Source organism: Amblyraja radiata, unplaced genomic scaffold (assembly GCF_010909765.2).
Source record: "Amblyraja radiata isolate CabotCenter1 unplaced genomic scaffold, sAmbRad1.1.pri S94, whole genome shotgun sequence".
Lineage (NCBI taxonomy): Eukaryota > Metazoa > Chordata > Chondrichthyes > Rajiformes > Rajidae > Amblyraja > Amblyraja radiata.
The window spans coordinates 119,458-191,546 of record NW_022630176.1 but is presented as its reverse complement, the minus strand read 5'-3'; the positions used below and the strand labels follow the sequence as shown (position 1 = coordinate 191,546).

At 47.1% G+C, this 72,089-nt stretch overlaps 1 long non-coding RNA gene across 1 annotated transcript; it reads left to right on the top strand.

The window, feature by feature from the left end:
• Positions 1-39,686: 39,686 nt before the first annotated feature.
• On the top strand, positions 39,687-71,138 carry LOC116969654. Its single transcript, XR_004410881.1, has 3 exons — positions 39,687-39,923; positions 54,198-54,294; positions 71,066-71,138. It is a non-coding gene; the product is annotated as an uncharacterized LOC116969654 (long non-coding RNA).
• The last annotated feature ends 951 nt before the right edge of the window (positions 71,139-72,089 follow it).

Here is a 72,089-nt window from a genome sequence, read left to right as displayed (position 1 = left end):
CCATCTCTCACTGTCTCTCTCAATTTCAATTCAATTTCAATTTAAAAACTTTATTGGCATGATAAAAACATTGCTATATTGCCAAAGTATAAAACATGACATACATATTTAAAATGCATAAGTATAAATACAAGTATACAGAGCATGGATAGATATGTCCCTGTACATAAATTCGCAATAGGCCTATAGCCCTTTATTGATTGCTACACGTTCTTACAGCTGTAAGCAGTACAACACAATGGCAAGTTTAGCAATTCAATATTAATTTCTTAGTGTCAGTTAATGTCAATTAGTGTGTGCGTACATATGTGCATGTTGGTCATTCACCGTCTCGCAGGTTATGGCATGCTGTTACGTATTGTGCACCAAGATGTGCCGTATTTCCTTCGCCAAAGATTATTCTTAGTTTTGATGTATTCTCTAGTTCTTTAAAATCAGGGGTTGCCACACTGAGTTTGTCAAAGTATGCTTTCCGTGTTTTGTCAAATTTTTTACATTTTAGGAGGAAGTGCACCTCTGTTTCAACCTCATCTGTCAAACAGTGGCCGCATATTCTGTTTTCTCTTGGTTGCCAGAATCTCTTCTGTCTTCCTTTTTCAACTGCCAAATAGTGGTCACTTAACCTGTATTTGGTGCCGGTCTGTCTCTGCTTTATGTCTCTAACAGTTGAGAGATAGTCTGCCAATTTCTCCCTGTCCCTGTCTCTCCCTGTCTGTCTATCTCTCTCTCTCTCTGTCTTTCTCTGTCAGTCTATCTCTCTGTATCTGTATCTTTCTTGCTGTCTCTCTCCCTCTGTATCTGTCTCTCTTTCTCTTTCTCCCTCCCTCCTTCTCTCTGTTTCCCTCTCTCTGCCTCTCCCGCCTCTGTCTCTGTATCTCTCTCTCTCTCTCTCGGAGTATATCTGTCTGTCTCTCTGTCTCTCGGTCTCTCTCTCTCTCAGTCCCTCTGTCACTCTTTTTTCTTTCTCTCTCCCTCTGTGTGTGTGTGTCTCTCTCTCTCTCCCTATCCCTGTCTCTATCTCTCTCTCTGACACTCTTTCTCTGCCTCTCCCCCTCTCTCTCTCTCTCCCTGTCTCTATCTCTCTGAGTATCTGTCTCTGTCTGTATCTCTCTCCCTCGCTCTCTCTCTATCTCTGCCTCTCACACTATCTCTCTCTTACTCACTGTCTCTCTCACTCTCTGTCTGTCTCCCTTTGTGTGGCTATCTTTCTCTTTCTCTCTGTTTCTCTCAGTGTCGCTCTCTCACTCTCTCTCTCCCTCTGTGTCTGTCACTCTTTCTTTCTCTCCCCCTCTCTGTGTCTGTCTCTCTCTCTCTGTCTGTCTTTCTCTTGCTGTCTCTCTGTCACTCTCTCTGTCTCTCTCTTTCTCTGTCTGTGAGTGTCTCCCTCTCTGTATGCCTGCTTCTCTCTTTCTCTCCCTCTCTGTCTATCACTCTCTCTTTCTCACTCTCTCACTCTCCGTCTCTCTCTGTCTCTCGCTCTCTCACCCTCTGTATATCTCTCTCTGTCTGTCTGTCTCCGTCTCCCCCTCTCTCTCTCCCTCTGTACCTCTCTCTCCGTCTATCTATCTCTGTCTCTCTCTGTCCCTGTGTCCCTCTCTCTGTCTGTGCCTGTCTCTGTCTGTCCCCCTCTCTCTCTCTGTGTCTCTCTTTTTCTCTCTGTGTCTATATATCTGTCTCTCTCTCCTTCTGTATTTGTCACGTTTTCTTTCTCTTCCCCTCTCGCTGTCTCTCTCCCTTCTCTCGCTCACTCTCTGTATATGTACCTCTGTCTCTCTCTCTGTCACACTGTCTCTCTCTCTCTCTCTCTCACTGTCTCTCTCTCTCTCTCTCTCTCACTGTCCCTCTCTCTCTCCCTGTGTGTCTCTGTTTCTCTCTCCCCCTCTGTGTCTGTCACTTTCTTTCCCCCTCTCACTGTCTCTCTCTCTCTCTCTCTCTCTCTGTAGCAATGTCACTCACTCTCTCTCGCTGTCTGTTTGTTTCTCTCTCTCTCTTTCAATTACACCCTCTTTCTCTGTCTGTTTCTGTCTCTCTCTCTCTCACTGTCCCTCTCTCTGTATGTCTGCTTCTGTTCCTCCCTCTCTCTTTCTCACTCTCCCTGTCTATCACTCACTTTCTCACTCTGTCTCTGTATGTCTCTCTATCTGTTACTCTCTGTCTCTCTCTATATCTCTCTCCGTCTTTCTCTCTTAGTATCTGCCTGTCTCTCTCTCTCTCTCCCCCTCTCTTTCTCACTGTCTCTCTCTCTCTGTGTCTCTTTCTCTCTCTGTTTCACTCTCTCGCTGTCCATCTCTCTCTCTGTCACTCTAACTCTCTCTGTTTCTCTCTCACTCTCTGTATCTGTATATCTAAGTATCTGTACCTCTCTCTCCCTCTGTGTCACTCATTTTCTTTATCTTCCCCTCTGTCTTTCTCTCTCTCTGTTTCTCTCTCCCTCTTTCTTTCTTTCTAACTTCTACAGGTGCACAGTAGAGAGCATGCTGACCAGTTGCATTGTGGCTTGGTTTGGCAACTTAAGCACCCTGGAGAGGTAAAGACTACAAAAAGTAGTAAACACTGCCCAGTCCATCATCGGCTCTGACCTTCCTTCCATCGAGGGGATTTATCGCAGTCGCTGCCTCAAAAAGGCTGGCAGTATCATCAAAGACCCACACCATCCTGGCCACACACTCATCTCTCCACTACCTTCAGGTAGAAGGTACAGGAGCCTGAAGACTGAAACAACCAGGTTCAGGAATAGCTACTTCTCCACAGCCATCAGGCTATTAAACTGGCTCGGGCAAAACTCTGATTATTAATAACCCATTATCTGTTATTTGCACTTAAGCAGTTTATTTATTCATGTGTGTATATATTTATATTAAGGTATATGGACACACTGATCTGTTTTGTAGTCAATGCCTACTATGTTCTGTGTGCTGAAGCAAAGCAAGAATTCCATTGCCCTATCAGGGAAACATGACAATAAACTCACTTGAACTTGTCTCAATTTCTCTGTGTCTCTGTCACTCTCTCTCTCTCTCTCTCTCTCTCTCTCTCTCTATCTCTTTTTCACTCTGTCTCCCTCCCTGTCTCTCTCTGTTTCTGTATGTCTCTCTCTGTTACGTTCTCTGTCTGTCTCTCACTCTCTCTCCCCCTCTGTGTGTATCGCTCTCTCTCTCCCCTCTCTCTCTCACTCACTGTCTCTCTCTCACTCACTGACTGTCTCTCTCCCTATCTCTGACTCTCCCCCCTCTCTCTGTCTGTCTTTCTGTCTCTGTACATCTCTCTCTCTCTGTCCTCACCTCTCTGTCTCTCTCTGCCTCTCTCCCTGTGTCTGTCTCTCTCCCTCTCCCTGTATCTGTATATCCCTCGTTGTCTGTCTCTGTCTCTCTCCCTGTGTCTCTCTCCCTCCCTCCCTCTCTCTCTCTCTGTGTCCCTCTCTGTCTTTTTCTCTCTCTCTCGGTCACACTCTGTATCTCTCTCTCCCCCTCTCTGTACCCGTCTCTCTCTTTCCGTATCCCTCCCTCCCTCGTTGTCTGTCTGTCACTCTCTCTGTTTCTCTCTCTCTGTCTGCCTGTCTCTGACTGTCTCTCTGTATCTGTATCTCTCTGTGTGTCTGTCTCTTTCTCTCTCCCCTGTCTCTCTCTCTGTCTCACTGTCACTCTTTCTGTCTGTCTCTCTCTCTGTATCTCTCTGTCTCTCTCTCTCTCCCTGTGTGTGTCTCACTTTCTCTATCCCCCTCTCTCTTTCTCTCACTGTCTCTCCCTCTGTATGTCTCTCTCTTACTCGTTCTCTCTCCCTCTCTCTGCTATCTCCGTCTCTCCTTCTCTCTCTCCCTCTATCACTTCCGCGCTCTCTCTCTATATCTGCATCTCTCTCCCTCTCTGTCTTCCTCTCCCCCCCCCCTTTCTGTCTCTCTCTCCGTCTCTGTACCTCTCTTTTTGTGTATGTGTGTCTCTCTCCCACTCTCTCTCTGTCTCTCTCCCTCCCTGTGTCTGTCTCTTTCTGTCCCCCTCTCTCTATCTCTCTGTCTCCCGCTCTCTCTCTCTGTCTCTGTATCTCTCTCCCTCTTTCTCGATCTCTCACTGTCTCTCTTAGCCTTTCTGAGTATCTCTGTCTGTCTCTCTCCCACACTGTCTCTCTCCCCCTCTCTGTCTCCCTCTCTTTCGGTCTCAATCTCTCTCTCTCAGGGTCTCACTCTCTCTCTATGTCTCTCTCTCACTCTCTGTCTGCTCTGTCTCTGTCTGTCTCTCTGTCACTCTGTCTCTCTCTGTCTCTCTCGCTTTTCTCTTTCTCTTTCCCTCTCTGACTCTGTCTATCTCTCGCCCTTTCTCACTGTCTCTGTCACTGTCTGTCTCTCTCTGTCTCTTGCTCTCTCTCCCTCTGTGTCTCTCTCTGTATCTGTCTCTCTCTGTTTCTCACTCTCTCCCTGTGCATCTCTCTCTTAGTCTCTCTCTCTGAGAATATCTGTCTGTACCTCTGTCTGTCTGTATCTCTCTCCCACTTTGTCTCTCCCTCTGTCTCTCGCTATCTGTATCTATCTCTCGGTCTCACTCTGTATCTGTCTCTCTCTCTCTCTCTCTCTCTCTCTCTGTGTCTGTCTCTCTTTCTCTCTCCATGTCTGTCTCTCTTTCTCTCCTGTCTCTCTCTCTGTCTCTGCCTCTCTCTCTCTCTGTATGTCTGTCTCTCTCTCTCTCTCTGCCTGTCTCTCCCTGTCCCTGTCTCCCCCTCTCTCTCTGTCACTCTCTCTCTCTCTAGTCCGTGCCGAACACTTATTCTCCCCTAGTCCCATCTACCTGCACTCAGACCATAACCCTCCATTCCTTTCCTGTCCATATACCTATCCAATTAATTTTTAAATGATAAAAACGAACCTGCCTTCACCACTTCCTCTGGAAGCTCATTCCACACAGCTACCACTCTCTGAGTAAAGAAGTTCCCCCTCATGTTGCCCCTAAACTTTTGTCCCTTAATTCTCAAATCATGTCCTGTTTGAATCTTCCCTACTCTCAATGGAAAAAGAATATCTACGTCAACTCTGTCTATCCCTCTCATCATTTTAAAGACCTCTATTAAGTCCCCCCTTAACCTTCTGCGCTCCAAAGAATAAAGACCTAACTTGTTCAACCTTTCTCTGTAACTTAGTTGCTGAAACCCAGGCAACATTCTAGTAAATCTCCTCTGTACTCTCTCTATTTTGTTGACATCCTTCCTATAATTTGGCTACCAAAATTGTACACCATACTCCAGAATTGGCCTCAACAATGCCTTGTACAATTTTAACATTGCATCCAAAAGTCTATACTCAATGCTCTGATTTATAAAGGCCAGCACACCAAAAGCTTTCTTTACCACCCTATCTACATGAGATTCCACCTTCAGGGAACTATACACAGTTATTCCTAGATCCCTCTGTTCAACTGCATTCCTCAATTCGCTACAATTTACCATGTACGTCCTATTTTGATTTGTCCTGCCAAGATGTAGCACCTCACACTTGTCAGCATTAAACTCCATCTGCCATCTTTCAGCCCACTCTTCCAAATGGCCTAAATCTCTCTGTAGATTTTGAAAATCTACTTCATTATCCACAACACAACCTACCTTAGTATCATCTGCATACTTACTAATCCAATTTACCATTTATCATCCAGATCATTGATGTATATGACAAACAACAGTGAATCCAACACAGATCCCTGAGGCACCCCACTAGTCACCGGCCTCCAACCTGACAAACAGTTATCCACCATTACTCTCTGGTATCTCCCATTCAGCCACTGTTGAATCCATCTTGCTACTCCACTATTAAAACCCAACAATTAAATCTTCTTAAACAACCTTCCATGTGGAACCTTGTCAAACGCCTTACTGAAGTCAATATAGACAACATCCACTGCTTTACCCTCATCAATTTCCCTAGTATCCTCTTCACAAAATTCAAGAAGATTAGTCAAACATGACCTTCCAGGCACAAATCCACATTGACTGTTCCCAATCAAACCCTGTTTATCCAGATGATTATATATATTATCTCTAAGTATCCTTTCCATTAATTTGCCCACCACTGAAGTCAAACTAACAGGTCTATAATTGCTAGGTTTACTCTTAGACCCCTTTTTAAACAATGGAACAACATGCGCAGTACGCCAATCCTCCGGCACCATTCCCGTTTCTAATGACATTTGAAATATTTCTGACATAGCCCCTGCTATTTACACACTAACTCCCCTCAATGTCCTAGGGCATATCCTGTCAGGACCTGGATACTTATCCACTTTTATATTTTTCAAAAGTGTCAGTACCTCCTCTTCTTTGATCCTCATAGTTTCCATAGCTACTCTACTTGTTTCCCTTACATAATTCAATATCCTTCTCCTTGGTGAATACCGAAGAAAATAAATTGTTCAATATCTCCATCTCTTTTGGCTCTGCAGATAGCTGTCCACTCTGACTCTCTAATGGACCAATTTTATCCCTCGTTATCCAATTGCTATTAATATAGCTGTAGAAACCCTTTGGATTTACTTTCACCTTACTTGCCAAAGCAAGCTCATATCTTCTTTTAGCTTTTCTAATTTCTTTCTTAAGATTCTTTTTACATTCTTTATACTCCTCAAGCTTATATTCCTGTCTCTATATCTCCCTCTCCCCCTCTCTCCCTCTCTCTCACTCTGTCTCTCTCCCTCTCTCTGTACCTCTCTCCTCACCACTCTCTGCTTATCTCTCTCTCTCTCTCTCTCTGTCTGTCTCTCTCCCTCTCTCTCTCTCTATTTGTATCTCTCGCTGTCTCGCTCATTCTCTCTGTCAATGTCTGTGTCTCCCTCTCTCTGTCTGTCTGTTTCTCACTTTCCCCTGTGTGTCTCACTCTGTTTCCCTCCCCTCTCTCTGTCTCTCACTCTCTGTATGTCTGTCTGTCTGACTCTCTCTCTCTTTGTCTCTCTCCCTATCTGTCTCCCCCTCTCTCTGTATAACTCTCCCCCTCTCTCTCTCTCTGTACCACTCCTCCATCTCTCCCTCTGTGTGCCCATCTCCCTCTACCTCTCTCACTCTTTGTCTCTCTCTCAGTGTCTCTCTCTGTCTGTGTCTGTCTCTCCCTCTTTCTCTCTGTCCCTCTGTCGGTATCTCTCTCCCTATCTGTCTCTCTCTCCCTCCCCCTCTCTGTCTCTCTCTGTATCTCTCTCGGTCTCACTCTTTCTCCCTCTCTCTCTGTCTCTGACACTCTGTCTCTTTGTATCTTTCTCGGTCTCTCTCTCCCCACTCGCTGTCTCTCTCTCCCCCCTCACTGTCTCTCTCTCTCGGTCTCACTCTGTATCTCTCTCGGTCTCACTCTGTATCTCTGTGTCTCTCTCTCTCCCTGTGTCTCTGTCTCTCTCTCTCTTTATGTCTCTCTCACTCTCGCTATCTCTCTCTCCCCGTCTGTCTCTCTCACTGTCTGTGTGTGTGTCTCCTTCTCTCAGTCCGCACCGCGCCCACTCATCCCCGACTCAGATATGGGGGGGGGGTGTGGGGGAGAGACTCACCGGCACCCTCAATGTCCGTTCACGTCCCCGTCTTTCCGTCCACAGCAACGGCTCCTAAACCCTGCAGGAGGGAACACAGAGGGTCAACAAGTTGACAAACAGGACATTACTAACGCGGCAACATTACTGGGGCCTGAAGGGGGGGGGGGGGGAGGAGGGGCGTGGGGATCAATGAGGGGTGGGGGAGCGAGGGGTGTCAGTGGATCAGTGCGGGGGTGAGTGGGGGAGGGAGGGGGTGAGGGGTGTCAGTGCAGGGGTGAGTGGGGGTGTCAGTGGGTCAGTGCAGGGGTGAGTGAGGGAGGGTGAGGGGTGTTTGCGGGTCAGTGCGGGGGGTGAGTGGGGGAGTGAGGGGGAGTCAGTAGCAATGTTACAACATTTAGAGATTTAATAAATCAAGTCTGCAATTTAACACAAAAGTTGTGATTAAGGACAGTGAAATGGCCATAACTTTATTAAAAATTAAGAGAACTGAAAGAAATTATGGGCTTTTGACTGTCCTCGATCACAGCTTTTGTGTTAAGTCAATGGAAAATCAATAGGGAACAAGATGCTAATTTCCGAGTATGAAAATGGCCACAACTTCTTTAATACAGAAGATATGAAAGTGAATTAGGTGTCAAATTAAACTTCTTTTTATGCTTTATCTGATGGGATAAATTGCAGACGATTTTTAAAATCTCAATATGCTGTAATATTGCTAGCAGAGGCCGCCGGGATGGTGGACGTGGTGTCCGTTTCCCCTTAAACCCCCCCCTCACCCCCACTGACCCACAAACACCCCTCACCCCCCACTGACCCCCCACTGACTTCAACATCCCCGACACTCGGCTCCAAGCGCCAACCCCAGCGCCGGGCGGCCGGGCGGGCGGGTGCGGACAGTGAGTGAGGGCCCCGGTGCGAGGCCGGAGACTGGAGGTGAGTAGAGGGAGGGAGACGGTGACTGTGAAGTGGTGTCTGAGGAAGGACATTATTGCCCAAATCTGAGGAAGGACATTATTGCCATAGAGGGAGTGCAGAGAAGGTTCACCAGACTGATTCCTGGGATGTCAGGACTGTCTTATGAAGAAAGACTGGATAGACTTGGTTTATACTCTCTAGAATTTAGGAGATTGAGAGGGGATCTTATTGAAACTTACAAAATTCTTAAGGGGTTGGACAGGCTAGATGCAGGAAGATTGCTCCCGATGTTGGGGAAGTCCAGGACAAGGGGTCACAGCTTAAGGATAAGGGGGAAATCCTTTAAAACCGAGATGAGAAGAACTTTTTTCACACAGAGAGTGGTGAATCTCTGGAACTCTCTGCCACAGAGGGTAGTCGAGGCCAGTTCATTGGCTATATTTAAGAGGGAGTTAGATGTGGCCCTTGTGGCTAAAGGGATCAGGGGGTATGGAGAGAAGGCAGGTACAGAATACTGAGTTGGATGATCAGCCATGATCATATTGAATGGCGGTACAGGCTCGAAGGGCCGAATGGCCTACTCCTGCACCTATTTTCTATGTTTCTATGTTTCTATGCAGCCGCCGCGCGGACCTGGACCATCGGGCAACCGCCCGCCCGTCCGTCAACTGTCTGCATCTTTGGTGACGTCCTCTGCCCCGCCCTGCGCAGTGACGTCCACCCTGTTCCGCCCACTCTGTGACGTCAAGTTCACCGCCCCGCTCGCCCTGCGCCGTGACGTCCAACCGCCCCGCCGCCCTGCGCCGTGACGTCCGCCTCTCCCGCCCGCCCTGCGCAGTGACGTCACCGCCAGTGCGAGGCCGTTGATTCAGCAGGAAGCTGCAAGATGGCGGTTTGTTTTTAAATGTGAAGGCGCGGGACACAAAATGGCGGAGAGCGACTGTGGAGACAAGAGAAGCCGATGCAACAACAACAACAACAACAACGGGGCGGCGGCGGCGGGGGCGGGTTCACATCCACTACTTCATCATGATGTTCATGCTGCCCCACACAGCAGGTAAAATGCTGCAGTCACTTGGTCATAGAGTGTAGAGTGTGGAGACAGAGAGACAGAGAGGGAGAGTGTAGCATCAATAAAGGGAGTTTATGTACAGGGACATATCTATCCATGCACTGTAGACTTGTATTTATACTGATGCATTTTAAATATGTATGTCATGTTTTATACTTTGGCAATATAACAATGTTTTTTTATCATGCCAATAAAGTGTTTGAATTGAATTGAAATTGAGTGAGAGACAGACAGACAGAGAGAGAGGGGGAGCGACAAAACGAGAGTCAGAGAAAGAGAGTGAGGCAGACAGAGAGAGACAGAGTAATGAGGGAGACAGTGAGAGAACGGAAAAAAAAGAGTCAGAGAGAGAGACGGAGAAAGAGTGGGACAGAGAGAGAGACGGAGTGAGAGAAAGAGACAGAGCGAGAGAGAGATGGAGAGAAAGAGATAGATAGAGAGATAGAGAAAGCAATCAATAAAGGGTATAGGCCTATTGCAAGTTTATGTACAGGGACATGTCTAACCATGCACTGTATACTTGTATTTATACCTATGCATTTTAAATATATAGCAATGTTACAAAATTTTGAGATTTAAAAAATCAAGTCTGCAATTTATCACATCAGATAAAGCATAAAAAGAAGTTTAATTTGACACCTAATTCACTTTCATATCTTCAGTATTAAAAAAGTTATGGCCATTTTCACACTCGGAAATTAGCATCTTGTTCCCTATTGCTTTTCCATTGACTTAACACAAAAGCTGTGATCGAGGACAGTGAAATTGCCATAACTTTCTTAAAAATTAACAGAATTGAAAGAAATTTTCAGTTATTATCGATTGAAGCATTCTGAAACAAATATTAAACAATCTTACTTGGATGACCTGAAATTAAAGCATATAATTAGTTAGTTACACAATTGCAATTACAGCACGGCCTGTTTCCGTGCTGTAATTGTTATATGTTATATGGCTATTGTAGCTAATTCCAAAATTCAATTACTAGATCTAAACATTATCCATTTCTTAAGAAAAGATTTACATTTTTAAATAGCCTAAGTGTCCAAAGAACATTCACAAAAGAATTCACAATAAAACATGATTTTTAAATCTCGTTGTCATTAATTTATAGGCCAAATGGAAGGAATTCAGTTTTTAATTGCTGTAAATTAATGGCCATTTAAATCAGCTTGCGAGTGGGATTTTGCAGAACGCGCTGGTTTGGAACGTTGCGATTGCAGTGGATTTGAAGCCCATGTCGGCATGAAAAATACTGCTGGTTCAGATGGGCCCCCAAGTCACCTTCTCGCAACTTAAAATGTTGAATAAAGGGATCTTAAGAAGCACTTTTTAATGTAAAAATAAACAGCCTACCTTGCCTTGTCCCCTACGTGAGATCCGTCCCGTTGTCGGCGTTCGCGGCTTTAGAGGATGATTTTTAATCTACTATAGCAATTAAATAATCCAATTTAGTTTAAAAATATCTGCAACGAACGAATGTCGCAGCGATTTTTCATCAGCAACTAAACAGGCTGAACAACCTCGATTTCAATAACCTAGAAAAAACGGCGTTTTAAACCCGCCCCCCTTTCAAAGGCGCCAAAGTCGCGCACACGGGCAGAGACAGAACTGCAACTTGGTCGTAGAGTGATCATAGAGTGTGGACAGCTGGGCTGCCAACATTGGGTGAGAGTTGTGAGTGAGAATTTGCGAGAGACCAAACCCGAGCGAGGGTAGCGACAGGGGGGGGGTGTTGGAGGGGGATGTCCCCCCCTCACATTGGTGCGGAGCTGTTGCACTCTTCAGCTTGGTGCATACTGTGGCGAGTCTTATAACTTACACATGAATGCAATATTTATGCTTTAAAATGGATTAACTATGAATAAGATTAGGCTAAATTACATTCCGCATTAGAGTCAGGCTCTGATCAACAGGTGCAGCACATGTGTTTAAGAAGGAACTGCAGATGCTGGATAATCGAAGGTACACAAAAATGCTGGAGAAACTCAGCGGGTGCAGCAGCATCTATGGAGCGAAGGAAATAGGCAACGTTTCGGGCCGAAACCCTTCTTCAGACTGATCACATGAATGATCTTAATATATTCATGTATGGAAATCAGATTATGTACTCTGTTACCATTTCCTTCATTTTCCTAACAAACTGTCCTGAAATCATTTTCACCCCCAATATTTTCAGTATTTTGCTGTCTTCCTCTCTGTTGGGGCTTTTCCGAAATGCAATGTCCAATAACTATACATTTAACATATAACATATAACAATTACAGCACGGAAACAGGCCATCTCGGCGCATCTAGTCCGTGCCGAAGACATATTCTCCCCTGGTCCCATCAACCTGCGCTCAGACCATAACCCTTCATTCATTTCCCGTCCATATACCTATCCAATTTATTTTTAAATGATAAAATCGAACCTGCCTCCACCACTTCCACTGGAAGCTCATTACACACAGCTAACACTCTCTGAGTAAACAAGTTCCTCCTCATGTTACCCCTAAATTTCTGTCCCTTAATTCTCATGTCGTGTCCTCTTGTTTGAATCTTCCCTACTCACAATGGGAAAAGCTTATCCACGTCAAGTCTGTCTATCCCAGTCATCATTTTAAAGACCTCTATCAAGTCCCCCCTTAATCTTCTGCGCTCCAAAGAATGAAGACCTAACGTACACTTGAATGCAATATTTATGCTTTAAATTGGATTAGCTATGAATAAGGTTCGGCTAATTACCTTCCTAATTGCATTCCGCATTAGAATCAGGCTCTGGTCAACAGGTGCAGCACATGAATTATCTTAGTTTATTCATGTATGGAAATCAGATTATAATCAAATACTTAGCCCATGTTGACCAACCTGGGTCTCATTGCACACCTGGTACTACTCCTGGCCCTTACTCCAGTTGCATACCTTCTCTCATTCCTGACCCTGAATCCCACCTTACACCAGGCCCCCTTTACTAACCACATCATAGCTGCTTACCTGCTTAGGTTCCTAGTGCTGAACACTCCCCTGGTCCCAGCTTTGACTGCACATCTAGTACCATTCCAGACCTTGACTCTGGATGCAAACATTGTCTTGCTCCTAGCCCCTCTGCACTGACAATATATCTGGCCCACACATAAACATAGAAAATAGGCGCAGGAGTAGGCCATTCAGCCCTTCGAGCCTGCACCGCCATTTAATATCATGGCTGATCATCCAACTCAGTATCCTGTACCTGCCTTCTCTCCATACCCCCTGATCCCTTTAGCCACAAGGGCCACATCTAACTACCTCTTAAATACAGCCAATTAACTGGCCTCAACTACAATCTGTAGCAGAGAATTCCAGAGATTCACCACTCTCTATGTAAAAAATGTTTTTCCCATCTCAGTCCTAAAAGATTTCCCCTTTATCCTTAAACTGTGTCCACTAGTTCTGGACTTCCCCAACATCGGGAACAATCTTCCTGCATCTAGCCTGTCCAACCCCTTAAGAATTTTGTAAGTTTCGATAAGATCCCCCGTCAATCTTCTAAATTCTAGTGAGTACAAGCCGAGTCTATCCAGTCTTTCTTCATATGAAAGTCCTGACATCCCAGGAATCAATCTGGTGAACCTTCTCTGGTGAACAATCTGGTGAACCTCTGGCAAGAATGTCCTTTCTCCGATTAGGAGACCAAGACTGCACACAATACTCCAGGTGTGGTCTCACCAAGACCCTGTACGACTGCAGTAGAACCTCCCTGCTCCTATACTCAAATCCTTTTGCTATGAATGCTAACATACCATTCGCTTTCTTCACTGCCTGCTGCACCTGCATGCCTACTTTCAATGACTGGTTTACCATGACACCCAGGTCTCGTTGCATCTCCCCTTTTCCTAATCGGCCACCATAAAGCCCCATATCTGACCACCTGGCTTTAACCTATTATGTTCAAGTCCACATGTGCTTATCTAATGCGGTGATCTTTTATGGGGCACTTCACGGACCAAATTTAGAGTAACAAAATGTTTTACACCCATTGTCTTCCTTGTTATCTAACATGCTAGTTACTTTGTCAAAGCAGTCATCAATTGGTTGAACACAATTTCACTTCCATAAAATTATACTCACTCAGTTGTATAAGTATTATGTTACCATTTCCTTCATTTTCCTAACAAACTGTCCTGAAATCCTTTCCACCCCCAATATTTTCAGTATTTTGCTGTCTTCCTCTCTGCTGGGACGTTTCCGAAATGCAAAGTCCAATGACTATACATTGAACATATGAAAGGTAAATCATGTCTGACGAATCTTGTAGATTTTTTGAGGATGTAACTAGTAGAGTGGATAAGGGAGAACCAGTGGATGTGTTATATCTGGACTTTCAGAAGGCTTTCGACAAGGTCCCTCATAAGAGATAAGTATACAAACTTAAAGCACACGGTATTGGGCTGGCAGACAGGAAGCAAAGAGTAGGAGTAAACGGGTCCTTTTCAGAATGGCAGTCAGTGACAAGTGGGGTACCGCAAGGCTCAGTGCTGGGACCCCAGCTATTTACAATATATATATTAATGATCTGGATGAGGGAATTGAATGCAACATCTCCAAGTTTGTGGATGACACGATGCTGGGGGGCAGTGTTAGCTGTGAGGAGGATGCTAGGAGGCAGCAAGGTGACTTGGATAGGTTGGGTGAATGGGCAAATGCATGGCAGATGCAGTATAATGTGGATAAATGTGAGGTTATCCACCTTGGTGGCAAAAACAGGAGGAATGGAGGCGTTGTTCGTGGGTTTTTCAGCAGTCTTTAGGGTTTTTCGGGGGTATTGAGGGCTTGTGAGTGTTGTTGATGGGTTTTTTTGAGTTGTTGAGGGTTGTTCAGCAGTTTGATGTCGTTTTGAGAAGTTTTGAGGGTTTTGAGCAGTTATCAGGGTTATTGGGGGGTTTTGCGGGTTGTGGGATTGAGAATGTTTAGCTCTTTTGAGGGTTGTTGAGGGTTTTTTGAGCAGCTTTGTGTTTTTTTAGCGTTTTTTGAGCAGTTTTAATGGTTTTTGAGCAGTTTTGAGGGTTTTGCGGTTTGGTTTAAGCAGGGTTTTTGAGGGTTGTTGTCAGGGGGTTTGAGGGTTGATGAGTGTTTTTGTGCGGTTTTGAGAGTTTTTCAGTAGTTTTGATGGTTTTGATGTAATTTTAAGGGATCAGAGGTTTTTGAGTTCAGTTGTTTCAGCAGTTTTCGAGGTTTTGACGATTTATGATCTGTTTTGAGGGTTTATTTGTGCATTTGAGGGTTTTTGAGCCGTTTTGAGTTTTTTTTTTAGCCAAGGGTTTGAGCAGTTGTAAGGGTTTTGAACAGTTTTAATGGTTTTTTGAGGCTTTAATGTTATTTTGAGCTTTTTCAATGGTCTTAGAGCAGTTTTGAGTTTTCTTTTGCAGTTTTTACTTTTTTTAAACCAGTTTTAAAAGTTTTTTTTAGCAGATTTAGGTGGTTTTGAGGCGTTTTTGAGCAGTTTTAACGCTTTTTTTGAGCAATTTCGAGATCTGCCCGGACAACAGCCGCCATTGTGTTTAAGAAGGAACTGCAGATGCTGGAAAATCTAAGGTACAGAAAGATGCTGGAGAAACTCAGCGGGTGCAGCAGCATCTAAGGAGCGAATGAGATAGGCAACGTGTCGGGCCGAAACCCTTCTTCAGACTGACAGGGGGGGGGGGGGAGGCGGGGAGAAGATGAAACTATCTCCCAGGATGCATCTGCTGCCAGGATCTGGCGTTCCACACCAGGGCATCGGAGATGTCCTCATTCTTCAAGGAACGGGGGTTCTCCTCCCCTACTATAGATGAGGCTCTCACCAGGGTCTCTGCGATATCCCGTAACACTGCTCTCTCTCCCCACCACCCCCTATCAGTCTGAAGAAGGGTGTCGGCCCGACACGTTGCCTATCTCATTCGCTCCTTAGATGCTGCTGCACCCGCTGAGTTTCTCCAGCATTTTTCTGTACCTTCGATTTTCTAGCATCTGCAGTTCCTTCTTAAACACAATGGCGGCTGTTGTCCGGGCAGATCTCGAAATTGCTCAAAAGACCGCAAATTCAGTAAAGACCGCTCCCTCCGGAACTCCTTGGTCAATTCTTCTCTTCCCTCCCGAACCACATCTTCTCCGGGCACTTTCCCTTGCAACCGCAAGAAATGCTACACGTGTCGCTTTACCTCCCCCCTCGACTCCATCCAAGGACCCAAGCAGTCGTTCCAGGTGGTGCAGAGGTTCACCTGCACCTCCTCCAACCTCATCTATTGCATCCGCTGCTCTAAATGTCAGCTGATCTACATCGTTGAGACCAAGCGTGGCTTGGCGATCGCTTCGCCCAACACTTCCGCTCGGTCCGCATTAATCAACCTGATCTTCCAGTGGCTAAGCACTTCAACTCCCCCTCCCATTCCGAATCCGACCTTTCTGTCCTGGGCCTCCTCCATGGCCAGAGTGAGGACCACCGTATATTGGAGGAGCAGCACCTCATATTTCGCTTCGGTAGTTTGCACCCCAGCGGTATGAACATTGACTTCTCTAATTTCAGGTAGTCCCAACTTTCTCCTCCCCGTCTCAGCTCTCCCTCAGCTCATTGGCTTCTCCTCTTCCTTTCTGCTTCCCGCCTCCCCCCACCTCACTTCAGTCTGAAGAAGGGATTCGACCCGAAACGTTGCCTATTTCCTTCGATCCATAGATGCTGCCTCTCCCGCTGAGTTTCTCCAGCATTTTTGTCTACCTGCCATGTTATACCTTTCAGTTTCACCGTGTAGAAATTACAGCTGTGTTTATTGCAGTCCCCCACCCCCATTTCAGGACACCATAATATTTGGGACACAGGAATGTCATGTCAATGAAAGTACTCAATAGACAAAGGTCAATAGGTGCAGGAGTAGAAAGTAAGCATGTAGTAAGCAAGAAAGTATGAAAGTAAGCATGCAGGTACAGCAGGCAGTGAAGAAAGCAAATGGCATGTTGGTCTTTATAACAAGAGAAGTCACCTGGAGTATTGAGTGCAGTTTTGGTTCACTAATTTGAGGAAGGACATTCTTGCTATTGAGGGAGTGCAGTGTAGGTTTACAATGTTAATTCCTGGGTTTTCGGGACTGACATATGCTGAGAGAATGGAGCGCCTGGGCTTGTATACTCTGGAGTTTAGAAGCATGAGAGGGAATCTTATTGAAACATAAGATTGTTAATGGTTTGGACACGCTAGAGGCAGGAAACTTGTTCGCGATGAGTCCCGAACCAGGTGTCACAGTTTAAGAATAAGGAGTAAGCCTTTTAGAACGGAGACGAGGAAACACCTTTTCTCAGAGAGATGTGAGTCTGTGGAATTCTCTGCCTCAGGCAGGTGGAGGCAAGTTCTCTGGATGCTTTCAAGAGAGAGCTAGATATGGCTCTTAAAATAACGGAGTCAGGGGATATGGGGAGAAGGCAGGAACGGGGAACTGATTGGGGATGATCAGCCATGATCACATTGAATGGCGGTGCTGGCTGGATGGGCCGAATGGCCTACTCTTGCACCTATTGTCTATTGTCTAATGAAGTCTGAAAGATAAAGATAAATTGGGGGAGAAATGAAGAATTGAGTGAAAAATGAATTGCGTGAAAAATGAGGATTTGAGTGAAAGAGAGGGGGAAGGTGGAAGAGGGAGGGGAGAAAGCGAGAGAGAGAGTAAGGGGAGGGAGAGAGGAGAGGAGGGGTGAGGATAGGGGAGAATGCGTGAGAGAGAGAGAGGGAGAGAGAGACATGAGCGATGGAGAGGGAAAGGTAGAGGAGAGGTAAAGGAGAGAAAGACAGAGAGAGGGAGAGAGACAAAGGAGAGAGGGAGAGGGAAATATAGAGGAGAGGGAGAGAAAGACAGAGAGAGGGGAGAGAGAAAGGAGAGAGGGAGAGGGTAAATAGAGGAGAGTAGAGGGAGAGGGAGAAAGGCGAGAGGGAGAAGGAAAATAGAGGAGAGGGAGAGAGAGAGAGAGGGAAATGAGAGAGGCAAAGAGAAAGGTAGAGGGGAGAGAGGGAGATGGATAGATAGAGGGCAGGAGAGGAGAGGGGAGAGAGATGGAGGCGATGAGAGAGAGACAGAAAGAAAGAGAGGAGGGAGAGAGGGAGAGGGAAAGAGAGAGAGGGAGAGTGATGGAGGGAGAGAGATGTAGGAGTGTGGGCTGTGGCAGGGAGGAGGGGAGGTGGGACAGGGCGCGAAGGAGAGAGAGAGGTAGAAATGAAGAATTGAGTGAAGGAGAGGGGGAAGGTGGGAGGGAGGGAAGGAGAGATGGAGGGAGAGAGAGAGGGAAAAATAGAGGAGAGGTGAGGCGGAGAGAGAGAGGTGGAGGGGAGGAAGGGGAGAGAGAGAGGAAAGGGAGAGGGAAAGATAGAGAGGTGAGGGGAGGGATAGGGATGAATTTTAAAGGAATTGCTGTTTTCACTTTCGGAGCAGATTTGCAAGTTTGACCCCAGCGTCTGAATAAGGGTCTCGGCTCGAAACGTTGCTTATTTCCTTCGCTCCACAGATGCTGCCTCACCCGCTGAGTTTCTCCAGCATTTGTGTCTACCACATTCAATCATTAGTTAAGTTCAGAGTGGTGGCGTTCCTGCGTGCGCGCGTGGAAGGCGTGTGTGTGTGTGGGCACACAATACTCCAGATGTGGTCTCACCAGGGCCCTGTACAACTGCAGAAGGACCTCTTTGCTCCAAGACTCAACTCTTTCTGTGTTTTCTTTAGTGTCCTTTCCAAATAAAATGAAAACATCTTTTACACTTTGTAGACAACTGAATGTTTGAAATATGTATTTCAGCCAGTTTAGTTTGGAGATACAGCACAGAAACAGGCCCTTCGGCCCACCGAGTCCGTGCCGACCAGCGATCCCCGCACACTAACATTATCCTACACACACAGGGGGACAATTTACAATATTTACCAGAAGCCAATTAACCAACAAACCCGCACATCTTTGGAGTGTGGTATGAATCCGGAGCACCCGGAGAAAACCCACGCAGGTCACGGGGAGAGAACATGCAAACTCCGCACAGACAGCACCCGTGGTCGGGATGGAACCCGGGTCTCTGGCGCCGTGAGGCGGTAACTCTACCACTGGTCCACCGGATGCCAGAGAGGGAGGAAGAGGTGAATACTTCTCCTTCCCTCATCCCTCTCTCTCCCCCCCCCTCTCTCCCTGTCTCCCTCTCTCTTTCCTCTCTCTCACTCTCTCTCTCTCTCTCCCTCTCTCTCTCCCTCTCTCTCGCTCCCTCTCTCTCCCTCTCTCTCTCTCCCTCCTCTCTCTCTGTGCTTCTCTCTCAATCTCTCCAAAACTTTCTAAAAACTTTCTCAAAAGTTTCTGAAAACTTTTCAAAACTCTACTAAACTTCTCAAAAGTTTCTGAAAACTTTTCAAAACTCTCCTAAACTGTCTCTCACACTCATTCCCTCCTCTCTCTCTCCCTCCCTCCTTTTTCCTCTCCATCCCACCGTCAATGCACCAAATAACAACAAAATACCACCCCGGAACCAACATTCGGCGTTTCGCCCTCCACCCGGACACATTAGACCCGCCGTCCCGCTTTGCCAGCGCCGGTGCGCCGCCCTAAAGCGTCCCCCCTCCCGCCGGAAGCGCCTTTGTGGACGAGAGGTTCGTCACTCAACGGTGCGGGAATGCAGCTGTGAAGTTCAGGTGAGGATAAAAGCGCCGGAATCAGCGGGAGAGGCAGCAATGCAGCCGGTGATGCATGCATTCCCTTTAATGCAGCAGGGGGAGCATGCACAGGCACTGGCAGGCGGTCCCCTCTCCATCTCTCTCCATCTCTCTCCTTCTCTCTCATCCATCTCCCTCTCTCTCTCACCCTCTCCCTCTCTTTCTCTCTCCCTCTCCCTCCATCATGGCAAGAGGAGTTGAGTCCAGGAGCAAACAGGTCCTTCTGCAGTTGTACAGGGCCCTGGTGAAACCACACCTGGAGTATTGTGTACAGTTTTGGTTCCCTAATTTGAGGAAGGACATTCTTGCTATTGAGGGAGCCCAGCGTAGGTTCACCAGGTTAATTCCCGGGATGTGGGGACTGTCATATGCTGAGAGAATGGAGCGGCTGGGCTTGTACACTCTGGAGTTTAGAAGGATGAGAGGAAATCTTATTGAAACATATAAGATTGTTAAGGTTTGGACACGCTAGAGGCAGGAAACATGTTTCCGATGTTGGGGGAGTCCAGAACCAGGGGCCACACACACACACACACACACAGTTTAAGAATAAGGCGTTGGCCATTTAGAACGGAGACGAGGAGAACATTTTCCACCCAGAGAGTTGTGAATCTGTGGCCATTTAGGACTGAGATGAGGAGAAACTTTTCCACCCTGAGAGTTGTGAATCTGTGGGATTTTCTGCCTCAGTAGGCAGTGGAGGCCGGTTTTCTGGATTTTTTTTCTTTCAAGAGTATACTGGACTGAATGTCCCTATCCAGCTATCTAGCAAGTTAAACAATTAATCCAATAAAGACCCGTAGACACGAGATGTCGTTGATTCTTTACTGTATTCAACTGTGAAACTGTAACATCAAAGGTTCAAAGGTTCAAAGGTTATTTATTGGTCACATACACCTAGGTGTAGTGAAATGCTTCTTGCCAATGCAGCACATAAATAAAGAATACAGACATAACATTAATAAGAGATTTAAACATAAAGAACATCCCCCCACAATGGCTCCCACCATGAGGGAAGGCACAAAGTCCAGTCCCCAACCCCAGTTCACCCATAGTCGAACATACAAGCAGAAAGGGAAACTGCATATTTAGTAACGTTATACACTTGGTATACAAACATAAACTATGATGCCACCACTAAATACAGTGCTGTTATGTAAGAAAACAGCCAGGGCACATGAAACTTTCTTAACTGTGTTAATAAAAGCAATCCTGCACAATAACGTATAAAGATGCTGTTACACAAACATAATTACTCACAGACAATGCGTCTAACAAACTGGTGCGATGGACTGGCAGTAAATTACAGTCTGGAATTACAGTCTACACCATGCGGTGCTCTCCCTGGGCTGGGCTTCCTGGTTTATGACAACTTCCTGCCTAACAGGAAAGGTAACTCAAAGCTGTAGGAACCTGAACATCCAGCAGGTGGCATTAATACCTGTAAACAGAATGTGGTCCAGCACAATAGGAGATTAATGAGCAAATTTAGGGTACAAGGTATTGGGGGTAGAATGCTGACATGGATAGAAAATTGGTTGGCAGACAGGATACAAAACGCAGGTATTAACGGGTCCCTTTCAGAATGGCATGTAGTGACTAGGCTCAGTGCTGGGATCGCAGCTATTTACAATATACATCAATGATTTAGATGATGGGATTCAAAGTGACATTATTAAATTTGCAGATGACACAAAGCTGGGTGGCATTGTGAACTGTGAGGAGGATGCTATGGGAATGCAGGGTGATTTGGACAGGTTGGGCGAGTGGGCAGATGCATGGCAGATGCAGTTTAATGTGGATAAATGTGAGATTATCCACTTTGGTAGCGGAAACAGGAAGGCAGATTATTAGCTAAAGGGTGTCAAGTTGGGAAAAGGGGAAGTACTACGGGATCTGGGGGGTCCTTGTTCATCAGTCAATTAAAGTAAGCATGCAGGTACAGCAGGCAGTGAAGCAAGTGAATGGCGATGGCCTTCATAACGAGGATTTGAGTATTGGAGCAAAGAGTTCCATCTGCAGTTGTACAGGGCCCTAGTGAGATCACTCCTGGAGTATTGTGTGCAGTTTTGGTCCCCTAATCTGAGGAAGGACATTCTTGCTATTGAGGGAGTGCAGCGTAGGTTAATTCCCGGGATGGCGGGACTGTCATGTGCTGAGAGAATGGAGCGGCTTGTATACTCTTGAGTTTAGAAGGATGAGAGGGTATCTTATTGAAACATATAAGATTATTAAGGGTTTGGACATGCTAGAGGCAGCAAACTTGTTCCCAACTTGTTGGGGGGAGTCCAGAAACAGGTGCCACATTTTAAGAATAAGGGATAAGCCATTTTGAACGGAGATGAAAAAACAAATGTTTTCACTCGGAAAGTTGTGAGTCTGCGGAATTTTCAGCCTTAGGTGGAGGTCGGTTCTCTGGTTACCTTCAAGAGAGAGAGCTCTATAGGGCTCTTAAAGATAGCGGAGTCAGGGGATATGTGGATAAAGCAGGAACGGGGTACTGATTGGGGATGATCAGCCATGATCACAGTGAATGGCGGTGCTGGCTCGAATGGCCTACTCCTGCACTGATTGTCTCTTGTCTAATGTCTAATGTATCTGGACTAGGCGTGCATTGCAGCCTACACGTGCGCTCGGTCCTCCAAGACAAGATCTTTATGTCCTGGGCCTCCTCCATTGCCAGAGTGAGGTGACACGCAAACTGGAGGAACAGCACCTAATAGCTTACAGCCCAATGACATGAACATTGAATTCTCCAAATTAAGTAGACTGCCCCCTCCCAACCTGTTCCAACCCCATCTCTTTTTTCCAGCTTTCCCCCCGACTCCATCAGTCCAAAGAAGGGTCCAGACCCGACACGTCACCTGTCCATTCCCCTCCAAAGTGCCGGTAGAACTCAGCAGGTCAGCCATCCGTGGTGGGAAACGGATGGAGAAGTGTTCCTATTACAAGCTCTCCTTGGCCCTGTCAAGAATGCAGTGTCCATTCTTGGGATGGGATGCAAGGTGCGAGCTGACCAGTCATCGACAGCCCCCCCTTCCCTTCCCTCGTGGGCCATCTCTTTGTCATTCCTCTGTCTTCTTGCTGGATGACAAGCAGAACCATCTTGGCTTAACAGTAGATGTATCTTCTTCCTTTTGGCCTCTCGTTTCTGCAGGTATTTACAGCGGAATCAAAACTACTTCCCTTAGGTCTTGATCTTCCTTTTGTTTTAGTAAAGGTAGAACCTTTGACAGTTGCGATTGGTTTAGGATCTTGAATAATCCCATAGCGTAAATTTGACATGAACCGTACTTCCTTTTCTATGAAGTTCCCCAGATCAGGAAGCATAGCCTCTCCATTCTCATTTTCCTCTAACAGACTAGCTTTATCCCTCCACATTTCTCTAAAGGGCCTGTCCCACTGTACGAGGTAATTCAAGAGTTTTCCTGAGTTTCTCCTGATTCGAACTCGGAGAATTACGGCAATAGCCGCTCGTAGGTAGTCGGGGCTCTCGTGGACATTTTTCAACGTTGAAAAATCTTCACGAGCTTACCGTGTTTCCCGAGTACCTGCCGTTAGTGTTACGAGCCGCTAAGAGACGTCCCGAAATCCGACGTACCTGCTACGTACATTCTACTGTACTTACCATGAGTTTGATTTTTTTTTAAACTCGGGAGTGCTCTTGAATTACCTCGTACAGTGGGACAGGCCCTTAAGTCAGTTTTAGAGTAATAATTTTCAGATTGCTAACAACATTGATATCTTGGAAGCCGTCTAAGAAGGTAGCCATTTCTATCATACTTCTAAGAAATATCGCAAACTCCCGCAATGCTTTCGAGTCTTCTGGCTGGATAGCTGTCCAAACATAAGCCTTCTGCATGAGGATGTCTTTGGATCATGGAAGTTTAAAGGGACTTTTATGTAGTGTGTCGGCAGTGAACGACGACTGTGGAGGGTTCACCAGCCCCGACCACGTGTGTACAAACAGGGAAGATGATTGAACTTTATTACCTTCCATCGCAGTGAGGAATGTAGATTCCGCTGTGGTGGATGTTTATGTTAAATGTTCTTTTAGGTGGCTGTGCCTTGCTGCTTTTTACTCAGTATGGCTGTATGGTAACTCAAATATCATTGTACGGTAGCGGCACCTGCTACCTCGGCCATGTGACTGTGGGAAGAGGTTTGTGTTCGCGCATTTTCTGGACGATGCCCTCCCAGTCTAGTTTCCACCACCGCTGTAGTCAGACCTATTCAGTTGGTCATTGTTGAACTCCCGTTGATTTCACCGTTTACGTTAATAAACCTGTTTGAAACCAACTCTCGTCTCAACTCGCTACAGTACCTTAATTGATACATGTGACAATAAATTCCAACGAACTTGATAAGCTTTCCCCTATAATTATCAAACTCTAATCTTGGATATGTATTTGTTTTCGTGTGTCATGTTTGTGTGTTATCACATCTATTCGAAAAAACGATGTGCCATCGGTAAAATAATTACGTATTCCGGCAGAGATTTTCTTCGTGGGACCAAAACAGCCTTATCTGAATAATTCGTGCTTTAGTTCTCGAGTTATTGATGAAAATGTTCACAAATCCGATAAAACGTTGAAAATAAACGAGATGGTCTTGCTGATGACGTTACAATGGATCTGCTGCGTGCGATCTGCGCTGTGTTCCACCCACTGTGTGTGACTGCGGTTGGAAGATGTTTCGTCTGAGTTTCCCCTCAGTTCTTGTCCGGGGAGGTAGGTGGCGGCACTGGCCTGTCGGGGCTAGGATGCGCGGGAGGAAGGATGAGGTTCGATTGAGGCTCGGAAGGCTGAGCTCACCTCTTCTGCCCAGACCCGCATTCGGTTCACCACGGAGAGGGAAGCGAGCAAACTACACACGGGCAGCGTCGGTGGTCGCTGTGCCCGGAGAAGGGCCCTTCAGCCCCTCTCGTCCGTGCTACCCCGGGCATTTTGCAACACAATCTTGCACTTTTTTGCACTGGATATTGCATTGATTGCGTTTGTCATCACCGTATGTACACTGTTTGCTCTGGCGGCTGCGTGTGAACGGGCGATGTCATCACCTCCCGATCGATCTGCAGAGTAACAAACTTACTCCCCCAAGCTGCCTACCTCCTATCCTTTTACTCTCCCAAGTTGGCGACCACTGTTTCCCCTTACTCCCCCAAGCTGCCTACCTCCCATTCCCCTTACTCCCCCAAGCTGGCGACCTCTGATTCTCCAAATGCCGCACTTAAGAAACCTGAACGGAAACCTCTGGTGACCTTGCCCACGACCCACAGTTTCCATGAGGTCGCCGGAGGTTTTGGTCACTCGCCTGGAACGCCTCGAGCTGGATCGACCAAACATAGAAACATAGAAATTAGGTGCAGGAGTAGGCCATTCGGCCCTTCGAGCATGCACCGCCATTCAATATGATCATGGCTGATCATCCAACTCAGTATCCCGTACCTGCCTTCTCTCCATACCCTCTGATCTCCTTAGCCACAAGGGCCACATCTAACTCCCTCTTAAATATAGCCAATGAACTGGCCTCGACTACCCTCTGTGGCAGAGAGTTCCAGAGATTCACCACTCTCTGTGTGAAAAAAGTACTTCTCATCTCGGTTTTAAAGGATTTCACCCTTATCCTTAAGCTGTGACCCCTTGTCCTGGACTTCCCCAACATTGGGAGCAATCTTCCTGCATCTAGCCTGTCCAACCTCTTAAGAATTTTGTAAGTTTCTATAAGATCCCCTCTCAATCTCCTAAATTCTAGAGAGTATAAACCAAGTCTATCCAGTCTTTCTTCATAAGACAGTCCTGACATCCCAGGAATCAGTCTGGTGAACCTTCTCTGCACTCCCTCTATGGCAATAATGTCCTTCCTCAGATTTGGAGACCAAAACTGTACGCAATACTCCAGGTGTGGTCTCACCAAGGCCCTGTACAACTGCAGTAGAACCTCCCTGCTCCTATACTCAAATCCTTTTGCTATGAAAGCTAACATCCCATTCGCATTCTTCACTGCCTGCTGCACCTGCATGCCCACTTTCAAAGACTGGTGTACCATGACACCCAGGTCTCGCTGAATCTCCCCTTTTCCTAGTTGGCCACCATTTAGATAATAGTCTGCTTTCCTGTTTTTGCCACCAAAATGGATAACCTCACATTTATCCACATTATACTGCATCTGCCAAACATTTTCCCACTCACCCAGCCTATCCAAGTCACCTTGCAGTCTCCTAGCATCCTCCTCACAGCTAACACTGCCCCCCAGCTTAGTGTCATCCGCAAACTTGGAGATATTGCCTTCAATTCCCTCATCCAGATCATTAATATATATTGTAAATAGCTGGGGTCCCAGCACTGAGCCTTGCGGTACCCCACTAGTCACTGCCTGCCATTGTGAAAAGGACCCGTTTACTCCTACTCTTTGCTTCCTGTTTGTCAGCCAGTTCTCTATCCACATCAATACTGAACCCCCAATGCCGTGTGCTTTAAGTTTGTATACTAATTTCTTATGTGGGACCTTGTCGAAAGCCTTCTGGAAGTCCAGATACACCACATCCACTGGTTCTCCCCTATCCACGCTACTATTTACATCCTCGAAAAATTCTATAAGATTCGTCAGGCATGATTTACCTTTTGTAAATCCATGCTGACTTTGTCCAATGATTTCACCACTTTCCAAATGTGCTGCTATCCCATCTTTAATAACTGACTCTAGCAGTTTCCCCACTACCGATGTTACACTAACTGGTCTGTAATTCCCCGTTTTCTCTCTCCCTCCCTTCTTAAAAAGTGGGGTTACGTTTGCTACCCGCCAATCCTCAGGAACTACTCCAGAATCTAAAGAGTTTTGAAAGATTATTACTAATGCATCCACTATTTCTGGAGCTACTTCCTTAAGTACTCTGGGATGCAGCCTATTGGCCCTGGGGATTTATCGGCCTTTAATCCATTCAATTTACGCAACACCACTTCCCGGCTAACCTGGATTTCACTCAATTCCTCCAACTCCTTTGACCCGTGGTCCCCTGCTATTTCCGGCAGATTATTTATGTCTTCCTTAGTGAAGACGGAACCAAAGTAGTTATTCAATTGGTCCGCCATATCCTTGTTCCCCATGATCAACTCACCTGTTTCTGACTGCAAGGGACCTACATTTGTTTGAACTAATCTCTTTCTTTTCAAATATCTATAAAACCTTTTGCAGTCAGTTTTTATGTTCCCTGCCAGTTTTCTTTCATAATCTATTTTTCCTTACCTAATTAAGCACTTTGTCCTCCTCTGCTGGTCTCTCAATTTCTCCCAGTCCTCCGGTATGCTGCTTTTTCTGGCTATTTTGTACGCATCATCCTTCGCTTTGATACTATCCCTGATTTCCCTTGTTATCCACGGATGCACTACCTTCCCTGATTTATTCTTTTGCCAAACTGGGATGAACAATTTTTGTAGTTCATCCATGCAGTCTTTAAATGTCTTCCATTGCATATCCACCGTCAACCCTTTTAGAATTAATTGCCAGTCAATCTTGGCCAATTCACGTCTCATACCCTCAAAGTTACCTTTCTTTAAGTTCAGAACCATTGTTTCTGAATTAACAATGTCACTCTCCATCCTAATTAAGAACTCAACCATATTATGGTCACTCTTGCCCAAGGGGGCACGTACAACAAGACTGCTAACTAACCCTTCCTCATTACTAGTTACAGAGAAAGGTTGAACAAGTTAGGGCTTTATTCTTTGGAGCGCAGAAGGTTAAGGGGGGACTTGATAGAGGTTTTTAAAATGATGAGAGGGATAGACAGAGTTGACGTGGAAAAGCTTTTCCCACTGAGAGTAGGGAAGATTCAAACAAGGGGACATGACTTGAGAATTAAGGGACTGAAGTTTAGGGGTAACATCAGGGGGAACTTCTTTACTCAGAGAGTGGTAGCTGTGTGGAATGAGCTTCCAGTGAAGGTGGTGGAGGCAGGTTCGTTTTTATCATTTAAAAATAAATTGGATAGTTATATGGATGGGAAAGGAATGGAGGGTTATGGTCTGAGCGCAGGTATATGGGACTAGGGGAGATTATGTGTTCGGCACGGACTAGAGGCGTCGAGATGGCCTGTTTCCGTGCTGTAATTGTTATATGGTTATATGGTTATTACTCAATACCCAGTCTAAAATAGCCTGCTCTCTCGTTGGTTCCTCTACATGTTGATTTAGATAACTATCCCGCATACATTCCAAAAAATCCTCTTCCTCAGCACCCCTGCCAATTTGATTCACCCAAAGCGTGAGCTGCATCTACAGATCACACACACAAACACATCACGAAGGTGGGGGCCATGGAGAGCGGAGGAGCGATGACTGTGCGGTGAAGAGGAAGGTAAACGACTACCACAGAGCACCCTAAGTCCTTTAGAGAGGGCGGTTTCCATTCAGGTTTCCTAAGTGGGACAGGGGCATTACTCCCCCAAGCAGGCGACCTCCCATTTCTAATTTCCCCCAGACTGGCCACCTCCATACCCTATCCCCCAAGCTGGCTACATCCCATCCGGTACACCTATAGGCGAGTACCTCCCATTCGGTAATCCCCGAAGCTGGCTACCTCCTTTCCCCTTACTCCCCCAAGCTGGCGACCTCCCTTCCCCTTACCCCCCAAGCTGACTACCTCCCATTCCCCTTAGTCCCCCAAGCTGGCTCCCACCGCACTGTCACGGGCTGTGGGTCGGCAGCGCACACACACACACGGGGCCGGGAGGAGCGGGGCCGCGGATCCGGGCAGCGGACACAAGGGGCCATAAATCCAGCAACATCCCCGTCAGCTGCTGCAGAGTTGGGGACAGTCTGATCCCTCTGCCCACCCAGTCACTGACCGTGCTGCCCCTACCAGGGTGATTCACCCCCACCCCGGCCCACACAGCGGAGTGATTCACTCCCCCGACCCACACATGGGGTGATTTACCCCCCCCCCCCCCCCCCCCCCCCCACCCCCACATGGTGTGATTCACCCGGGTGCCGGGCTGTCTGTAGCCCCGCCGCCGCGTTTCAGCTGCCAAACACCAAACGATATTGCCAAGTACAGGAACTATCTTTGATGTAGTGGGGAGGTGTGCGACTGCCCTACGGCTACAGATATGCATGGAGGCAAGAACAATTTCTTATCATTTCTGGAGATGGTTGGCATTTCCTTTCATTATTAATAGTACAACCTGAATTCTGAAGAATTCCAAAGAGCACAGTTGTCAAAGTTCGTCTCTTAAAGAAAGCTGACAGCAACAAACTTGTTAAAGGTAAACCAAAGCAATCTTTTAATCAATCTGCCAGCCGGGAGTGGCGACATCTACAAAGAGCACACACGTTGCTCAGTGCTTCTCGGGCTCCACTCAATGAAGGAAAGTTGGTGTAATTATACATTTTCTTATCAATAAAACACACCTTCTAAATCTGAGTGAAAGATCTGTAGCCTAACGGAAACAAGGGAGGCTGGACACATATATTTGCAATGTCGGCCTTACTCTCAAATCTTGGCACAGCTTCAGTACAGCTGCCCATTCCTGAAGGACAACTAACTCCATTTTGTTTTCAAATGACTTCCATCTTTGTTCCAGAATGGGCATCCGTCTGTGAACTAAAACAAGCTTGTAAGACTTGGATGAAAGCCACTTCTTGTCCTTAGCTGGGACAGGCAGTTCAGACAGATATCTAATATGGCGCTGTGCCCAGACAATACATCTCTATATTAATACATTGTTAATACATTGTTTCAGTGATTAGTATAAACCAAGCTTCTAGGATTTTCCCAGAATTTATTCTGCTGGGAAAATTCTCTTTTAAATTTGACTGCTTTCTGTTTTTCAGCAAATCTCCATTTTTCATTTACGGAGCAAATTAAATTCTTTCACAGTGAGGTCAGGATAAACTTGCTTTATTTGTGTAAGGCACAAATGCGCCAAAACATTCGTTAAAAAAAACACTTGAAAATGCCTAAGAAGGAACTGCAAATGCTGGAAAATGGCAGGTAGACAAAAATGCTGGAGAAACTCAGCGGGTGCAGCAGCATCTATGGAGTGAAGGAAATAGGCAACGTTTCGGGTCAAAACCCTTCTTCAGACTGATGTGAGGTTGGGGGAGGCGGGAAGAAGAAAGGAAGAGGTGGAGCCAGTGGGCTGAGGGAGAGCTGGGAAGGGGAGGAGAAAGTAGGGTCTACCTGAAATTAGAGAAGTCAATGTTCATACCGCTGGGGTGCAAACTGCCCAAGCGAAATATGAGGTGCTGCTCCTCCAATTTATGGTGGACCTCACTCTGGCCATGGAGGAGGCTCAGGACAGACAGGTCGGATTCGGAATGGGAGGGGGAGTTCAAGTGCTGATCCACCGGGAGATCAGGTTGGTTATTGCGAACCGAGGTGTTCGGCGTGTGTGCGTGAGTGTGTGTGTGAGAGAAACAGTGTGTGTGATAGCGTGTGAGAGAGAATGTGCATGTGTTGAGGAGAGAGGGAGTGTGTTTGAGAGAGGGAGGGACTGTGTGTGTGTGTGTGTGAGAAAGAGAGAGAGAGGGGGGGGAGTGTTGTTAGTGTGAGAGAGAGGGAGTGTTTGTGTGTGTGAGAGCGGGACTGTGTGAGAGACAGGGAGCGAGAGAGGGAGTGTGCTAGAGAGACTGAGCGAGTAAGGGAGTGTGTGAGAGAGAGGAAGGCGGCACAAGAGGGTGGAATGGAGAAAATTTGTGTACGAGTGGGGGAGAGTGGAAGGAGAGGAGAGAGAGGAATGTATCTGTGCAGCTTTATGGGACATTGGTCAGGTAGCATTTGGAGTATTGCATACAGTTCTGGTCACTCCATTACAGGACTGATGTGGAGGCTTTGGGACGGTGCAGAGATGGTTAACCAGAATGGTTTAAAAACAAGGAACTGCAGTTGCTGGTTTACAAAAAAGGACACAAAATGCTGGAGTAGCTCAGCGGGACGGGCAGCATCTCTGGAGAGATGGAATTGGTGACTGAAGAAACGATCCGAAATGTTACCCATTCCTTCCAGTATTTTGTGTCTACCTAAACAGCGCCTATCTATCCACGTGGCGGTGTGCCAGCAGGCTGGAGGAGCGGGCAAAGGCTTTGCCATAGAGCGGGCAGGTGAAGGGGTGCTGGCCCGATGTGGACTCACCGGTGCTCCAGCAGGTGGTCAAGGCGGGTGAAGCCCTTACCACAGGACGGGCAGGGGAAGGGACGCTCACCGCTGTGGGTACGCCGGTGCTGCCACAGGGGGGACATGCGGGTGAAACCCTTGCCACACTCAGCGCACACATATGCTCTCTCTCCGGTGTGTATCCGCTGGTGTTCCCGCAGCCCCCATGCTCTCTTGTCACAGTGGGAGCAGCTGCTCACCGGCGTGGGTCCGCCGGTGCTGCCGCAACCCCCGTGAACTGTCAAACGACTCACCACAGTACGGGCAGTCGTAGAGCGGGCCACTGGTGTGCACGTGCTGGTGAGACAGGGCGTGGGAAGCCATGGCAATGTGCTCTCCACACACCAGGCTGGGGACGGGACGGTCGCCGGCGTGCACCTGCTGGTGCGACAGCAGCTTGGAGGAACGGGTGAAGCCCTTGCACTGGGCGCAGGTGTAGGGGCGCACGCCGGTGTGGGTGCGCTGGTGCGTCAGCAGGGTGCTGGACTGGGTGAAGCTCTTGCCGCACTGGGCGCAGGTGTAAGGACGCTCGCCGGTGTGGGTGCGCTGGTGCTCCAGCAGGCGGTCAGAGCGGGTGAAGCCCTTGCAGCACTGGGCGCAGGTGAAGGGGCGCTCGCCGGTGTGGGTGCGCTGGTGCACCAGCAGGTGACTAGACTGGGTGAAGCCCTTGCCGCACTGGGCGCAGGCGTAGGGGCGCTCGCCGGTGTGGGTTCGCTGGTGCCTCAGAAATTTGCTGGAGTGGGTGAAGCCCTTGCCGCACTGGGCGCAGGTGAAGGGGTGCTTGCCGGTGTGGGTGCGCTGATGCAGCACCAGGTTGCTGGATTGGGTGAAGTCCTTGCCGCTCTGGGTACAGGTGTAGGGGCGCTCGCCAGTGTGGGTGCGCTGGTGCACCAGCAGGCAGTCAGAGCGGGTGAAGCCCTTGCCGCACTGGGTGCAGGTGTAGGGGCGCTCGCCGGTGTGGGTACGCTGGTGCTTCAGCATGTTGCTGAACTGGGTGAAGCCCTTACCGCACTGCGCGCACGTGTAGGGGCGCTCGCCAGTGTGGGTGCGCTGGTGATTCAGCAGGGTGCTGGACTGGGTGAAGCCCTTGCCGCAGTCGCTGCATGTGTAGGGGCGTTCCCCGGTGTGCACGCGCCTGTGCACCTTCAGTTCCTTGGACGACTTGAAGCCTTTGCCGCAGTCGGAGCAGGTGAAGGGCCGCTCACTGCTGTGCACCCGCTGGTGCTCCCGCAGCCCCGACAACTGGGTAAAGCTCTCGCCGCATGTGGAGCAGCCATAGGGCTTCTCGCCCGTGTGCACCCGCCGGTGGGCCTTCAGCACATCCGCCCTCTTGAAGCTCTTGCCGCACTCTATGCAGTTAAAGGGGCGTTCTATCATGTGCACCCGCCGGTGGGCCTCCAGCCGGCTCGGGTACTGCCAGGCCTTGCCACATACGTCGCACTCATAACGCTTCTCCTTGTTGTGCCCCGTCATGTGGTCCTCCATCGAAGATCAGCCCTTGAAGCCCGGCCCGCACACCGAGCAGATGGGGGGCTCACCGGCACCCTGGCCGCCCTAAATGGCCGCTCACGTTCCCATCTCTTCTTCCACAGCAACGGCTCCTAAACCCTGCAGGAGGGGAACACAGAGGGTCAACAAGCTGGCAAACAGGACATTCCTAGCACATATTGGGTGCGTTATGGTGGAGGAAACCGTTATATAATTCTGCGCTGCACACTGGCGCAGCGGTACAGTTGTAAATTAATCGGCCTCCACAAAATAGCTAAATTGTCCCCAATGTGCGTAGGACAGTGCTCGTGTACGGGGTGATCGCTGGTCGGCGCGGACCCCATGGGCCGAAAGGCCTGTTGTTTCCGCGCTGCATCTCTAAACTGAACTAAACCAAAGATGGGTGTCGACCCAAAATTTCACCCATTCCTCTCTCCACAGATGCTGCCTGACCCGCTGAGTTACTCCAGCACTTTGTGTCTATCTTCTCCACAGATGCTGCCTGACCCGCTGAGTTACTGAAGCACTTTGTCATAGTCATGGAGTGTTACAGTGTTGGAAAGAGGCCATTCGGCCCAAATCTTAACCGCACTCCTCGATCCCTCGGCTCTACACATTCCGCAAGGCTCAAAGTTCAGAGTCCTAATGAGACCACACCTGGAGTATTGTGTGCAGTTTTGGTCCCCTAATTTGAGGAAGGACATTCTTGCTATTGAGGGAGAGCAGCGTAGGTTCACCAGGTTAATTCCCGGGATGTGGGGGACTGTCATATGCTGAGAGAATGGAGCGGCTGGGCTTGTACACTCTGGAGTTTAGAAGGATGAGATGGGATCTTATTGACCCATTTAAGATTGTTAAGGGTTTGGACACGCTAGAGGCAGGAAACATGTTCCCGATGTTGGGGGAGTCCAGAACGGGGGGCCACACAGTTTAAGAATAAGGGGTAAGCCATTCAGAACAGAGACGAGGAAACACTTTTTCTCACAGAGCGTTGTGAGTCTGTGGAATTCTCTGCCTCAGAGGGCGGTGGGGGCCGGTTCAGTGGATACATTTATGATAGAGCTAGATAGGGCTCTTAAAGATCGCGGAGTCAAGAGATATGGGGGAAGGCAGGAACGCGGTACTAATTTGGGATGATCAACCATGATCACATTGAATGGCTGTGCTTGCTCAAAGGGCCGAATGGCCTATTCCTGCACATATTGTCTCTTGTCTATTGCCCCAGCGCCCCGCCATTCACAGTGAAGATCCTGTCCTGGTTTGACTTCCTAAACTGCAACACCCTCCCAACCCCCAAACAATGTGACCTCCTCCCTGCTCCTTACCCCTGCCGCCTCCTGCTCCTTACCCCCCTTTGCTCCCTCCCCCTCCTCCCCACCCCCAAACAATGTGAACCCCCACCAGGTTCCCTACACCCTTCTATGACTCACTTGACCCCTCTCTTCCCCCCCCCCCCCCCCCATTCATCCCCCTCGGCACCAAACCCACTCCCCCTTGAATCCCTCCCCCCTCCCTTTGCTCCCTGCTTGCCCCCGCTACTCACTTCACCCCCTTTCCACCTCCAGCCTCTCACCCCTCTCCCTCCCTACACACTCACTCTCTCTCTCCCTCTCTCACTCTCTCTGACAGAAGCAATTCTGTTCCTCAGACGTTATTAATAAATTTTAGGTATGTACTTTTGTAGCAAACTTAACTACCTATGCATTTAGTTTTAATTTCTATTGCACATGAGAAATTTTTTTGGTCACAATTTAGCCATTTAGCTCATACCTGTGGCCTTGGTTTAATAAATTTGAGAAATGCTTTTATAATTGTTACTTCATTCAATGGAATTGTAATTTTGTCACGGTCCTTTCTGTCATTTTGTTTTCTTTTAGCATAATGAATTATGGTTTTTATTTCAAGAATAAACATTAACAAAAAGCCACAATAGCACAGCTCCAACCGTTAGACTCAAACCTTTATGGACATGGGTTTAAAAGGCAGCCTGATGATCATGTGGTTCTTATGAAATGTCAACTTGTGTAATGTCATCACAGCAGATTTACAATTATTTTACCGAGGGGTCGGGGTTGGATGTTTTGGGAACGAATTCACAGCCCAGTTTATTTCGCTCCCCTGTGTGTTTATAACATTATTTACACCAGATTTACCGGGTTTATCCCCCAGACGTGTAGTTTATTTGGTGATTTATTGATTATTTACAGACAGCCAGAGAGAGGGAGATAGATGTTTATAAGCCTGGTGTTTTATATCAGGACGCTGCTCCAGACGGTGAGTTTCTATTATTGACCCCAGGTTTATTCCCCAGACGTGTAGTTTATGTGGAGATTGACCTCAACTCCCCCACATTTACCCGGTTTATTTACAACATTATTTACCTCAGCTCCGTCCGCAGCGACGTCACCAACTGCCGCTTCTCCGCCGCCATTTTCATGCGGTCGATGCGGAGACTCGATCCCGGGGCGGGACCGGCGGCCATCTTGGTGAGGTCGGCGCCGCTGATTGGTCGGCAGCCGGCGGCCATCTTTGTGAGGGGTTTGATGGCGGCCATCTTCGTGAGGTCGGCGCCGCTGATTGGTCGGCAGCCGGCGGCCATCTTTCTGAGGGGTTTAATGGCGGCCATGTTGGTGAGGGGTTTACAATGGCAGATTATTATATAGTTCAAGACATTGCTCCCTCCAGCCATTTAGGAGAAAGCATGGAGTTAGGAGAATGTCGTGAGTGAAGGGGGGGGGGGGGGGTCGTCCTCCCCGCCCGCCCTGCGCCGTGACGTCACCGCCGATTGGCAGCTGCAAGATGGCGGTTTGTTTTTAAACGTGAAGGCGGATTCAAAATGTTGGCGGCGCTTGTGACGCAGCGACAGAGACGGAGACGGTGACAGAGACAGTGACAGAGACAGAGACAGAGACAGCGACAGAGACAGAGACAGTGTTACATATGCTACATATTCATTGTAGTAGTCCCAACCTCCTGCACTACTTTGTATCAGGCACACTCACCACACACACACACACTGTGATTAGGTATGTAAGCACTTCCAGTATCACTACGCCACACAGACAAAGGAGCTGAATAAAGGAGTACAATAAGGCAACTGAAACAACCTGAATTGTGTCGTTATTATCAGGATATCAAACCCGAAGACACAACATGGTGGCAGCGGTGACTTTCGAGTAAAAAACCGCGCTATTGTGAATCGCTATTGTGAAGTAGGAACAGCGGCTGCAGAGAAATTGATTTTTTTTGTGCACCCGCCTAACAACACAAGATGGCGGCCTCCACAGCAGCAATGAGCCTCCACCCTACGATGAACTGGGACGCCGATGATGTGGTGGAGGCGTTCAAGAAATTCAAACAAAAGAGCCAGCTGGCATTCAAAAGCTTCCTGAAAGGAACTGCAGATGAAGAGAAGGTCAGTTATATTTTACTATGGCTCGGGGAGAAGGGTCTAGACATTTTTAACAGTTGGAGCTTAACAGAGCCCGACTGCAATAATCCGGGAATAGTCCTTGAAAGGTTTACGAACCATATGGAGCCCAAATCAAACCATAGAATCCATCGGTATGAGTTCCAAGGGCTAAGACAAGACCCACAAGAAACAACCGACACTTTCCTGTCGAGACTAAGGAACGTGGCCAAGAAATGCAGATTTGGTGATGAAGATGACAGAATTGTCGACCAGCTAATATGGGGGTGCGCCCACCAAGAGGTCCAAAAGTCCCTAATAGGGAAAGACACCCTCAACCTAAAAGACGCCGTAGATGCTGCCAGAGCTTTCGAAGCCACAAGGAAACAAATGTCCTCCCTCTGCCTTCAAGTTGGCTCATCTCAGAGCAGCACCAGAGTGAATATAGACGCTCTCTCAAGACGTGACCCTGGCTCCACCTTAAAGGCTCCAAAGCAGAAATTTTCTAGGCATGCAAACAAACAAGCAAGCCAAAGAAGCTGCTGGAACTGCGGTACAGAGCATGCATTTGATGATCGCAGGGAGTGCCCAGCATACGGGACTACCTGCAACTCCTGTGGGAGGCCTAACCACTGGAAGAAAAGGTGTAGGTCAACAAAATCATACAGCACCAAGCCAAAGCAGCAATGGTCAAAGAACGATAGAAATACGAGAAGGAAACAAATACACGCACACGTCCAACAGGAAGAGGAGATAACCTCAGATACATCTGAGGAAGAATTCCTTTCCGTTGGGACCATTGACGTCCACGAAATGGGAAACAACAAACCACATAGCAACAGAGATGAAGCATATACTATAATACAACTACAGAAAAAGTGGGAAAGAAAAGAACAACGATTAATCTAAGGCTCAAAATTGATACTGGAGCCCAGAGCAATATCTTACCAGTCAATCTTTACGGAAAGATATTCCCTGAACACATGACAAAAGATGGCAGCGTCAGGAAAGGAATCCTTAGAAGTAGCGATGTAGTCCTAGCTGCATACGGAGGTTCCATAATCCCACAGCTAGGCAAAACAATCATAGCAGGAACATACAAAGGGAAAGAAGTGAAATGCCCCTTCTACATCACTAAATCGAAAGGACCTGCTATTCTCGGCCTGGACACGTGCCAAAGACTGAAGATTGTGTCAATCAACCATGAAATCAAGACAAACTCCCGCAGAATTGACAGAAACATACCCATCAAAAACCGGCCGCCCATCAGGAACAAAGAAGAATTGATGGACATGTACCCAGAGTGTTTTGACGATACCGTTGGTTGTTTTGAGGAATACGAATACCATATCACAGTAGACCCCAGTGTGAAACCAGTGATCCACCCACCCCGCCGTGTTCCCCTTGAACTGAAAGAGAGGCTAAGGGAACAACTAAACGAAATGGAAGAAAAGGGCATCATCACAGCAATAACTAAACCAACTGATTGGGTAAATTCAATTGTTATCAAAGAAAAGCCAAACGGAAAACTAAGGATATGCCTTGATCCCAGGGATCTGAACAATGCATTGAAGCGCGACCATTATCCAACTCCAACCCTTGAAGAGATCACACCAGCACTGGCCGGTTCCAAGGTGTTCAGCAAGCTGGATGCTAGCAATGGATATTGGAACATCAAAATAGACCGGAAGTCATCAATGCTCACCACTTTCAACACGCCATTTGGCAGATTCAGATTCAACAGGCTCCCATTCGGGCTGAAGGTGAGTCAAGATGTCTTCCAGCGGAAAATAGATGAAACATACAAAGGCTGTAAAGGGGCAATCGGGATAGCAGATGATATCCAAGTATACGGCAGAGATGAAAACACGCATGATTACAACCTCCATGAGGCTATGGAAAAAACTCGAAGAGCCGGCATAAAGCTCAATGCAGACAAATGCATAATCAAAGAAAGGGAGTGCAAATTCTTTGGACTGATTTACTCTGCAGAAGGAGTGAAACCGGACCCTACAAAAGTGGATGCTATCAACCACATGGAGGAACCCAAAGACAAGAAACAGCTAAGAAGTTTCCTAGGGCTCATACAATACATGGGAGTCTTCATACCTAAGCTTGCTAATCACACAGCAAATCTCCGTGAATTGATGAAAGACGACGCTGAATTTGATTGGTGTGCTTCACATAGCCAAGATTTTGGGAAATTAAAACAACTCATCAGCAAAGAAACGATCCTGCAGTACTATGACAGACAGAAACCTGTAACACTCCAAGTTGATGCCTCCATGAGAGGAGTTGGAGCAGTACTGATACAAAATGGCCGACCTATTGCGTATGCATCCAAAGCACTCACTCCTACAGAATCAAGGTACGCAAACATAGAGAGAGAACTCTTAGCAGTAGTCTATGGCTGCGAGAAATTTCACACTTACCTATATGGAAGGTATTTCGACATCGAAACAGACCACCGCCCTCTAGAACAAATCGAAAAAAAAAACCTCACCAAAGCACCAGCCAGACTACAGAGACTATTACTGAGGCTACAGAGCTACGACTACAACATCAGATACAAGCCAGGAAAAGACCTGCTGCTAGCTGACGCCCTATCCAGACTATCAACACATGACAAACAAGAGATGGAAGGGCTGAGCATAAAGATCCACCACATTGTGAGTGTGACAAGCGTGAAGCTGGAACAGATCAAAGAGGAAACAGCCAGAGATGAAGAACTCCAGCTCCTCACCCAAATGGTAATACAGGGGTGGCCAGAAAAGAGACAACAAGTTCAGCCTATCCTCCGCGAATACTGGACCATCCGTGATGATATTTCGGTAGAGAATGGAGTCCTGATGGCCGGATCACGAATCATCATACCCAAGTCCATGAAAAAAGAAATCCTCGAAAAGATCCACCAGGGACATTTAGGAATGGAAAAGTGCAGACTCCGTGCTAAATCCGCTGTGTACTGGATAGGCATGTACAAGGACATAGAAAAGCTGGTATCTACATGCCACATATGCCAAAATACAGGAATTCACAACAGAAGGAGGAAATGACACCCAGTGATATCCCAAGCCGGCCATGGCAAACCATCGGAGCAGACCTGTTCACAGAGAACCAGCAATGGTATTTGATTATGGCCTGCTACTACTCCAAATTCCCATTTGTGAGAAACATAAAGGACTTGAAAGCTAAAACAATTGTGTCAATTGTTAGAGGGTTGTTTGCAGAGCAAGGAATACCTGAGCAGATCGTATGTGACAATGGAACCCAATTCACATCTCGGGAATTCAGAGAGCTGGCCACCGAATACGGGTTCAAAATCACAACATCTTCACCACATTACCCAAAGGGCCATGGGTTTATTGAAAGGCAAGTACAGACAGCCAAGAAAACACTAATAAAATGCCGAGAGGCAAAGGAGGATCCAAACCTGGCACTTTTATCCTTACGGGCAACTCCACTAAAGGCTGACATGAAGTCTCCTGCAGAAATGCTAAATGGCAGGAAATACAAAACCACCCTGCCAAGCAAAATCCAACCCCCTATCGACCAGGAAGAAACAGGGCAAAATTGGCAGCTGCCCAGGAGGAGGGGCTGAAACAATACAACAAAAATGCACAGTACTTGCCTGAACTATTTCAAGGCCAAAACGTACATGCTCAGGATCCAACAACAAAGAAATGGACCCAGCACAAATCACCAGCAGGGCTGGAACCCCAAAATCATATATCATAGAGACAGAACCGGGCAGGCAGTTGAGACGAAACAGAATTCACATCCGCCCGACACCTGAAATGTCAACACCTGCAACTTCAAAGACAACACCAGCAACTCCTAGGACACCACCCACAGCAGCAGCAACACCTGCCATTGATGACAACACATTCTCACAAACTGCTACCAGTGAGTCATATAGTCAACCAGCACCAACCAATGGCCAGGAAACAACTCAACAAGTTACCAATACATCGAGTGCAACACTGCAGGCAACAACCAGATCTACTAGATCCAGGAGCAACATCTTACCCCCAGCGCGTTATCGCTAGCACTGGAAGGGACAAGTCACGCCAAGACATGACTCTTGACTGGCTACGCACTACCTGAAAGAAAACAAGCTGCCATTATATATTTTGTTGTGTAGTATAGTAGAAAGCAGAATGCCATGAATGTGGGCAGAATAATCCCACGGTATCTGCTACAGGATTGCCACCCTCGCTCTGGCAATCCTCTAGTGTCACTAATTTTTGTTCCTTTCTTTTGAGAAGGGGGGATGTTACATATGCTACATATTCATTGTAGTAGTCCCAACCTCCTGCACTACTTTGTATCAGGCACACTCACCACACACACACACACTGTGATTAGGTATGTAAGCACTTCCAGTATCACTACGCCACACAGACAAAGGAGCTGAATAAAGGAGTAAATTAAGGCAACTGAAACAACCTGAATTGTGTCGTTATTATCAGGATATCAAACCCGAAGACACAACAGACAGAGACAGAGACAGAGACAGAGACAGAGACAGAGACAGAGACAGACGGGCAGCGACTGTGGAGACAAGAGAAGCAGCAGCAACAACAACAACAACAACTGGGCGGCGTTTCATGGCCAAACCCTGATGCTCACTCAAGGTCACATCAAAGATCATACAGCAGAGCAAGATGGTCAACTCTCACGCAAGTTTGATGAGAGGATTACATGGATGGTTCATATTCAGAAAGTAGTGGACAAATGTAAGAAGATACTTCATGTAATGAGATGTTTAGTTGGATGTGATTGGGGGGCAGATAGAACAGCTTTGAAGGCTATATAAATACACTGGGTTAATTAGATATGTGTTAGATTATGGTTGTGTGGTGTATGGGTCCGCATCAAGTACTTCTCAAGAAAATAGACAACATTCAATATCAGGCATTGAGAATATGTACAGGTGCAATAAAAACAACTCCAACAGCAGCATTACAGGTTGAAATGGGGGAGATGCCTCTAGAGATGAGAAGGATACAGCTTTCATTGAATTACTGGATTAACCTACAGGGCCACAGTCAAGAACACCCAGCACAAGTTACTGTCAAACCAAGCTGGGAAAAGGAGAGAAGGGAAACAAAAAGTTTTGGATGGACAGTGACCCAGAGAGCATTACAAATCAGCATAGCACAATTAAATGTGGTTCCAACGGTTCCATTACCTTCAATTCCACCTTGGATACTTCCAGATGCAACAGTAGACTTTACAATATTAGAACAGAAAAACAAGGATAAACAACGTATGTATAATTCATTCATCATACAGGAATACATTGACAGATACTACAGCTTTGTCCAAATTTATACAGATGCATCAAAAGATTCAGTAGATAAAGTAGGAGTAGCATTTATTGTACCAGAATTTCACATCAAAGTAGGGAAGAGGATCAATAATGAGGTCTCAGTATACACAGGTGAAATTATTGCAATATTGTTAGCGGTACAGTGGGTCGAGGATACCAGGCCTTTAAGGACAGTTATTTGTTCAGATTCAAGTTTAGCAATAAAGAGTTTACAGCACAGCCATTCAGACAGTAGACCAGACATTTTGATTGAAATACAACAAACACTAATCAGAATTCAAATGATGGGGCTTACAGTCATATTTTTATGGGTACCAGCACACATTGGCATTAGAGGAAACAAAATGGCAGATAAGGTAGCAAAAGAGGTAACAAAAGAAGTAAGATTGATTTAAGTATTAACATAGGTAAAACTGAAATCAAAGACATTATTAAGCAAAGACTGAAGGAAAGATGGCAAAAGCAATGGGAGGAAGAGCGGAAAGGACGGTGGTTCTACAGAGTCCAGAGGAAAGTGGGAAAAATGAGATGTGCAGGAAAAAACAGAAAAGAGGAGACAGTAATTTCAAGAATCAGATTTGGGCACACTGGTCTGAACAGTACACTTTTTATAATAGGCAAGCATAATACAGGCAGATGTGAATACTGTGGGCAAGAAGAGACAATAGAGCATGTCATTATACATTGTGAGAGGTATGAGGAAGAAAGAAGACAAATGAGTGAACGATTCAGAAAAGAAAAAGTACAATTTGATTTAATAGATATTTTACAAAATAATTCATATAAGTGCTATCAAATCCTATTGCTTTTTCTCAGGGTAACCAATTTGTTCGGAAAGATATAGGTTATTAGTATATAAGTTATAATGTTATTTGATCCACACTCCATACCAGTTGGTGGCGGTAATGCACTAAAAAGTTGGTTGCCAACCGCCAAAAAAAACTACATAGAAGTAGAAGAAGTAGTGGAGACAGGCCCTTCACCCAGCAATGTGTGGGGGGAGAGAAAGAGAGGGACAGAGAGAGTGAGAGACAGAGAGAGACAAAGTGCTGGAGTAACTCAGCGGGTCAGGCAGCATCTGTGGAGAGAATGAATGAATGGGTGACATTTTGGGTCGAGACCCTTTGGTTTAGTTTAGTTGAGAGATGTAGCAATGTTACAACATTTTCAGATTTTAAAAATCAAGTCTGCAATTTATCCCATCAGATAAAGCACAAAAAGAAGTTTAGTTTGACACCTAATTCACTTTCGTATCTTCAGTATTAAAAAGGTTATGGCCATTTTCATACTCGGAATAGGGGGGGTTGCACGGAAGGTCACTGGGTTATAGGGCTCGATGCACGGAGCCGCTAAATCCAACTGGAAGACATCCGTCACTTCCGGTATATGTTATTAATGCTAAAAACGAGTACTTTCCTACCTGTTAAAAACCGCCAAAATGTTGAATCTTTGCGCTGAAATAAATTGTGGGAGTCGGGGTAAGTGTGAGAGACATGTACCCAACTTTAGAATTCCAAACGTGAAGCGAAATGAAGGTATAGAGAAGCGAGAACTGAAGGGACGACAGCAGCTAAAGTGCTTGGTAAACATTGAAAATATTGGGAATTATCGCGTTTGCTCTTGTTGTTGTTGTTGTTGTTGTCCCCTTCAGCTCTCGTTTCTATCTACCGTAATTTCTCCTCACTTTTGGAATTCTGAAGTAGGCTAAATGTCTCACAGGCTTATCCCGATTTCTATAATTATTTACAGCGCAAAAATGGACAATTTCAGGGGGTTTTAACGGGCCCGCTACGCTGGAAACAATGGTAAGTGCCTACCTGCAGTACATCGCGTGTAATCCATTTGGAGTAGCGTAGTAACAGTACGGGTCATGGGTCGTGACCCGACTGCCGTGAAACCACCCTATTGGCATCTTCATTGGTTTTCCATTGACTTAACACAAAAGCTGTGATCGAGGACAGTGAAATGGCCATAACTTTCTTAAACATTAAGAGAACTGAAAGAAATTTTCAGTTATTATAGATTGAAGCATTCTGAAACAAATATTAAACAATCTTACTTGGATGACCTGAAATTAAAGCATATAATTAGTTAGTTACCCATTTGTAGCTAATTCCAAACTTCAATGACTAGATCTAAACATCTATCCATTTCTTAAGAAAAGATTAACATTTTTAAATAGCCTAAGTGTCCAAATAACATTCACAAATAATTCACAATAAAACATGATTTTTAAATCTCAATGACATTAATTTATAGGCCAAATAGAAGGAATTTAGTGTTCAATTGCTGTAAATTAATGGCCATTTAAATCAGCTTTCGAGTGGGATCCTGTGGAACTCTGTGGAACGCGCTGGTTTGGAACGTTCCCATTGTGGTAGATTTGTACCCCATATGCCCAGAAAAATACTGCGGGATTTAATGGGCCCCAAATTAGCTACTCGCAACATCAAACTTTGTATAAAGGGATCTTTTTATAATTTTTAAAAAATATTTTATTTTATTAGAAGTAAGTACAGTCATATGGCACCAAAGTGCCTAATATATATTTTCATAATACATTTTATGTACAACTTCTTTTTATGTTTTTGTTACATTGAAAAAAGATTAGAATAAGAAAAACAAGTTAGATAGTAAAGGATAGAAAGATGTGAAATATATAGTGTGTGAAAAAAGAAAACGAGTAAATTAAGAAAGTTGAGAGAGAAAATAGAGAAAAGAAAATAAAATAAAAAATAAAAGAAAAGGAGATCATTATTTATAATCTTGACCAACCCTCGTCCAGTCCTGAAACAGTTATTTTACAATTGTGTTGCACCGTATGATTCCAAAAAAACGACGAATGGAGACCAACTCGTTATGAATTGGTCTGATTTATCCATTAGGAGGAATCGCATTTCCTCAAGATGAGCGGTGTCCAACATACTTACAATCCACATTTTAAGCGTTGGTATTGATGTACCCTTCCAAAATTTAAGAATTAATTTTTTTGCTATTATTAAACCATAGTTAAGGAATAGATTTTGAGATGTGTTCAATTTATTCCCATCTTCCATTACACCAAATATAATCGTTTCAGTATTAGGTTCCATTCTTGTCTTGAATAATTTTGTAAGTATTTCAAAAATATCATTCCAAAATCTATAAAGTTTTATGCAGGAAACTAAGGAGTGTGTTATAGTTGCCTTTTGGGCTAGACATTTATCACAAGTGGCAGTTATATTTGGATAAAATTTGTTCAATCTTGTTTTTGAATAATATAATCTATGTACAATTTTAAATTGAATTAGATTATGTCTTACATTAATTGGACATTTGTGAATATATATCAGGTATTTTTCCCATTTAACCTTCGTAATTTTTATCATTAGTTCCCGTTCCCACTCTTCTCTAAGTACCTCTGTCGATGGTAGGTCTATATTTAGAATACTATTATATAAATATGATATTAATTTTTGTGAGTCAGCTTCAATATTCATTGCTTCTTCCAATAAGTCAGGAGTTACTTTTTGATATCCTTGTATATATTTTTTCACGAAATCGCAAATCTGAAGATATTTAAAATATTGGTTATTTTTCAATATAAATTTTAATTGTAGTTGTTGGAATGATAGTAGGTTTCCCATTTCGTACAAATCCCCGATCCTTCTAATTCCGAGACTTTCCCATTGGTTATATGTCTTATCAATAAGAGATGGTTTAAATAAAGGGTTATTCGCTATTGGCATTAACAGTGATAGATTTCTTAAATTTAAAGATAATTTTATTTGTTTCCAAATTCTTATTGTACCATATATAATTGGGTTCTTCTTATATATTGTGTTATTCAGTTTTTTTGGGCAGAAGAGGATCGTTCCTATATTACAAGGATGGCAATCCTCCTTCTCCATTTTTATCCATTCTGTCTGTTGGGTAGAACTATCCAACCAATAAATCATATTCTTAATATGCACTGCCCAGTAATAATACATAAAATTCGGAAGTGAAACTCCTCCGACCTCTTTTGGTTTACATAAGTGCTTTTTTGTGATTATATGTGATCTATAGTCCCAAATATAATTAGTAATATTAGAGTCTAATTTAAAAAAAAATATTTTGGTATATATACCGGTATAGATTGAAATAGGTATAGTAATTGTGGTAGGAAGATCATATTTATTGCATTTATTCTACCTAATAATGATAAGGGAAGTGTTTTCCAAAATTTAATCAACGTATTAAGTTTATTTAATAAAGGTATGAAATTAGCGTTGAATAATGCTTTATATTTTCTAGTAATCTGAATACCCAAATATTTAAATTTTTCTGTTGCGATTTTAAAGGGGAACTTCAGTAAGTGTGTAGGTTCTTGAGGTTTTAATGTCATGATTTCACTTTTATTCCAGTTTATTCTATATCCAGAAAAAGACCCAAATTCCTCTATTAAGTTTAATAAATTTGGTATGCTCGTTTGTGACTTTGTAATATATAAAAGTATATCGTCTGCATATAATGAGATTTTATTCTTTGTCCCTGGTATTATAGCCCTGAATATTCGGATGAATTCTTATACTTTCAGCCAGAGGTTTGTATCATAAGGGCAAATAGCAGGCGTGATAGTGTACATCCCTGCCTATTACCCCTTGATAGTTGAAATTTTTGAGATAACATGTTATTAGTTAAAATTCTTGCCATTGGTTTATCATATAATAATTTTACCCATGTTATAAAATTCTCTTCCGTATCAAATTTTTGTTGTGCTTTATATAAGTATTGCCGCTCTACCTGATCAAAAGCTTTCTCTGCATCCAAATAAATAATTGATATACCTTCTTCCTCTACTTTATGCGAGTACATTATATTAAACAGGCGTCTCAGATTATTAAATGAGTATCTTTTGGGTATAAACCCCGTTTGATCAGGGTTTATCAATTTACTAATATATTTGCTTAAACTTCTTGCTAAAATCTTTGCTAAAATTTTCTGATCTGTGTTTAAAAGTGATATAGCTCTGTATGAGCCCGGATCTTCTAAATCTTTTTTTTTTTTTGGAATAAGCGTAATAGTTGATTCTGTTAGTGTTTCAGGTAGATGTTTTCTTTAAAAGCATGGGAGTATAAATTAAATAAATAAGGGGTCGTTATCTCATGACATTTTTTATAAAATTCATTATTAAAACCATCTGGTCCCGGTGTCTTACCATTTTTCAGCGATTTTATTGTTTCACCTATTTCTTTGATTGTAATTTGAGCTCCAAGTTACGCTTGTTCCAAAAGGTCCAGTATTGGAAGATTACAGTTATCTAGAATTTTTTTATTTTACTATCTTCTATTTTAATTTTAGATGTATATAAGTTTTGGTAAAATTGGGCAAATCTATTATTAATATCTTTAGGTAGTATTAGTAATTCACCTTTCTCTGATTTAATTTTGGTTATAGTATTTTCCTTTTCTTGTTTTTTCAATTGGCGAGCTAAAAGCTTATGTGGTTTGTCACCAAACTCAAAATGTTCCTGTTTTGTAATTTGGAATAGTCTTATTACTCTTGCCGATAAAATTCGATTAAGTTTAAATTTCAGTAATATTATCTTATTGTGTTTATCTGTCGTGGAATCTTTGGCATTATCCAACTCTAACTGTCTGATTTCTTGTTCTAACAACAATTGTTCTGTCTTATTCTTTTTATTTTGAAAACTTTGATATGAAATTATAATTCCTCTCATAAATGCCTTAAAAGTTTCCCATAATAAAGAAGGCAAAGTACCTGGTATATCATTTGTATCGAAAAAAAGTTCCATTTGTTGTTTTAAATATTGATAGCCTTGCACGTCATTTAAAATATGTGTATTAAACCTCCAAAAAAATTTTTTACCCGGCATTCCCTCAAATTTTACTGAAAATGTCAACGGAGAGCGATCTGAGATACTACTAATGTGGTATGTTGGGTTGTTTGTATATGGCATTAATTTCATATCCACTAAAAAATAATCAATTCTTGAATAAGTTTTATGCACCGAAGAGTAAAACGAGTATTCCCTTCCAACTGGATTAGCAGATCTCCATACATCTATTATATTAGTATTTTTTATATATGTATTTAGAAGTTCGCTAGTTTTAGATTTTAAATTACTCTTCTTTTGTTTTGCTGATTTATCTAGATATGAATCTAAAACACAGTTAAAGTCCCCCCATATTATCACATTTTGGTAATTAAACTCTGATATTATGTCAATAATTTTATCAAAAAATTGGGGGTTATCAAAATTCGGAGCATAAATATTTATCAAAGTTAGTGGGGTTGCATAAATTTCACCCGAAACTATAATATATCTTCCCTCTTTATCTGATATGGTATTCTTTAATTTAAAAGGAATACCTTTCCTAATAAGAATAGCTGTACCCCTAGATTTAGAAGTAAATGAGGAGTAGTATGTTTGGCCTATCCAATTCGCCTTTAATCTTATTTGTGTTTGTTGTTTCATGTGTGTCTCCTGCAAAAACATTATGTCGCTTTTCAACGATTTTAGTTGGGCAAAAATTTTACCCCTCTTAATTGGTTCGTTGGCACCCCTTATATTCCAACTACAAAATGTAATTCCTCCATTCTTTATTTGTCTATCGTCTTGCATTGTAAATCAAGGTAATATTCCTGAATCATATGGTGCAACCAAATACCTCAGAATTTTAGGACTTGGGTGGTCATCCCGGTTTATTAGATTTATATTGCATCTCCTTCTTGTAAAGTGCCTTAGAAAAAGAAAAAAAGAATGTGATACACAATTACTTTCAAAAAAATTAAACAGATAAAAATCTTGATTGTGCTTTAAAAAAAAGGTGCTATTAAGGTATCTAAGGGAAGATACCTTAAGGACGAATAGCCATCAACGATGGCAAAAAATGTATAGACCTCCGTGATGTTGTTATACATTGAGCTCCTCCCCCTTGGTGAATCCTCATAAAAAGTTACATACCGTTTCATATTTTGTCTTTTCTTATATGAGTTTATCAAACCAGCGCTAGTGACAGCCGAGAGAAAAAAGAGACATAAGGAATAAAAAAACAAAACAAATATAGAACACAACATATACACGATTATATAAGTATATATGTCCCTCTAATTTATCCAATCTTAATCTAATCTAAACTTTCCCATATATATCCACCCAGGATTCTTACATAATATCCCATTCTATAACTACCATACATCATACAAGCTGGTACCAAAGGGTTAACTACCGTACAAGCAGGTGCCAAGGGGTTAAACTTTGAGCTTTTCATCCAAGGTTGAATATAACCAAGCTCTCTGAATAACACATTCCAACGAGATAAGCTTTATAATTGTCTGGGTAGCTCGGCCATTTTAATCAGTTCAAAACTCTGTAAAAAGTTCAATCTTCTTCCTTATCGGCAGCTTGCCCCGATGTTTTCTTAACGATATCCTCTGCATACTTTAAAGCTTTTCCGGGATCTGCAAATGAGCGTTCAACGCCGTTATAAGATATCTTCATTTTTCCGGGAAAGTAAATTCCATATCTTACTCCCGGGACTTCTCTCAAAGTGTGTCTTGCCGGTGTAAACAATCTCATTTTCTGGACTACCTCAGGAGACTAATCGCGAAATATTCGCACATTATCCCCACGGTATGTCAGCTTCTTCCCATAAGTGATCTTTTTCAATATAAATTCCACTGAAGAGATGTCACGGAATTTCACAATTATCTGTCTTGAATAATTTGTTCCTCTTCCAACTCGGTTAGCGACGTCTATTCTTGGTTCTTCCGACAGTTCAAAGACATCTTTGAGTAAGTCAGTAACGAAAGTACATGTTTGAGATTCATGTCCCTCTCGTCCTTCCTTTACTCCGAGAACCCTCAGGTTATATCTCCGAGTTCTTGATTCCAGGTCCAGACATTTATCAGTTATTCTTCCAAGTTTTTCCTCTTCAGTTTTCTGTGATTGTTTCAAACTCTTTATTTCCGAGACAATCTCTTTTATCTCATTCTCCATCTCTTCCATTATCTCATCCAGCTTTCCGATATCATCCTTTACACCTTTAAATTTCTTGTTGTAATCATTTTCAATTCTGACACACTCTGATTTTAATCTCTTATCAAATTCCTTATACTGCTTTTTCAGTTCTTTTAACTCACTGCAAGTATTATCAATTTTTTGAGAAATTCTATCCATGCTAGTCTCCATACTCTGCTTGTTACTCTCCATGGTAGTCTCCATACTCTGCTTGTTACTCTCCATGCAAGTCTCCATACTCTGCTTGTTACTCTCCGTGTGAGACTCCATACTTTGCGTCTTCTCCAGTGTCATGTTAATTGTAGCAGTCATATCTAAAAGCATTTGCTTCACCTCTTTCTCCTTCTTGTCTCCTTTTGTTGCCATTTCAAGCAGAGACCCTTGGCTGTAAGAATCTTCTTCTTCTGAACCTTCTTCTGTCGTTTGCAGAGTATCCAATACTTCCTCGAGCTGAAGGCTGATAGTATTTTTCTCTGGCGCCCTTGAACGATTATCTCTGCTCATTTAAACTCATTTAAACACCCGATTTCACCATTAATCTCCCCGATTTTCACGTCACCTTCTGATGATATCACCCTTACACAACACCAGGCGACTTCGGTGAGTTTTTTAAAAATCGGTGCTGACTTAAAACGGCTTTTACAATTTATTTTTACGGGGGAGAAGCTCAATGCCGCGCCTTAATTCTCCATGGCGCCGCCGGAAGTCGAAAAGGGATCTTAAGAAGCCCTTTTTAATGTAAAAATAAACAACCTACCTTCCGTTGTCCACTGTATGAGATCCGTCCCGTTGTCGGCGGTCGCGGGTTTATTTTATTTATTTTTTATTTTATTAGAAGTACGGTAAATTACAATACTACACAACACATATGTCTTAATACATTTTGTGTACCGCTTCATTTTTTGAGCTTTAAGAAAAAGATAGAAGTAATGAAAGTGCGCAAGAGTCGTGAAGGGGCAGGAGAGTGTTGAGAAAAGAAAGCCCTTTAGAAAAGAAGTTAGAGAAGGAAGTAAAGAAAGATAGAAGACCCTAGAAAAGAAGGAAAGAGAAAGGAGAAACAATCGCTCTATTATAACATTAAACTCCGCAGAAAGGGGACTACCAACCAAGTCTGTTTTTGTTATTTTGTTGGGTTTTTTTTACACCCCGTTACCAGATCATGGCACCTTTTATTTATTTATTTATTTATTATCTTTTTTTAAAAATTACTATTGCACCTTATGCTTATAATAGTTCCAAAAACGTAGACCAGGTCTTTTGGAAGTGGTCTGCTTTGCCTGCTAAGAGGAATCTCATGTCAAACATATTTGATATCCACATTTTTATTGTTGGTGTAGGCGCATTTTTCCAGAATTTAAGTATGAGCTTTTTTCCCATTATTAGCCCGTAATTGAGTAAATTCTTCTGAAACACGTTTAGTTCAGGGTTACCTCCCGATATTCCAAAAATAATCCATTCTGGTTTTGGTACCAGTTTTATTTTAATTAATTTTGTAAAGATGTCAAATATTTCATTCCAGAATTTTTGTATTTTTGTGCAAAAAACGAAAGCATGCGCTATGGTAGCTTCTTGACACAGACATTTATCACAGATGGGTGAGACATTAGGGAAGAGTTTATTTATTTTAGTATTTGAATAATATAATGTAATGTTTTGAATTGGATGAGAGTATGTCGTACGTTTGATCGAACATTTATGCACCTGTAGTAAGTGATTTATGCACCTGTAGTAAGTGATTATCCCAGTCGCGGGTATAGAGGATAATTTTAACCTACTATAACAATTAAATTAACCAATTAAGTTTAGAAATAGCCGCAGCGAAGAACCTCGCAGCGATTTTTCGTCAGCAACTAAGTAGGCTGAACAACCTCGATTTGAATAGCCTAGGGAAAATCGCGTTTTAAACCCGCCCCCCTCTCAACGGCGCCAAAATCACGCACACGGGCTGGGACAGACCTGCAGCCCCACTGTAGGTAGGTTTTGCAACATACCTATAAATATAGCCAATTAACTGGTCTCAACTACCTTCTGTGGCAGAGAATTCCACAGATTCACCACTCTCTGTGTAAAAAATGATTTTCTCATCTCGGTCCTAAAAGACTTCCCTCTTATCCTTAAACTGTGACCCCTAGTTCTGGACTTCCCCAACATCGGGAACAATCTTCCTGTATCTAGCCTGTCCAACCCCTTAAGAATGTTGTACGTTTCTATAAGAACCCCCCTCAATCTTCTAAATTCTAGCGAGTACAAGCCGAGTCTATCCAGTCTTTCTTCATATGAAAGTCCTGACATCCCAGGAATCAGTCTGGTGAACCTTCTCTGTACTCCCTCTATGGTAAGGGGAGATGGAAGAAGAGGGGGAAGGAGAGGGAGGGAGAGAGAGAGAGAGAGAGAGGAAGAAGGGAGAGAGAGAGAGAGAGAGGGAGGAGGAAAGAGTGAGGGAGAGGGTGAAGGAGAGAGGGTAGATAGATAGGGAGGTGGGGAAGGAGGGATATTGGGAGAGGAGGGGCAGGGAAGGAGTAGAGAGACAGACGTGAGAGAGGGAGGAAGGAGAAGGGGTGATGAGGAGAGGGTATCGAGTTGATAGAGGAAGGGGATTGGATTGGGAGTGTAAGGAAGGTGGAGTTGTTACTCTTGTGCATAGACTGATAGTGAGGTTGAGGAAGATAAAGGAAGCCAGCGCTAGACAGAGAAGGAAACAGGAGAGATTGAGCGAAGACACTCACAATGAGATTCCCTCCACACACACACACGCAATATATTTCTCCCCTCCTCTCTCCCCTCTCTCCTACTCTGTTCTCTCTCATCTCACCCTCTCTCTCCCCTATCCTCTCCCCCTGTTCTCTCTCCCTCTCCACCCCTCCCCCTCTCTCTCTCTCCACCCCTCTGGATCTCTCTCTCCCTCCCTCCTCTCTCTCTCACGCACATGCACACACAGTAAAGTTCCTTCCGCAGTGACCCATCACACACACCTTTGCTCTCTCTTTCTCTCTATCCCTATCTTTCTCCATCCTCTCTCCCCCTCCCTCCCACCTCTCCTCCCCTCTCTCTCCTCCCTCCCTCCTCATCTACCCTCCCTCCTCTCCCAAACCCTCCTCTCTGCCCCCTCCCATCCTCTCAACCTCCTCCTCTCTGGGCCCCTCCGCTCCTCTCCACCTCCCTCCTCTCTCCCCTCCCTCCTCTCTCCCCTCCCTCTTCTCCCGTGCCCTCCTCGCCCCCTCCCTCTTCGTCCCCCTCTCCTCCTCCCTTTCCTCGCCCCGTCGCTCCTCTCTCACACCCTCCTCTCCTCTCTCCCCCTCCCTTCCTCTCTCCTCCTCCTACTCTCGCCCCCACCCCTCCTTGCCCCAATCCTCCTCTCTCACCCCCCTGCCCCCCTCTCTCCCCTCCATCCCGCTCTCTCATCCGCCTCGCTCTCCTCTCGTCTCTTCATTCTTCTGTCATATGTCTTTTAGACCTGCAGCTCCGTTGAGGCGAGCCAGGCCAACGTGTGATCGTCCAAGTCAATCAGACCTCGTTGACCATTCGGTGGCCGGTGTTTGGGGCAACTGGTGACTATGTGCTCCACTGTCTGTGTTGGGTCCCCACACTCGCAGGAGGAGCTGTCCACGAGGCCCCACCTCTCTCTCTCTCTCTCGCTCCCCTCCCTCCCCTTCTCTCCTTTTCTCCCTCTCATTCTCCACTACCCCTCCATCTCTTTCCCCCTCCTCTCTCTCTCCCCGTCTCCTCTCTCTCCCCTCTCTATCTCTCTCTCCCCCCCTCCTCTCTCTTTCTCTCTGTCTCTCTCCCCCCTCCTGCTCCATCCTTTTCTCCCTTTCCCTCTCCCTCTCGCTCCCCCTCCCTCCCACTGTCCCCTCCCTCTCTCTATCTCCACCCATCTCTCTCTCTCCCCCTCCTCTCTCTGTCTCTCCCCCTCCCTCCCACTGTCCCCCTCCCTACTCTCTCCCTCCCTCTCCTCTCTCTCCCCCACCGTCCATCCCCTCTCTCTCTCTCTCTCGTCTCTCTCTCTCTCTCTCTCTCTCTCTCTCTCTCTCTCTCTCTCTCTCTCTCTCTCTCTCTCTCTCTCTTTCTCTCACACACACACACACACACACACACACACACACACACACACACACACACACAGTGAAGTTTCCTCCCCACTCTCCTGCCGTTTAAAGAGAGGGTCTGACGTTTATTAATGATGATATTTATCAGCGGGTGGTGAATCTGTGGGATTCGTTGCCACAGACGGCGGTGGAGGCCAAGTAAGTGGGTAAACAAGGGGGGGCCATTGGAACATCACCGAACAGTGAAAGGCCCGGAGAGAGTGGATGTGGAGAGGATGTTTCCACTAGTGGGAGAGTCTAGGACCAGAGGGCACAAACTCCCAATTCAAGGACGTTCCTTCAAGTCAAGTCAAGTCACATTTATTTATATAGCACATTTAAAAAACAACTCTCGTTGGCCAAAGTGCTTTACATTTGTTATAAGACTAGCACAACAAAACAAACTACATACATATATACATGTAGCCCTCACTCAGAGGACGTCAGGAAAGGCTTGGGAGTATAGATAAGTCTTTAGTCTTGACTTAAATGAGTCGATGGAGGGGGCAGTTCTGATGGGAAAGGGGATGCTGTTCCACAGTCTAGGGGCTGCAACCGCAAAGGCGCGGTCGCCCCTGAGCTTATGCCTAGACCGTGGGATATTCAGCAACCCCAAGTCGGCCGATCTGAGGGGCCTGGAGGTGGAGTGGTGGGTGAGAAGACTTTTTATGTAGGTGGGGGCAAGCCCATTGAGGGCTTTGTAGACATGGAGGAGAATCTTGAGGAAGGAGATGAGGAGGAATTTCTTTAGCCAGAGGGTGGTGAATCTGTGGGATTCATTGCCACAGACGGGGTGGAGGCCACAAGTCAGTGGATTTATTTAAGGCAGAGATAGATAGATTGTTGATTAGTGCGGGTGTCAGGGGTTATGAGGAGAAGGCAGGAGAAAGAGGTTAGCAGGGAGAGGTAGATCAGCCGTGATTGAATGGCGGAGTGGACTAGATGGGCCAAATGGCCTAATTCTGCTCCTATCATAGAAACATAGAAAATAGGTGCAGGAGGAGGCCATTCGGCCCTAGGATCCAGCATCGCCAATCATTGTGATCATGGCTGATCTTCCCCTATCAATAACCCGTGCCTGCCTTCTCCCCATGATCATCCCCGATGATCTTGTGATTTCACTCAACAGGGGTTGGAAAGAGCAGTTTGTTATTTTGGTTTGCTGATAACACATTCTCAGGTAGGAGGGAGAGATAGAGGGGAGGGGGGGAGAGAGAGATTAGGGAGAGAGAGAGAATGAGGGAGGGGGAGGAGGGAGAGCGAGAGAGAAGGGGGAAGGATGGAGAGAGAGAGGAGGGAGGGGCAGTGAGCGGGAGAAAGTAATGGAGAGGGAGAGGCGAGGACAGGAGGGTCTGTTTCCCGAAGTGTTTGAACATCTCTCTCCCCTCTACCTCTTTCTCCCCTCCACCTCCCTCTCCCTCCGCCTCTCTCCCTCCGTCTCTCTCCCCCTCCCCCTCTCTTTTGCCTTTCTCTGTCTTTCCCTCACTCTGTGTCTTTCTCTCGCTCTCTGTCTCTCTCCCTCTGTGTCTCTCTCTGTCTCTCTCTCTCTCTCTCTCTCCCTCTCTCCATCTGTCTCTCTCTCTTTCAGGTAGCTACATCACTACTATCGGAGTGGATTTCAAGAGTCAGACGGTCGATGTTAATGGGGAGAAGATGAAGCTGCAGATCTGTACAATCACGTCTACGTAAGTTCAATCCCCCGCACCCCCCCCCCCCCCACGGCTCTCGCTTAACTTTTTTTCCCTGTTGTCAGAGAGGGAGGGAGGTGAATACTCTCTCTCTCTCTCTCCCTCTCTCTCTTCTCTCTCTTCTCTCTCCCCTCTCTCTTCTCTCTCTCTCTCCTTTCTCTCTCTCCTTTCTCAAATGTTTCTGAAAACCCTCCCAAACTTTCTCTCACACTCATTCCCTCCCTGGCAGGCCGATCCTCTCTACATCTCTCCCCGTCTCTCTCCCACCCTCTCTCTCTCCCTCCCTCTCTCCCTCTCTTCCTCTCTCTCGCCCTCTCTCCCTCTGTCTCGCTCTCTCTCCCTCTCTCTCTTCCCCTCTCTCTATCCCTCTCTCCCTCTCTCACCACTCTCTGCCGCTCTCACTCCCTCTCTCTCCATCCCTGGTGAGACCACACACTATGTATTGTGTGCCGTTTTGGCCTGTTGGCCTTCATAACCAGAGGAGTTGAGTATAGGAGCAAACAGGTCCTTCTGCAGTTGTACAGGGCCCTGGTGAGACCACACCTGGAGTATTGTGTACAGTTTTGGTCTCCTAATTTGAGGAAGGACATTCTTGCTATTGAGGGAGCCCAGCGTAGGTTCACCAGGTTAATTCCCGGGATGCCGGGACTGTCATATGCTGAGAGAATGGAGCGGCTGGGCATGTACACTCGGGAGTTTAGAAGGATGAGAGGGTTTCGTATTGAAACATATAAGATTGTTAAGGGTTTGGACACGCTAGAGGCAGGAAACATGTTCCCGATGTTGGGGGATTCCAGAACCAGGGGCCACAGTTTAAGAATAAGGCGTCGGCCATTTAGAACGGGGATGACGAGAAACTTTTCCACCCAGAGACTTGTGAGTCTGTGGGGTTTTCTGCCTCAGAAGGCGGTGGAGGCCGGTTCACTGGATGTGTTTTCAAGGGAGAGCTAGATAGGGCTCTTAAAGATAGCGGAGTCAGGGGATATGGGGAGAAGGCAGGAACGGGGTACTGATTGGGAATGATCAGCCATGATCACATTGAATGGTGGTGCTGGCTCGAAGGGCCGAATGGCCTCCTCCTGCACCTGTTGTCTATTGTCCAGTGAAGGTGATTTGACTTGTTAGACAAAAATGCTGGAGAAACTCAGCGTGTGAGGCAGCATCTATGGAGTGAAGGAAATGGTTCTTGAGTCTGAAGAAGGGTCTCAACCCGAATCGTCACCTATTTCCTTCGCTTCATAGATGCTGCCTCACCCGCTGAGTTACTCCAGCATTTTGTGTATATCTTCGATTTTCCAGCATCTGCAGTTCCTTCTTAAACATTTAGACGACATTGTTGTCTCGTTTATTCCATTACATTGCGGTTCTTACAAAGAACGAGTCCTTATAAATATCTGTCCTGGCCAATGGCGTTTCTATTTGCAGATCATTTCTCTTTCCTGTCCTATGTGTTGAGTACGTTATGTATCTATCTGCAGTTAGGCCCACGGTTGGCAGGAATGGGTCTATGTTCACCCAAATCCTCTGTCCCAGAGAGGGAGAGAGAGAGAGAGCGAGACCGAGAGAGACAGTGAGGGGGAGGGAGAGAGAGAGAGAGACAGAGGGAGAGAGAGGGAGAGAAAGAGAGAGAGGGAGAGAGACAGAGAGACACATAGAGAGAGATACAGAGAGAGAGACAGAGAGAGAGAGACAGAGTGAGATTGAGAGTGAGAGAGAGAGAGAGAGAGAGAGAGAGAGAGAAACAGACAGAGAGAGAGAGAGAGAGAGAGAGAGAGAGAGAGAGAGAGAGACACACACACATGAGAGAAAGACAAACAGAGAGAGAGAGAGAGAGAGGGTGATATATTGATATAGAGAGGGAGAGATAGAGGGAGAGAGAGAGAGAGAGAGAGAGACAGTAAAGGAAACCGGCTGAAAATTAGAAGCTGGTGTGACTTCAGTGTGGGGTGGGGAGAGAGAAAGAGAGACGGTCAGACAGAATGAGCGAGAAAGAGACAAGGCCTTCAACCCAACCTGCTCATACCGGCCAAAATGCCCCATCTACACTAGTTCCACCCCAACCAACGTGCCCCATCTACACTAGTCCCACCTCGACCAACATGTCCCATCTACACTAGTCCCACCCCGACCAACATGCCCCATCTACTCTAGTCCCACGCTGACCAACAATCTGTACAAGAACCACCTGCCAGTGTTTGGCCCATATCCCTCCAAACCTGTCCTAGCCATATACCTGTCCAAGTGTTGCGATAGTCCCAGTCTCAAATACCTCCTCCGGCAGCTTGTTCCATATACCCACCACCCTCTGTGTGGAAAAGTTGCCCCTCAGGTTCCTATTCAATTTTTCCCACCCCCGCCTCACTCACCTTGAACACATGTCCTCAGATCCTCGATTCCCCTACTCAGGGCAAGAGACTCTGTGTGTCTACCCGATCTATTCCTCTGGTGATTTTGTACACCTCTATAAGATCACCCCTCATCCTCCTGTGCTCCAAGGAATAGAGCCACAGCCCTGCCCCAACCTCTCCCTGTAGCTCAGGCCCCTCGAGTCCCGGCAACATCCTTGTAAATCTTCTCTGTGCCCTTTACAAGCTCAACAACATCTTTCCTGTAACACGGTGCACAGAACTGAACGCAATACTCTAAATGCAACCTCACCAACGTCTTGTACAACAGCAACGTGACCTCCTAACTTCTCAATACAGACTCAATACAGAGAGAGAGAGTGAGAGGGGGGGGGGAGAGAGATATAGAGACAGAGAGAGAGAAAGAGAGATAGAGAAAGAGAGAGAAAAACCGATACAAAGAGAGATACAGCGAAACAGACAGACACATAGAGAGAGAGTGCGAGAGAGAGAGAGGGAGAGAGAGACAGTGGGACAGACAGACAGAGAGATGGAGAGAGAGAGAGAGAAGAGAGTCAGAAAGGGAGAGAGAGACGGGGAGTGAGAGGGCGAGACTGAGGGAGAGAGAGACAGAGCCCGAGAGTGACAGAGACTAAGAGGCAGACAGAGAGAGTGAGAGAGAAAGAGAGAGAGAGGGTGAGAGAGAGAGTGTCAGTGAGAGGGACAGTGGCAGAGAAAAGCAGAGAGAGATAGCGAGAAATAGAGAGAGATGCAGAGAGAGAGAAAGAAAGACAGAGAAACAGACAGAGAAACGGAGAGGGAGACAGAGAGAGAGAGACGGTGAGAAACGGAGAAAGAATTGAATCCTTTATTTGTCATTCAGACCTTTCGGTCTGAACGAAATGCTGTTGCCTGCAGCCATACATGTAATAATAACAAAACACAATAAACACAAATTAACATCCACCACAGTGAGTTCACCAAACACCTCCTCACTGTGATGGAGGCAAAAGTCTTAGAGTTACTGTCTCTTCTCTCCTCTTCTCCCTCTGCGCCGAGGCGATACCCCACCGGGCGATGGTAAGTCAGTCCCGCGGATTCAAACTCCGCGGCCCGGGGGGTTGTCGAAGCTGCCCACAGCTGTTGCAACGGGTGCTCCGGAAAACAGGCACCAGCCTGTGACCTGCGAGCTCCCGACATTGTCCTCCATTAGCCCGCGGCCGAGCCCCGAATCCAGGTTGCCGCCGCCTCAGCCGCCGTAGCACCGTCTCCGCTCCGCACCGGGCCGCCCACAAGGCAGCGTCTCAGCCCCGCACCAGGCTGCCCCCACGGAAGCACCTTCCAGCCGGTAGCCGTGCCGGCCGCACAGGAGTGTCTCAGCTCCGCACCAGGCCGCTCGCTCGGGAGCGCCTTCCAGCCAGTAGCCGGTCCGCCCTCACGGCAGCGTCTCAGCCCCGCACCGGACTGCTCACACGGGAGCGCCTTCCAGCCAGTAGCCGTGCCGGCCGCACAGGAGTGTCTCAGCCCCGCACCGTTCGCCCTCACCGGAGCGCCGAGTCGTGCCGCTACCCGGACGTCGCCACAGCTCGAAGACGGCCAGCCTCGCGTTGGTGAGTCCTGGCTGGCTCTACCTCCGGACCCTCGAGGTCGGTCGCAGGTTGGAGGCCGCCAGCTCCGCCATTAGGCCTCAGCGCAGACGGGGGAAGAGAAGGGGGATACGACAAAAAGTCGCATTCCCCCGAAGGGAGAGACAGAAAGCTCTGTTTCACCCTCCCCCACACACATAACACCACCTAATAACCAAAAAATGTACTAAACTAGACAAAAAAAAACAACATAAAAAGTAAAAACAGACAGACTGCAGGCGAGCCGCAGCTGTATCACAGCGCCGCCACTTCCGGAAGAGAGACAGAGGGAGAGAGAGAGGGAGACACAGGGAGAGAAAGGGGGCAGCAGATATGGACACAGAGAGAGGGGGTGAGGGACAGACAGATGGGAGAGAGAGACAGAGAGAGTGAGAGACAGATAGAGAGGCAGAGAGAGGTAGAGAGAGAAACAGAGAGAGAGACATGGAGAGATACAGAGAGAGGGAGAGAGAGAGAGTGAGAATGCGAGAGAGGGAGAGACTGAGGGAGAGAGAGACAGAGAGAGAGGGAGTGACACCTCACAATAAATGTGAGGTTATCCATTTTGGTGGCAAAAACAGGAAAGCAGACTATTATCTAAATGGTGGCCGACTAGGAAAAGGGGAGATGCAGCGAGACCTGGGTGTCATGGTACACCAGTCATTGAAAGTGGGCATGCAGGTGCAGCAGGCAGTGAAGAAAGCGAATGGTATGTTAGCTTTCATAGCAAAAGGATTTGAGTCTAGGAGCAGGGAGGTTCTACTGCAGTTGTACAGGGTCTTGGTGAGACCACACCTGGAGTATTGCGTACAGTTTTGGTCTCCAAATCTGAGGAAGGACATTATTGCCATAGAGGGAGTGCAGAGAAGGTTCACCAGACTGATTCCTGGGATGTCAGGACTGTCTTATGAAGAAAGACTGGATAGACTTGGTTTATACTCTCTAGAATTTAGGAGATTGAGAGGGGATCTTATAGAAACTTACAAAATTCTTAAGGGGTTGGACAGGCTAGATGCAGGAAGATTGCTCCCGATGTTGGGGAAGTCCAGGACAAGGGGTCACAGCTTAAGGATAGAGGGTAAATCCTTTAAGACCGAGATGAGAAAAACATTTTTCACACAGAGAGTGGTGAATCTGTGGAACTCTCTGCCACAGAGGGTAGTTGAGGCCAGTTCATTGGCTATATTTAAGAGGGCGTTAGATGTGGCCCTTATGGCTAAAGGGATCAGGGGGTATGGAGAGAAGGCAGGTACGGGATACTGAGTTGGATGATCAGCCATGATCATATTGAATGGCGGTGCAGGCTCGAAGGGCCGAATGGCCTACTCCTGCACCTATTGTCTATGTATCTATGAGCATGTGAGAGAGAGACAGACAGGGGGAGAGAGACTGGGAGAGACAGTGAGAGACAGAGAGAGCGAGGGACAGAGAGAGAGAGGAGGGAGACAGAGAAAGAGAGAGGCGGAGACAAAGAGAAAGAGAGAGATAGAGAGAGTGAGAGAGAGAGAGAGGGAGGGGGAAAGAGAGAGACAGGAAGACAAGAGATTCTGGCAACCAAGAGAAAACAGAATATGCGGCCACTGTTTGGCAGATGAGTGGCCGCATATTCCTAAAATGCAAAAATTTTGACAAAACAAGGAAAGCATACTTTGACAAACTCAGTGTGGCAACCCCTGATTTTAAAGAACTAGATGATACATCAAAACTAAGAATAATAATTGTCGAAGGAAATAAGGCACAATACGTAACAGCATGCCATAACCTGAGAGACAGCGAATGACCAACATGCACATGTGTATGCACACAATAATTGACATTAACTGACACTAAGAAATGAATATTGAATTGCTAAACTTGCTTTTGTGTTGTACTGCTGCAGCTGCAAGAACGTGTAGCATCAATAAAGGGCTATAGGCCTATTGCGAGTTTATGTACAGGGACATATCTATCCATGCACTGTAGACTTGTATTTATACTGATGCATTTTAAATATGTGTGTCATGTTATATACTTTGGCAATATAACAATGTATTTTTTATCATGCCAATAAAGTTTTTGAATTTTAAAATTGAAAATTAAGCGAGAGAGACAGTGGGAGAGAAAGAGAGAGAGAAAGAGAGACAAAGAGATGGAGAGAGGGAGAGAGAAGGAGAGAGACAGACAGAGAAAGAGATGCAGAGACAGATATATAGAGAGAAAAACAGAGCGAGACACGTAGGGAGAGATAGGCAGATTGGAAAGAGACAGAGAGAGTGAGAGCGAGAGATAGAGAGAGAGAGAGAGAGAGAGAGAGACAGGGAGAAAGAAAGAAGAGAGAGACGGAGAGAGAGAGGGGGACAGGGAGAAAGAAAGAAGAGAGAGACGGAGAGAGAGAGAGGGGGACAGGGAGAGAGACAGTGAGAGAGACAGAATGAGAGACTGAGAGGGAGAGACAGAGAGAGAGACAGTGAGATAGAGAGAGGAAGAAAGCGAGCCAGTTACAGAGAGAGACAAGAGAGGGCCATAGAACCATAGAAAATAGTTGCAGGAGTAGAGGCCATTCGACCCTTCGAGCCTGCACCGCCATTCAATATGATCATGGCTGATCATCCAACTCAGTATCCTGTACCTGCCTTCTCTCCAAACCCCCTGATCCCTTTAGCAACAAGGGCCAAATCTAACTGTGGATAAATGTGAGGTTATCCACTTTGGTGGCAAAAACAGGAAAGTAGACTATTATCTGAATGGTGGCCGATTAGGAAAGGGGGAGAGGCAACGAGACCTGGGTGTCATGGTAGACCACTCATTAAAAGTAGGCATGCAGGTGCAGCAGGCAGTGAAGAAGGCGAATGGTATGTTAGCATTCATAGCAAAAGGATTTGAGTATAGGAGCAGGGAGGTTCTACTGCAGTTGTACAGGGTCTTGGTGAGACCACACCTGGAGTATTGCGTACAGTTTTGGTCTCCGAATCTGAGGAAAGACATTCTTGCCATAGAGGGAGTACAGAGAAGGTTCACCAGACTGATTCCTGGGATGTCAGGACTTTCATATGAAGAAAGACTGGATAGACTCGGTTTGTACGCGCTAGAATTTAGTAGATTGAGGGGGGATCTTATAGAAACTTACAAAATTCATAAGGGGTTGGACAGTCTAGATGCAGGAAGATTGTTCCCGATGTTGGGGAAGTCCAGAACAATGGGTCACAGTTTAAGGATAAGGGGGAAATCTTTTAGGACTGAGATGAAGAAAAAATTTTTCACACAGAGAGTGGTGAATCTCTGGAATTCACTGCCACAGAAGGTAGTTGAGGCCAGTTTGTTGGCTATATTTAAGAGGGAGTTAGATGTGGCCCTTGTGGCTAAAGGGATCAGGGGGTATGGAGAGAAGGCAGGTACAGGATACTGAGTTGGATGATCAGCCGTGATCATATTGAATGGCGGTGCAGGTTGGAAGGGCCGAATGGCCTACTCCTGCACCTATTGTCTATGTATCTATAAAAAAAAAAGAGATAGAGAGAGGGAGAGATAGAAAGAGAGGGGGAGAAAGAGAGAGAACGATAGGGGGTGGGGGGAGAAAGTGAGGGAGAGAGATTTTAAAAATGTTAATATTTCCCAGTGAAGCAGAGTCCAGGCTCCAGGTGAGGCGACGCTGCGGCTGCTGGAGGGAGGGAGGGAGGTGATCGTTGTGGAGAAGCGAAGCCCGAATGGACGGCCGTTGGGGAAGAACGTTCTGGAAACGCGAGCGGGAGGGATGGCGGGAAATAACGGGCGTCAACGGCTGAGGGAGCGCGGGAGCGTTGACAGTTGGTGGGGGGGGGGGTGTTGACGTCACTGGGCCTCGCGCCGTTGCCCCCGCGCTCTGGCCCCGCCCACACACAGGGCTCTGGCCCCGCCCACACACACACGCTCTGGCCCCGCCCCCACACACACGCGCTCTGGCCCCGCCCACACACGCGCGGGCTCTGGCCCCGCCCACACACACACGCGCTCGGATCCCGGGTGGAGGCGGGAGAACGGGTCGAGCGCACGGTGTCAATCAAATGCAGCTGCTTTAAATTCATGCTTTTTACCCCTTTACCGTCGCTTTCCAGGTGTCCCAGCTTCGGAGCGGTTAACGGTTAATGAGTGAATGGGGGGAGGGAGAAAGAGAGAGAGGGGGAGGGGGAAAAAGGAGGAGGAGGGGCGGAGAGAGAGAGGAGGAGGAGTGAGAGAGGGGGAGGGGGAGCGGCCCGGGAGCGAGTGTATTACAGTTGTGGGACCCGGGAGCGAGTGTATTACAGTTGTGGGGCCCGGGAGCGAGTGTAATACAGTTGTGGGGCCCAGGAGCGAGTGTATTACAGTTGTAGGGCCCGGGAGCGAGTGTAATACAGTTGTGGGGCCCGGGAGCGAGTGTAATACAGTTGTGGGGCCCGGGAGCGAGTGTAATACAGTTGTGGGGCCCGGGAGCGAGTGTAATACAGTCCTCCTCTCACCCCATCCCTCTCCCTCCTCCCCTCCCACACCCTTTCTCCCCCCTCCCACCCCTCTTCACCCCCATCTCCTCCTACCCCCTTCCCCTCTCTCTTGCACCACTCCCCTCTCGGGACAGGCTCCAGGTTTCATTTGGATGAGGGGAGAGTCTCCTCAAATTGGAGAATTCTGTGTTCATGTCATTGGGCTGTAAACTGTGAGGTGCTGTCCCTCCAGTTTGTGTGTCACCTCACTGGCAATGGAGGAGGCCCAGGACAGAAAGATCAGTGTGGGAGTGGGAAGGGGAGTTAAAATGGTTGGCAACCGGGAGATCCAGCAGGCCTTGACGGACTGAGCGCAAGTGAAGGGTGAAATTTACGCCTAGTCTAGATACAGGAACAGGAGATGCTGGTTTACAAAAAGAGACATAATCTCCTGGAGTAACTTGCACCTCTGGAGAGCATGGACAGGCAACATTCTAGGTCAAGACCCTTCTTCAGACTGCTTGTTGTGGGGGGTGGAGAAAGTCGGAAAGGAGAGGTGGGAGTGGTCGCCTTAGATTGCCTTCCCTCTACAGATGCCGCCTGACCCACTGAGTCCCTCCACCGCTTTAGAGGGAATGGACAGACGACGTTTTGAGTCAGGACCCTTCTTCAGACTGAGTGGAGAGGGTGGGTGGAGGAAGCTGGAAAAGAGAGTTGGGGGCTGGACAAAGCCTGGCAAGTGATAGGTGGATACAAAATGCTGGAGTAACTCAGCGGGACAGGCAGCATCTCTAGAGATAAGGAATGGGTGACGTTTCAGGCTGAGACCGTTCTTCAGAAGTGATAGGTGGATATACGTGAGGGAGACACAAGAAACTGCAGATGCTGGAATCTTGCATAGAGCACAATTTAGTTAGATGCACAGAATCTCTTGCCCTGAGTTGGGGAATCGAAGACCAGAGGACATGGGTTCAAGGTGAAGGGGAAAATATTTAACAAGAATCTGAGGGGTAACTTTTCTACAGAGAGTGGTGGGTGTATGGAACAAGCTGCCAGTGGAGGTAGTTGAGGCTGGGACTATCCCAACATTTAAGAAACAATTATAGACAGGTACATAGACGGGCCAAGTTTGGAGGGATATGGACCAAATGCAGGCAGGTGGGACTAGTGTAGCTGGGACATGTTGGTCGGTGTGGGCAAGTTGGGCCGAAGGTCCTGTTTCCACACTGTATCACTCTATGACTCTAATACGTAGTGCTGGAGTAACTCAGCGGGTCAGGCAGCATCTGTGGAGAACATGGGTAGGTGACGTCTCACAGAGTGCTGGAGTAACTCAGCACGTCAGACAGCATCTGTGGAGAACATGGATAGGTGAAACCCTTGCCACACTCAGCGCACACAAAGGGTCTTTCTCTGGTGTGTATCCTCTGGTGCTCCTGCAGCCCCCGTGCTCTCTTGTCACAGTGGGAGCAGCTGCTCGCCGGCATGGGCCCGCCGGTGCTGCCGCAACCCCCGCGAGCTGTCAAACGACTCACCACAGTACGGGCAGTCGTAGGGCGGGCCACTGGTGTGCACGTGCTGGTGAGACAGGGCGTGGGAGGCCATGGCAAAGCGCTCTCCACACACCGGGCTGGGGACGGGACGGTCGCCGGCGTGCACCCGCTGGTGGGACAGCAGGAGGAACGGGTGAAGCCCTTGCCGCACTGGGCGCAGGTGTAGGGACGCTCGCCGGTGTGGGTGCGCTGGTGCACCAGCAGGCCGCTGGGCTGGGTGAAGCCCTTGCCGCACTGGGCACAAGTGTAGGAGCGCTCGCTGGTGTGGGTGCGCTGGTGCTTCTGCAGGCTGCTGGAGCTGATGAAGCCCTTGCCGCATTGGGCGCAGGTGTAGGGGCGCTGCCCGGTGTGCAGGCGCCTGTGCAACTTCAGGTGGTTGGGCGACTTGAAGCCTTTGCTGCAGTTGGAGCAGGTGAAGGGCCGCTCACTGCTGTGCACCCGCAGCCCCGACAACTGGGTAAAGCTCTTGCCGCAAGTAGAGCAGCCATAGGGCTTCTCGCCCGTGTGCACCTGGAGTATTGTGTGCAGTTTTGGCCCCCTAATTTGAGGAAGAACATTCTTGGTATTGAGGGAGCCCTGCGTAGGTTTACAAGGTTAATTCCCAAGATGGCGGGACTGTCATATGCTGAGAGAATGGAGCGGCTGGGCTTTTACACTCTGGAGGTCAGAAGGATGAGGGGATCGTATTGAAACATATAAGATTATTAAGGGTTTGGACACGCTAGAGGCAGGGAGACATGTTCCCGATGTTGGGGGATTCCAGAACCAGGGGCCACGCACAGTTTAAGAATAAGGGGTAAAGCCATTTAGAACGTAAACACAGAGAGTTGTGAGTCTGGAATTCTCTGCCTCAGAAGGCGGTGGAGGCTGGTTCTCTGGATGCTTTCAAGAGAGAGCTAGATAGGGCTCTCAAAGATAGCGGAGTCAAGGGATATGGGGAGAAGGCAGGAACGGGGTACTGGAATGGGGATCATCAGCCATGATCATATTGAATGGCGGTGCTGGCTCAAAGAGCCGAATGGCCTCCTCCTGCACCAATTGTCTATTGCCCCAGCGCCCCGCCATTCACAGTGAAGATCCTGCCCTGGTTTGACTTCCTAAACTGCAACACCCTCCCTACCCCCAAACAATGTGACCTCCTCCCTGTGGCTCCCTGCCCCTTACCCCTGCTGCCTCCTGCTCCTTATCCCACTTTGCTCCCTCCCCCTCCCAAACAATGTGAACCCCCACCAGGCTCCCTACCCCCTTCTATGACTCACTTGACCCGTCTCTCTTCCCCGCCCCAGTTTCCTGCCCCCCCCATTCATCCCCCTCGGCACCAAACCCACTCCCCCTTGAATCCCTCCCCCCTCCCTTTGCTCCCTGCTTGCCCCCGCTACTCACTTCACCCCCTTTCCACCTCCAGCCTCTCACCCCTCTCCTCCCTCCCCCGGACTGTCTCCTCTCTCTCGCTGACCCTCTCCACTTATTCCTGCCCCTCTCGGCCTCCCACCGCTCAGATATCTCTCTCTCCCTCTCCCCTCCGAACTCTCTCCTCAACTCCCCCCTCTCTCGCTCCCTCCCTTCTCTCTCCACCCCTCTATCTCTCTCTCCTTCTCTGTCTCTCTACCCTCTCACTCTCTCTCTACTCAATCCATCTCTCTCCCTCCCCACACTCGCTCTCCACCCCTCCTATCTCCCTCCCCGCACTCTCTATCTCTCTCACTCTCTATCCCTTTCTCTCTCCATATCTCCCTCCCCACCCTCTCTCTCTCTCTATCCCCTTCTCTCTCCCCACCCTCTCTCTTTACCCCCTTCTCTCTTGCCATGTCTCCCCCCTTTCCCACTCTCTCTATCCCCTTCTCACCTCTTTCTCCCTCTATCGTTCTCCATCTCTCCCTCCCCACCCTCTCTCTCTCTCTATCCCCTTCTCTCTTTCCATCTCTCCCTCCCCACCCTCTCTCTCTCTATCCCCTTCTCTCTCTCTCCATCTCTCCCACTCTCTCTCCTTTCTGCCCCCCAATCGTTCTCTCTCCCCTCTTTCCCCCCTCTCTCTATCCCCTTCTCTCTCTCCATCTCTCCCTTCCCACCCTATCTCTCTCTTTATCTCCTTCTCTCTCCATCTCTCCCTCCCCCCTTTCCCTCTCTATCCCCTTCTCTGTCTCCATCTCTCCCTCCCCACCCTCTCTCTCTATCCCCTTCTCTCTCTTCATCTCTCCCTCCACACCCTCTCACTCTATGCCCTTCTCTCTCTCCATCACTCCCACCCTCTCTCTATCCCCTTCTCTCTCTCCATCTCTCCCTCCCCACCCTTTTTCCTCTCTCTCTATCTCTTTCTCCATCTCTCCCTCCCCACCCTTTCCCCCTATCTCTCTACCCTTTCTCTCTCTCTCTATCTCTCCCTCCCCACCCTCTATCTCTCTCTATCACCTTCTCCCACCCCACCCTCTCTCTCTATCCACTTTTCTCTCTCCATCTCTCCCTCCCCACCGCCTCTCTCTCTCTCTCTCCCTCCCCACTCACTCTCTCTCTCCCTCCATCTCTCTCTTTCTCACTCCATCTCTCTCACCGTCCAGTGCGGGTCGGCTCCATCTTGGGCCGGCGATGCCGTCATTTCCGGGCTGATGCCTCTCTCCCCCCCTCCCTCTATAATCTTTCAGCGGAGCGGCCTCAGCCTGGAAATGATGTCGCCGTCCCCCCCGGCCCCAAGATGGAGCCGACCCGCACTGGAGGGAGAGAGAGAGGGAGTGAGGGAGAGAGAGAGAGAGAGAGAGATAGAGGGAGGGATAGAGAGAGAGATAGAGGGAGGGATAGAGAGAGAGAGAGAGAGAGAGATAGATTAGAAGAGGACAGAGAGATAGCAGAGATGGATAGGCTCTATATTATCTCGCAGAGATAGAGAGCGGCTAGATCTCTATCTCGATCTATGCTGAGCTATCGATAGCGCTAGAGAGAGAGAGAGATTTAAAAATGTTAACTCTTTTCTTAAGAAGTGGATAGATGTTTAGATCTAGTAATTGAATTTTGTAATTAGCTACAATTGGGTAACTAACTAATTATATGCTTTAATTTCAGGTCATCCAAGTAAGATTGTTTCATATTTGTTTCAGAATGTTTCAATCTATAATAACTGAAAATGTCATTCAGTTCTCTTAATGTTTCAGAAAGTTATGGGCTTTTGACTGTCCTTGATCACAGCTTTTGTGTTAAGTCAATGGAAAAGCAATAGGGAACTAGATGCTATGAAAATGGCCATAACTTTTTTAATAGGGGGGTTGCACGTAAGGTCACTGGGTGCTAGGGTTTGACGCACGGAGCCGCTCAATCCATCTGGAGGACATCCGTAACTTCCGGTATATGTTATTAATGCAAGAAACGCGTACTTTCCTACCTGTTAAAAACCATCAAAATGGTGAATTTTTGAGCTGAAAAAAATTGTGGAAGTCGGGGAAAGTGTGAGAGACATCGTACCCAACTTCAGAATTCCAAACGTGAAGTGAAATGAAGGTATAGAGAAGCGAGAACTGGGGACAACAGCAGCTAAAGTGCTTGGTAAACATTGAAAATATTGGCAATTATCGCGTTTGCTCACTGCATTTCATCAAGTAAGGCATTATTTGTGTCTTTTCTTGATTCCTTCGGTATCTAAAAATTCTCAGAAGTGATAAATCTGGCTGTAAATTTTTCTTCAGAGGCGTTATCATTTTGTATGTAAAAACCCACTTGGGAAACATGGTCGATTTAAAAATATTACAGCCAGATGTATCACTTCTGAAACATTTTAGATGCCAAAGGAATCAAGAAAAAACACAAATAATGCCTGACTGTTGATGAAATGCAGTGAGCAAACGGCCAATGTTCGCCAAGCACTCTGGCTGTTGTTGTCCCTTCAGCTCTCGTTTCTATCTACCGTCATTTCTCCTCACTTTTGGAATTCTGAAGTTGGCTAAATGTCTCACACGCTTATCCCGATTTCCATAATTATTTACAGCGCAAAAATGGACAATTTCAGCGATGGGGTTTTAACGGGCCCGCTACGCTGGAAACAATGGTCAGTGCCTACCTGCAGTTCATCGCGTGTACTCCATTTGGAGTAGCGTAGCAACAGTACGGGTCATGGGTCGTGACCCCACTGCCGTGAAACCTCCCTATAGATTGAAGCATTCTGAAACAAATATGGAACAATCTTACTTGGATGACATGAAATTAAAGCATATAATTAGTTAGTTACCCAACTGTAGCTAATTACAAAATTCAATTACTAGATCTAAACATCTATCCATTTGAGAAAAGATTTAACATTTCAAAATCTCTCTCCCTCACTCTCCCCTCTTTCTCCCTCTCCCTCCATCTCTCTCTTTCGCACTCTCTCTCTCCCTTCTCGTTCTCCCCTCTCTCTCCCTCCGTCTCTCTCTCTCCCCCTCTCTCTCCATCTCTCTCTCCCTCTCTCTCTATCTCTCTCCCTCTCACCCCCTTTCTCTCTCTCTCTGTCTCTCTCTATCCCTCCCTCTCTCTCTCTCTCTCTCTCTCACCGTCCAGTGCAAAAATCATGATCTTTGGTCCAGTGATGGTCGGCTCCATCTTGGGGCCGCGACATATGCCTCATTTCCGGGCTGAGGCCGCCCCGCTGAAAGATTCTAGAGAGGGGCATCAGCCCGGAAATGACGTAACGGACAGCCCACTGGCCCCGCCCCGTTGCAACGTCACCGGCCCCAAGATGGAGCCGACCCTCAGTGGACGGTGAGAGGAGGGAGAGAGAGGGAGAGAGGGAGGGAGAGAGGGGGAGTTAGGGAGAGAGGGAGAAAGATGGTGTGAGGAGAGAGAGGAGAGATAGAACCAGAGAGAGAGTGAGGGAGAAAGAGAGAACGATAGGGGGGAGAGAAAGTGGGGGGAGAGGGGGAGAGAGACGCGGACAGAGAGAGAAAGAGGGAGAGAGAGTGGGGAGGGAGACAGGGAGAGAGGAAGGGAGAGAGAGAGACAGAGCGAGCGTGGGTAGGGAGATAGGAGGGGGGGAGAGAGAGAGGGATTGAGTAGAGAGGGAGAGAGAGGGGAAGAGAGAGAGATAGAGGGTGGGAGAGAGAAGGGAGGGCGAGAGAGAGTGGGGAAGGGGAGGAGAGCGAGAGTTCGGAGGGGAGAGGGAGAGATATATCTGAGCGGTGGGGGCTGAGAGGGGCAGGAATAAAGGGAGAGTTTCAGAGAGAGAGATAGAGACAGAGAGGGGACAGTCCGTTGGAGGGAGGGAGGGGGGGGGGAGAAGATGAGGGGTTGGGAAAAAGGGGTGAAGTGAGTAGCGGGGGGAAGCAGGGAGTAAAGGGAGGGGGGAGGGATTCAAGGGGGAGTGGGTTTGGTGCCGAGGGGGATGAATGGGCGGGTCTGGGAACTGGGGGGGGGGGGAGAGGGGTCAAGTGAGTCATGGAAGGGGGTAGGGAGCCTGGTGGGGGTTCACATTGTTTGGGGGTGGGGAGGAGGGGGGAGGAAGCAAAGTGGGGTAAGGAGCAGGAGGCGGCAGGGGTAAGGGGTAGGGAGCCACAGGGAGGAGGTCACATTGTTTGGGGGTGGGGAGGGTGTTGCAGTTTAGGAAGTCAAACCAGGGCAGGATCTTCACTGTGAATGGCGGGGCGCTGGGGCAATAGACAAGAGACAATATGTGCAGGAATAGGCCATTTGGCCCTTTGAGCCAGCACCGCCATTCAATGTGATCATGGCTGATCATCCCAAATCAGTTCCTCGTTCCTGCATTCTCCCCATATCTCTTGACTCCACGATCTTTAAGAGCCCTATCTAGCTCTCTCTTGAAAGTATCCACAGAACCGGCCTCTGAGGCAGAGAATTCCACAGACTCACAACTCTCTGTGAGACAAAATGTTTCCATGTCTCTGTTCTAAATGGCTTACCCCTTATTCTTAAACTGTGTGGCCCCCGGTTCTGGACTCCCCCAACATTGGGAACATCTTTCCTGCCTCTAGCGTGTCCAAACCCTTAACAACACTTGTATGGTTCAATAAGATACCCTCTCGTCCTTCTAAACTCCAGAGTGTACAAGCCCTGCCGCTCCATTCTCTCAGTATAATGACAGTCCCGGGAATTAACCTTGTAAACCTACGCTGCTCTCCCTCAATAGCAAGAACGTCCTTCCTCAAATTAGGGGACGAAAACTGCACACAATACTCCAGGTGTGGTCTCATTAGGACTCTGAACTCAGCCTTGCAGAATGTGTAGCGCCGAGGGATCTAGGAGTGCGGGTACGAGTTGGGCCGAAGGGCCGCTTTCCAACGCTGTATCACTCCATGACTATGACAATGTGCTGGAGTAACTCGGCGGGTCAGGCAGCATTTGTGGAGAAGATAGACACAAAGTGCTGGAGTAACTCAGCAGGTTAGGCAGCATCTGTGGAGAGAGGAATGGGTGATGTTTTGGGTCGACGCCCTTCTTTGGTTTAATTTAGTTTAGTTTAGAGATGCAGCGCGGAAACAACAGGTCTTTCGGCCCATGGAATAAGTGCCGACCAGCGATCACCCCGTACACGAGCACTATCCCACGCACATTAGGAAGAATTTAACAATTTTGTGGAGGCCGATTAATTTACAACCCGGAACGTCTTTGAAATGTTGGAGGAAACAGGAGCACCCGGAGGAAAAACCCACGCAGGTCAAAGGGAGAACGTACAAACCACACAGACAGCACCCGTAGTCAGGATCGAGCCCGAGTCTCTGGCGGTGAGGCAGCAACTGTACCGCTGCGCCACTGTGCCACGCAGAATTATATAATAGTTTCCACCGCCATAAACACACTCAATATGTGCTAGTATTGTCCTGTTTGCCAGCTTGTTGACCCTCTGTGTTCCCCTCCTGCAGGGTTTAGGAGCCGTTGCTTTGGACGGAGAGACGGGGGCGTGAGCGGACATTGAGGACGGCCAGGGTGTGCGGGCTGAGTTCGAGCTGCTGAGCCGCGATGGAGGACCACATGACGGGGCACAACAAGGAGAGGCGTTATGAGTGCGACGTGTGTGGCAAGGCCTGGCAGTGCCCGAGCCATCTGGAGATCCACCGGCGGGTGCACACAGGAGAACGCCCCTTCAACTGCACGGAGTGCGGCAAGAGCTTCATCAGCTCCAGTACCCTGCTGCGACACAACCGCGTGCACTCCAGCGAGAGGCCCTTCACCTGCTCCGTCTGCGGCAAGAGCTTCAAGACGGCGAATCAACTGAAGATCCACTGGCAGGTGCACACGGGCGAGAAGCCCTATTGCTGCTCCACCTGCGGCAAGAGCTTTGCCCAGTCGTCGGCGTTGTGTGAGCACCGGCGGATGCACAGCAGTGAGCGGCCCTTCACCTGCTCCAACTGCGGCAAAGGCTTCAAGTCGTCCAACTACCTGAAGATTCACCAGCGCACTCACACCGGCGAGCGTCCCTACACGTGTGCCCAGTGCGGCAAGGGCTTCACCCACTCCAGCACCCTGCTGTTGCACCAGCGCACCCACAGCAGTGAGCGTCCCTACACCTGCGCCCAGTGTGGCAAGGGCTTCACCCGCTCCACTAGGCTGCTGTCCCACCAGCGGACCCACACCGGGGAGCGCCCCCTACACCTGTGCCCAGTGCGGCAAGGGCTTCACCCACTCCAGCACCTTGCTGGTGCACCAGCGCACCCACACCGGTGAGCGCCCGTACACCTGCGCCCAGTGCGGCAAGGGCTTCACCTCCTCCAGCAGCCTGCAGTCCCACCAGCGCACCCATACTGGCGAGCGTCGCTACACCTGTGCCCAATGCGGCAAGGGCTTCACCCGCGCCAGCAACCTACTGGTGCACCAGAGCACCCACACCAGCGAGCGCCGCTACACCTGCACTCGGTGCGGCAAGGGCTTCACCCGCTCCACCTATCT